The 72,089-nt window shown below is 38.3% G+C and overlaps 1 protein-coding gene and 4 long non-coding RNA genes across 6 annotated transcripts; 3 read left to right on the top strand and 2 right to left on the bottom strand.

Annotated features, from left to right (window-relative positions):
• The first annotated feature begins 1,461 nt into the window (after positions 1 to 1,461).
• On the top strand, positions 1,462 to 17,728 carry LOC113073491 (uncharacterized). 2 transcript variants are annotated; one of them, XR_003280504.1, is made up of 4 exons: positions 1,462 to 1,586; positions 2,337 to 2,404; positions 2,758 to 2,840; positions 17,533 to 17,728. It is a non-coding gene; the product is annotated as an uncharacterized LOC113073491 (long non-coding RNA). The 2 variants fall into 2 exon arrangements; XR_003280503.1 differs by lacking the exon at positions 17,533 to 17,728 and adding an exon at positions 3,857 to 4,079.
• On the bottom strand, positions 4,143 to 9,743 carry LOC113073490 (zinc finger BED domain-containing protein 1-like). Its single transcript, XM_026246388.1, has 2 exons — positions 6,934 to 9,743; positions 4,143 to 6,050 (listed from the first exon to the last, which is right to left on the bottom strand). The coding sequence occupies exons 1-2, from the start codon at positions 6,990 to 6,992 to the stop codon at positions 4,370 to 4,372; spliced, it is 1,740 nt and encodes a 579-aa protein (XP_026102173.1). The 5' UTR covers positions 6,993 to 9,743; the 3' UTR covers positions 4,143 to 4,369.
• A 22,651-nt stretch (positions 17,729 to 40,379) lies between the features above and the next one.
• Positions 40,380 to 43,470, bottom strand: LOC113073492 (uncharacterized). The gene is made up of 2 exons (XR_003280505.1): positions 43,362 to 43,470; positions 40,380 to 40,596 (listed from the first exon to the last, which is right to left on the bottom strand). It is a non-coding gene; the product is annotated as an uncharacterized LOC113073492 (long non-coding RNA).
• A 379-nt stretch (positions 43,471 to 43,849) lies between these two features.
• Positions 43,850 to 46,152, top strand: LOC113073494 (uncharacterized). The gene is made up of 2 exons (XR_003280507.1): positions 43,850 to 43,935; positions 44,717 to 46,152. It is a non-coding gene; the product is annotated as an uncharacterized LOC113073494 (long non-coding RNA).
• Positions 46,153 to 46,555: 403 nt separating this feature from the next.
• LOC113073493 (uncharacterized) lies at positions 46,556 to 49,109 on the top strand. Its single transcript, XR_003280506.1, has 2 exons — positions 46,556 to 48,092; positions 48,774 to 49,109. It is a non-coding gene; the product is annotated as an uncharacterized LOC113073493 (long non-coding RNA).
• Positions 49,110 to 72,089: the final 22,980 nt, after the last annotated feature.

Here is a 72,089-nt window from a genome sequence, read left to right on the forward strand (position 1 = left end):
CTTTGGAGGCATCACCAGAGGACAGCCTGTCTCTAAGCAATGGCTGTCACATTGGGTGGTCGACGCTATTGCTTTGGCATATTCTAGCCGTGGTATGGAATGTCCTATTGGTGTTCGAGCCCATTCAACGAGGGCTGTCTCCTCCTCATGGGCGTGGACTAAGGGAATTTCTATCAAAGATATTTGTATGGCGGCTGGATGGTCTTCGCAGAATACCTTCGCCAGATTCTACAACTTGGACGTGCAGTCATTAGCCTCACAGGTTCTATCGGTGAGTACAACCTGTGGTTCTTCCTGCAACCACTAGCCACTCGACGGCGCTGGTGGTTTCGACCAGGTCCTGTAGGGAGAGGTTCAGCCTGTAACGCCTCATACGGTCATTCCCTATGTGTGCCCAACATTTCATTCTATGGTTGTTGCACTGTTTTGCTATACGCTTATATGTGGGTTCACAGGATTGTGTCATATTGTATAGCGATGGGGCTGCGCCTCTTTCAGACATGATTTTTAAATAACCTGTTTGGTCCCCCTCACGGGAATCTATATCCAATCCCGTCGAGGCATGTCGCAGGGTCGCCTCTGATTGGCTGGGGATTAACTTTATCTTAATGTATACAATAATTATTTATGATTGCTCCGGCGAGGCTGAGCCTTTTTAAATCGCTGTTCCCACGGCATTGTTCTATACAGGTCCCCAAGGCGTTAACGCCATGTCAAGAGACCGTTCTCGAGAGAGAACGTCTCAGGTTACTGACGTAACCTCGGCTCCCTGAGAGACGGGAACGAGACATGGCGTAGGCCGCCGTGTTCACTGCTCGGATCTGCTGTACTGTCAATTCAGTCGGAAGATTCTGAGGTTATGCCGCCAACACGGCACAATATATAGTGGCGAGGCCACGCCCATATTTGCCGTCTTGACTGGCATTGGCCAGTGAGAGTTGCAACTTCACTGGCGTTGTGCAATAGGATTTCAGGTAGGTTAGGAAGGAAGGGGGTCCCCAAGGCGTTAACGCCATGTCTCGTTCCCGTCTCTCAGGGAACCGAGGTTTGAACCGTATACCTTCTTGTAAGTAGTCCAAGTCTCTAACCATTAGGCCACAAACTTGTATGAACTTCTATGTCAAAATCAAATTCTCCAGTCAAAAACCCTTACATGATCTATCAATATCAAACTTTGGTCTCAGATGACAAAACCTACAGTACAAATACACACACTACAATAGTTTAGCTTCCTTGAATATAATATGTTATCTTTACTTAGTTGTTATACTTACTAGGTTTTATTAAGTTACAAAATTTGCTAATTTTAAGGCGAATAAAACAACATGCTGCAATGAGTAATTCTTTCTTAAAATATTCAAGTAGCTACAACAAAACCGATGACATTAATTCACCAGTGAGAGGCAGCAGTGCGCTGAAGTGCAACAGGAACAAAACAACAGAAGAAGAAAAAAGGAAGGCGAGCATGCGCAGCAAGCAAAGTTTTGAAGCTGCGTCGAATTTGCTGAAACTAAGAAGTAGAAAGACTGTTTACATTTCACCTCTGGACAAAGAATGATTGATTACTTCTACACAATAATACTAAGGTAAGTAAAAAAAAAAATAGTGTGTGGATGTATCTTTCTGTGATTTCTGTGGATGTATCTTTCTGCTAATTTGAACTGACTAACATTAGCTCCTTGTCAGCACCAGTGTTAGCTAACAGGGAGCAACAATCTTTGCTATTCTGCTATTAGAACAAAAACTATAGAAATACACAACTTGTGGCACATTTGGGTAAAGGAAAAAACTTTTAAATACTTTTTTTTTTTATTTCATTTCTCAAATTGAAAAATGTTTTACTAGTTAAAAATGAAAGCATGTAAATTCCGAGAAACAATTCAAGACCATGCAAAAAGTCGTCAATATGATCTTTATGTGCCACTTATAGTATTAATTGTTAACAGTAATCTTTTGCAAAATTTCCTCTATAATTTTATAACCCTGTGAGGCTTTGGCCACTTTTTAGGTTAAAGTAATTTTTCAGTTTACAAATGTATTTTCATCATTTTAATACAATCATAGTCATTACATGATCAGACATATAAGCTTTAAACTGAATGAGCTCGTTGTTTTGCAGTAATTATTTCTTTGCTGTGTTAAAAACACCGAGTACTGTAACAGAAGAAATGCTGCTTTTGAATTGGTTTTATTACTGATGCATCAAATAGAGATGTATAGAAAATTTATTTCTATTGTTAAAAATGCAAATATCAAGAAATGAATGTGTCCTTGTTCTACAATTCACAACATTAGTGGAACTTGATTTTATATGAAGAATTATTTTTCATATTTAGGAAAAAACTTGTGTCAGCTGTCTTCTCTGAGCAGCGGTCTTGTGATCACCGGCCTCAGTATAATAAAGGTGAGATATCTCAACAGCAGTAGAGCAGTTTTTGACTCAATCATGTGCTATGCTTTATTTGCAATTTCAAATAATTTATTGCAGTTCCAGAATACCTGTAACCGTATTTCCGTATTTGTAACTGTGTTTCTTTTCACATACCTAAGAGTACACTTCACATCCTAGAACCCATAAAATGTATGATGCTACCTTAAATGTTTAATAGTTTTATTATATTTATTAATAATATTTAAAATAAACAGCGCTTATTGACTTCAATGACTTCTTTATTGACACTTTGAAAAATATGTTTCTATTGTAATTTTTACATTTCTTAAACTTAGTTTTTCTTTTTAAACTAATTAAAAATGCAGATTTGACAGAACTACACACCCATCTGAGGCCTACCTGTTTTAATTCATGATCACCCCGGATACTTCTACAACTAACCCGTTGGGTAAGTTCTCATAGTTAGTAACACCATTTTAGAAAAAATGCCTGTGTATTTGCTGGTATATTACTGAGATACCTTTATAAAGATTAATGTTGATTACATACCTAGTTCAATCAGAAATGAAAAATCTATTCTATCTGTCAATCTATCTGTCAATCTATTCCATAAAAAACTGTGCATCTTCATGACACGAATGAAGATATTTAACCCAAATCTCTGACACCCAAGAAGCCATCAAATCGATCCATATGAATGGAGCCGATTAATCTACTTTTTGGGCCAAACTGTTCAATGAATTGTAAGGAGAAGTTTCAGTTATATTTCCACTTGAACTCTGTTAAGCATGGTCTGATGAACTGTTCTTGATCCAGAACTCTTAGCTGAACACACTGAACGTTCTGTAGAAAGCCTAGATGGTAGTCACTGCTCAGGGTTCGTCGTTTGTTTTTGCCTAGCCACCAGTTTCTCTGTAGCTGGGTAACATGCTATTTGAGTTAAGTAAACTAGGTAATATTAAAATTAAAAGTAATATTTAATCTTTCGTAACATGGGTACTTTTTACATCAGGTTCGATATCTTAACTATTGCATTACTAAGGCAACGACTGACACGTTTATGTTGCATTCAAAAGAGCTCTGTTAACAGCCCAACAGTGAAAAATTAAACCATACCCGTATTAGCACAGAATGGAATGGTTAAGCATTGAGAATTAAGAATGGTTTGGCCTGACAGTGGAAAAGAGGCTAAAATCTTTGAAAGAGGCGTAATTGCTATATGATCAAGTGTCTAATATTTTGGGTAAACAGACATTCAGTTAAAGGACAGAAATATATTTCACTGAAAATGTCTTTATTTGTGTTCTGAAAATAACTAAAAGTCATGGGTGAGTAAATGATGACATGAATTTAAAGTTTGGGTGAACTAACCCAATGTTATGGCAGTGTAGGCAAGACAGAAAACACTGAAAACTGATCATCCACATTTCCATGCTAATATTGTTTTTATTTGGTTTTATACAGGTGTCTGATGCTGATGCAGTCTGGGCACTAGTATCTGTTGTAGGGCTGCAACTAACGATTATTTTCATAATCGATTAATCGGACGATTATTTTTTCGATTAATCGGATACAGTTTTTGTTTTATTCAGTTTGATTTTTTTTTGTTTATTGTAACTAAATAAAACCCTAAATCAGGGTATTTATGTTTAAAAGTGTACTTTTAAAAAGTGCAAAAGCCACACATTGAGTTTTACTAATATAATCTTTAATATTTACATTTTAAAACTTAAAACACAAAAGTTTGTCCAGTTTTTAAACAATAAAACTTCTTTAAATATCCAAAATATAAATAAACAAAACAAAATATTGAGTTGTGCTGCTCATATAAACTTCACATTATGAAATTAGGACAAAAAGATGTTTGTAATAATATATTAAGCAGCGTATTTTGTTGGAATATCAAAATTATAAATAATAAACAAACAAACGTTACTGTTTGATACAGAGGTAGAATGCAGAAGAAGAGGAAAACTGTCACTGTTCAGTGTTGTTCATAAGAACATGTTTCTTATTCACTCTTCCAAAACTTTGAATTGGAATGAAAAATGTCAGCATGTCCACATGCTCCGGGCTGAGGCTGGCTCTCTTTTTGGAAGCTATGTTACCTGCAGCGGAAAACAGACGCTCAGATGGTGTTGAGGAGCTTGGGATACACAAGTAGGATTTAGCTAATTTTGCCAAAGTGGGATATTTATCTTTATTATCTCTCCACCAATCCAAAGGATTTTCTTCCTTGGCTAGGGGCCTCTCACCAAAGTAAGCCAGGACTTCATTTCTTATTTGAGTGTTGAGGTCCTCCTCAGCTTTCTCCTCTCTGCTCTCTTCATCACTGCTGCCTCCAGACTCAAGGAGTGAGTCAAGCAAAGATGTTGAAGGTTCAGCTGCAGTTCTTATGGTTGAGGTGGTAATTTGCTGTTGCACCATCTCCCTTCTTGCTGCAAGTGCTTTAGCTTGCACTTTAGCTTGAACAGTTATAATTTGCTCAGGTGACAGAAATTTCAGTCTTCTGAACCTTGGGTCCAGAGCAGAGGAGAGAACCACAGGATTATCTACCTGATCAAAGAGTGTTTCCTTCCATCTGTTTTGAAGCTGCTCAACTGCTGTGACTTGGAAGGACTTCACTGAAGCTGAATCGTAGGTAGCACCTTCAGTGGACTTCAAGAGCCCTTTCACAAGTGGAGGCAATGAAGAGACTGTTATATATTCCTGCCCACTCATAAAAACAGTGGCACATTCAAATGGCTTAAGAGCAGTGCAAAGCTCTTCAAGCAGACTCCACTGGTCTGGTTTCAAGTCAAGATAGCGTTTGTCTCTGTGAGTGAGGGATGGGTCAGATAGAGTTGCAGTTACAGGCCACCTCTGTTCAATCAGTCTGTTAATCATGTAGAATGTACTGTTCCATCTAGTACTTACATTCTGAACAAGCTTATGCTCAGGTGTGCCCATTTGTTTCTGTTTGTCTTTCAGCTTGCTGCAAGCTTGCTCACTTTTTTTGAAATGCTCCACAAGACATCTTGCAGCTCCAACAGCTCTTTGAATGCCTGTGTTCTTTAATGCAGCATTAATCACCAACTGCAAGGTGTGGCCAGTGCAGCGTATACTGCTCCACCCATGTTTCTCCTCCAGTAATTTTGCAGCGGCCACAATGTTCGCACCATTGTCATGTACAATGGCACAAATTTTCTCAGAAGGGATTTCAAACTTGACTGCTAATTCTTCCAACCACTCTGCAATGTTGGTTGAGGTATGTCTGTCTTCGAGTGGCATGGTGGTAAGGCAGACAGATGTCATCTTCCAGTCATTCCCAATGTAATGGCATGTAATGCCAAGGTAAGCTTCAGTGGCAACACTTGTCCATATATCAGTAGTTAAAGCCATTCTACTGTTGGTGGTGTTTATAGCACTCTTAATTTTTTGGAATGCCTCCTGATACTTCCTCTCCATTAATTTTGTGAAGTGGGTCCTTGAGGGAAGAATATATCCTGGGTTGAGTGTGCCTACCATTTTTTTGAATCCTTCATATTCCACCATTGACATTGGCCGCATGTCAGTTACCAACATATTAAGTATGACATCTGTTACAATGGCTGCTTGTTGAGGAGTGCATGGGGGATTTCTCCTCTGAACAAATTCACTCATGGTGAGCTGTTTCTTTCTGAAATAAAAAAAAACAACATTTGAGTATGCAAGGAGAGGCAATTTATGTGTAAATCAATATTTGCATTGTTTTTAATGATAATTACTGTTGGCAAGTTGACAACCATGATTAATGAAAAAAAAAATCAAAATTATATACAACATTATGTTTTAACAATTTTTGGTAAAACAAATTTACACAGACATGATGTTCAGATGTAAAGATATAAACCAAAACATCTAAAATATATAATAAATTAAATTTTTATTTAAAATTAAATTAATTATAAGGATATATTGATCAATTAAATATAGAAAGAATGAAAACAAGCGTGTGAACGTAGTAGAGCCGCAGTAGATCGAAACTTTTTTAAAACTTTTTATTACATGGCTTGGTTGAATTCCAATGTAGAATGCGGTCTGTTATTTCTTGATAACAGACCGCTCGCTGCGAAATATAACACATCGTTGCCATGAAAAACAGAGCGTTGCTATGGACGCAGGATTCTAACTGTAGAGACGAAACGGACTATTTTCTTTAGTGAAAGCAATACAATCGTTTTTAAATCAATACACTCAGGACAGGAAAAATTATGCATTCACTAAAAACCACTGACTACAGTGACTAAAAAAACAATCTTTTACTACTGCTGTTATTAACTGCCTTTATATTTAATTTGCCTTTAACCATTTAATTTAACCTATTTCTGCGCTATTATAATGCATCACTTATGTTGCGAGCGAACTGATTGCGCAACCTGACGCTCGAGACAAAATAGATCTAGTGTGACTGTCCCGAAGTTGGTAAACAAAGCTGTTTACACAGTAGCATTGAATTAAACCAGACTATACTATTTTCACATCTTCATATAATGAGAATATAGGCTACAGTTTTTGCTTACCGTGCTGATGTTTCACCTTCATCCGTGACAACGTGTTTCCTCTTCATGTGTTCGTGCATTACTGTGGTACTTCCATGACACACAAGCTCAGCTTTGCATAACTTGCAGATTACAGTCTTATTTGCTGCATTTAATGTAAAATGCTCCCATGCCTTAGATGACTTGGGGCGCACACTTTTCTGCCGCCGATTGATCTGTCATTTCTCTCCGATTAACATTACTCTCTGCCATTTCGTGTGTGACTGTTGTCATGAAAGTGACGTCATCAGTAACGCTCCCCGTGACGTGAGCAGACCAACTAATCGACAATGACATTCGTTGACAACGATTTTCATAGTCGATTATTATCGATTTTATCGATTAGTTGTTGCAGCCCTAATCTGTTGGCTTGCTGACTATCACTGACCATGAAGTACTTCTCCAAATCTTGACCCAGTGTCTTCTGCCATAATTGTTCAGGGTAGTACTGCAAAGAATAGTCTCCAGGGTCTGCCTCCAACATTTGCTTCCCGACCACCATGTGCTACGTTTGCATCACTACATGTGGGTTACCCTGATACTGTGAAGAGCACCTACAATATGATGCTTGACTTGGGACAGAAAAAAAAACATTGGCAACTTGTGAGGCCAACTCATTGCCGTATTTAAAATCATTGGACCACTACCTCCATTGTTTAACATAACTAAAAGCAGAATGTTTTTGCTTTGTTTCAAAATTTTTGTAATACGAGTTAAAACTACATTGAAAAAAATATATCATCTTTAACTTTGAACTGTCACTACATTTGATTTAGGGTAATTATGTGTGTGAAGAATAGAACATTGTTGTCATGAATTTGTAATAGATTTTTGAAGTACTTAAGTTAATAGATAAATTGTAACTTTTTTTTAAAGGCAATTGGTCAAAACTACATTTCTGTTCAAGTAAATACAACTTAGAAATTCCAAGTTGCAGGAAATGTTACTTGATTTAGCTAAATTTAAACGAGTTGTTTGAAATACGTACATAATGTACTTAATTTAGTTGTTGAAAATAGTAATTCTGAGTTACACGTTTACAATACTTATATATAAACCTTTGTTAGTACAAATTACTATTCTTATTTCACTTTACTTGTTTTTTTCAAGGCAATCTGTTTGCATGCTTTTTTAAAATAAGGTTTACTCACTATTATAATTTACAGTGCAGACAACCTCCCTGCCCAGTGCACACTAGTGAGATAAATTCAAAACACTGTAATTGTAATAAAGTACTGTAACTATACTGTACTACACTGTGTGATTCTTTCAGCTCTCTCTCCAGTGCTAGGATGCATTTTTAAAGCAGTCACCTGTGCTCCTGTTCATAATTTCCTGAGATGCTACTGAATGCTTGCTTATGGATAATTGTGTGTTATTTGAGTTCACACTGTGACACAAATTGTAATGTGTGTGTGTATATATGAATATTATAGAATATTATAATTTCTAAACTACTAAATTATTAAAACATTACATGATTGAAGTGTTTACTCATGGCCCATGGTCCATTGTTAATTTCGAATTTGGCCTTTGGATTTAACTATTAATGCATTAAGCCATTTTTCAATTTATGTTTTCTGGTGGACAAAATACTTAAACTTACACAAATGTTGTCTTTTTGGTTTATACTGTCCTTATCTTGTTGCCATTAGTTATATATGATGCTTACAAGAAAGCTGTGAATTGGTTGTTCCTGGTTGTTGTTTTACATGTGCACTTCTAAATAACATTGTAAGTTCATTGATTAGATATACTGCAGTGTAATTTTAATTTTACTCATCATATTTTCGTCAGCATTCTGAAGATTATGAAATATTTGGGGATTTGGAGGAGCTAATTGTTATAACATGCAGGTTTTTCTTTCTTTTTGCTCCGAACAAAAAAAAAAAGAAGAAAAAAAAAGCACTTAACTACAGCACTTAAGACATTTGACAAAATCACACACACAAATGAAAAAAAAAAAGATATTAAAAATGACAAGGCGCTTTACGTCAAGTAGCTTCTCACGCGAGAAGGGGGGCGACAAAAACACCATTTTTACGAAGGTGTGAAGGAGTTAATCTAGCTGTGTTCGCTTTTGCAAGAGAAGTACAATGTTTTGATAATTGGGTGAAAGGTTTTCTTATTTGTGTTTAGAGTTTAGCAAAAATAGCCAATAGTTACAAAAAATGTGCTTCAGCGATCAGAAAAAACTGGAATAGTGTAATTTTGCCACCTACTGGCGGTTTTCAATTCACATTTAAAGTACCTTTCCATTTTTCTTTTTCTTTATAATTGTAAATATCAGTAAGCTATTCAACGTTTTAGGATTAAAATATCAAAACATTATTTCTGCATTTGTAACTGCAGGTTAAAGGATTCATGTCCTGCATTAAACAGTGTGTAAATACATCTAAATGCCTCTTCAGATGCAGCGTGTTTCCTCTGCATTGCAAAGATTTTTATTGGTTTGGTAACAACCCTGAATTTCATATAAAACGTATAATTTTATATATATTTTTGCAGACACTTTATTGATTGAATTTAAGAATTTGATGCTAAATATAATGCACTCTTCTAGGAAAAAATATAAAATGCCCATTAAGGGTGAAAATAACCTTTGTTGGAAAATATTAATTTCCATCACTGCTGTGAACTGACTACGCAGAATGTGAAGCATATCAATAACTTTAGGAGTCATCTTCTACCACACTCAGAAAAATATAGTCTGACTTTGTTATGGCTAAACATTTCGGAAAATACTGAGATATCATTTTTGTCTCTATCGCACCCTTATACAGTATTGTTCAAAATAATAGCAGTACAATGTGACTAACCAGAATAATCAAGGTTTTTCGTATATTTTTTTATTGCTACGTGGCAAACAAGTTACCAGTAGGTTCAGTAGATTCTCAGAAAACAAATGAGACCCAGCATTCATGATATGCACGCTCTTAAGGCTGTGCAATTGGGCAATTAGTTGAATTAGTTGAAAGGGGTGTGTTCAAAAAAATAGCAGTGTGGCATTCAATCACTGAGGTCATCAATTTTGTGAAGAAACAGGTGGCCCCTATTTAAGGATGAAGCCAACACTTGTTGAACATGCATTTGAAAGCTGAGGAAAATGGGTCGTTCAAGACATTGTTCAGAAGAACAGCGTACTTTGATTAAAAAGTTGATTAGAGAGGGGAAAACCTATAAAGAGGTGCAAAAAATGATAGGCTGTTCAGCTAAAATGATCTCCAATGCCTTAAAATGGAGAGCAAAACCAGAGAGACGTGGAAGAAAACAGAAGACAACCATCAAAATGGATAGAAGAATAACCAGAATGGCAAAGGCTCAGCCAATGATCACCTCCAGGATGATCAAAGACAGTCTGGAGTTACCTGTAAGTACTGTGACAGTTAGAAGACGTCTGTGTGAAGCTAATCTATTTTCAAGAATCCCCCGCAAAGTCCCTCTGTTAAAAAAAAGGCATGTGCAGAAGAGGTTACAATTTGCCAAAGAACACATCAACTGGCCTAAAGAGAAATGGAGGAACATTTTGTGGACTGATGAGAGTAAAATTGTTCTTTTTGGGTCCAAGGACCACATGCAGTTTGTGAGACGACCCCCAAACTCTGAATTCAAGCCACAGTACACAGTGAAGACAGTGAAGCATGGAGGTGCAAGCATCATGATATGGGCATGTTTCTCCTACTATGGTGTTGGGCCTATTTATCGCATACCAGGGATCATGGATCAGTTTGCATATGTTAAAATACTTGAAGAGGTCATGTTGCCCTATGCTGAAGAGGACATGCCCTTGAAATGGTTGTTTCAACAAGACAATGACCCAAAACACACTAGTAAACGGGCAAAGTCTTGGTTCCAAACCAACAAAATTAATGTTATGGAGGGGCCAGCCCAATCTCCAGACCTTAATCCAATTGAGAACTTGTGGGGTGATATCAAAAATGCTGTTTCTGAAGCAAAACCAAGAAATGTGAATGAATTGTGGAATGTTGTTAAAGAATCATGGAGTGGAATAACAGCTGAGAGGTGCCACAAGTTGGTTGACTCCATGCCACACAGATGTCAAGCAGTTTTAAAAAACTGTGGTCATACAACTAAATATTAGTTTAGTGATTCACAGGATTGCTAAATCCCAGAAAAAAAAATGTTTGTACAAAATAGTTTTGAGTTTGTACAGTCAAAGGTAGACACTGCTATTTTTTTGAACACACCCCTTTCAACTAATTGCCCAATTGCACAGCCTTAAGAGCGTGCATATCATGAATGCTGGGTCTTGTTTGTTTTCTGACAATCTACTGAACGTACTGGTAACTTGTTTGCCACGTAGCAATAAAAAAATATACTAAAAACCTTGATTATTCTGGTTAGTCACATTGTACTGCTATTATTTTGAACAATACTGTATATAGCCTATTTAATTCTTCTTTGCTTGTTTGTACACTTAATTCACTGATCATCAAGCTTAAAATAATCGTTATCGTTGAGAAAACCTAAGATAAGCTTGAGGACTCGACAAATAAATAAATAAATAAATATCAGCCTATTCTCACCATCATTACTCCAGTCTTCTTTGAGACATGGTCCTTCAATGTATTTTCAATGTCGGAAACAATTGTGCTGCTTAGTATTTTTCTATGATATTTTTACAGGATTGATTCGTGTATCCTGGCAGATTATTATTCAAAATATAGAAATCTTTATAATTTAACAACATTGCTGAATAAATGTTTACATTTAAAAAAAAGGAAAAAAAATATTGAATAATAAAATTATACTATAATCCTAATTTAGATTTTAAATGTAAAATATAAGAGAGGTGCTTGAAAAACTGAACATTAATCAGGCATAATGTATTTTACAGCCTTTATTATATTACAGCAACAGTCTCAGATCTAGCAGCCGATTGCGATCGATGGGTTGGCCATCAAGCCGATCAAGTGCTGCAGGCTACATTAAAAATGTAAAAAGATAAAAACACAATAACCCTGAAAAGTAATTTCAAAAAGGATTTCATAAAAATAAACGGAACAATTATTGTACATTGAATTGGCCGGGGAAAAGACTCACTAAAAAACCCCAATCACACAAAAAAAAAAAAAGTCAGATGCAGACGTCACGTTATAATGCAGACGGAGATGTCACGTTATAATGCATAACTTCACTGCTACATGTGAATCACGCGTGAACGTCTGACTCGACACTTCACTGCCACACGTGATTTACGTGACGTCTGCGTGATGTCTACGCCTCGTCTGCGTCTTAAAATGAATGGATTCAATAGCAAAAAATCAAGACGTCAGTGAGACGTTCAGTGAGACGAGTGCATGTTACAACGTCATATTAAAGATCTCATCGGAACGCCATAGGAGCGCTGTGCTCGTTCTCTCCGTCACTCCGTCAGTAGCCTGTTTCACTCACTAAACCCAATTACAGATCAAATAAGGCTTTGGTGGGACAAAAAATAGTTTTGGCGGCCGACAAAAAATTTTCAATGTAGGAAAAACCCTGCATGTAAGGGAGGAAACACAAGCAATCTGTCAAAGCATCTTCCAAAAGTGTATTATATGCAGACAGAGAAATGCAAAGTTTTCGGCTGCCTAACACAACATAAAGTACCGATAAGAATACCATTAAAGTACTGGACAGTTAAGCAATATCGGAAAGAATAGTAATACCGTTAAAACCTTAACGATACCCATCCCTAGTTATAATTGGTCATTGTTTCCTTTTTTAATATTTTAAAGATTTATTTTCTTGAAAAATGTTTTTACAGAAAGATGGATTCATTTGATAAGTTACAGTAAAGACTTTTAAATTGATTAAAAAAAAAAAAAATCTAAATAAATACTGCTCTTTTGCAAGCTCTATTAAAAAAATACTGACAAATTTAATGGTTTCTACAAAATATTGGGCAGTACAACTGTTTTAACCATGGATAATAATCAGAAATGTTTCCTGAGCAGTAAATCATCATATTAGAATGATTTCTGAAGATCATGTTACACTGAAGACTGGAGTAATGATGTTGAAAGTTCATTTTACAGGGATAAATTACATTTTACAATGCATCCACATAGAAAACAATTATGTAGTTATATTACACAATATTACTGTTTTTACGGTCTGTTTAATCCAATAAGGCTTAAGATGTGAGATTTTTTTTGTTTTTTCTACGTGAAAGATGTATTTAATGTGTCAAATGTCAATATACTCTTGTGAATTGTGTTATTTTGACTAATTATGAATATGAAAAATAATACGCGGTTGTAATTAGGCCTGAAAAGACTTCTTTTCAACTTTACCACCAAATTTAGATGTAATTTAAACCTTTTCACCTTTCACTTTATAACCACATTTAGACGTAATTTGGACATCTTTTCACCTTTCAACTAAATTTTAACATTGTTTAGAAGTCTGTCAATGACGTCTTTTTAACATGTTTTTGCTGGGTACTCTAGAATGAAAAAAATTTGATTGTTTCTATGGTAATTGTATGAAAAACAGTAGCCTAAATACATTAAGTATCCACTAAGTACTGTTGGTCTTCGGATAGATTATACTTGTTTAAGGGGGATCCTTGGAAAACCCTGGTTTAATAGATTTTAACTTGAGTTTGCAAAGAAATCTATAATCTCCAAGAGCTTAAACATCATTAAATGTTACGTTTATTTTTTATATAGAAACGATATTTAAAAAAGTCAAACTGCAAGATATGACAATGTAAAACAAAGATACAATATTATGTCTCTTTTAATATAGCACATAGAATAATACTTGCATAAAGAGACTCTTAAACACTCCTATTTGATACCCGCGTTTTTCTGTTTTTACTCAAGTTGTTATTATAAGGCACATTGGTCAAAGTCTGTTGTTGTAATAAAAGTGCTGTAAATTAACTGTTACGCTGTTCATTATTTCAAAGCAGCTTTACAGCAAAATGTTCCAGCACTAATAGGCTATCTGAAATCCAACAGGAGGAATAATTATAATAAATTATATATATGGCCTCTTAGTTTTTTTAATTATGTCCCGGGCAAGCAAGTTCTAAATTGTGACAAAGAAAGAAAAACACAAAAAGTTGTTAGTATTGGAAGGGGGGAGAAACTTGTGAAACCAGTTCCTCTGAAACCAGTTCTGCTCCTGAACTGAGTCATTGTTTGCTGAGTTCACTAGGCCTAGGAGTTGTACAATAGGATACAACTTTAAGAAATTTTACAATGGGTACTTGCTATTTGTCCGTCAAATACTTTTAGATATCGGCTTTCTTGTGATTGTTTAAATCATAGCCCAAGGAAAATCACAAGTGGAATTTATTTATCTTTTTGATTACTTACCTGATCCAAAGGAACTCCAACTTGATCGCTGACTGAACTTAACCAGGTGCATCCAGTAGTTTTAAATGCGATGTCTGTGTTTTCCTTTTTGTCCATTTTGCATTGTGTAGATCCCTGTATCACCTGACAAATATCGACGTCGTATCGCCAAACTTTAAGCGTAGTATATATTAGAAATACTTATACAGAATTAGCATGGTGAAGACAAATCAAACGCTCCGTATCAAAGAGCTAAAGTTGTGTGTTGAAGTAGGTTGAAGGCGGGGCTGGTTGAGCTGTCAGCAGGGAATCAAGTGATCTTATTGGAGTGTGTTAAAATCAAAAATTAAAGGAACGCCTCGCATTGAAAGAGGCGGCTCAAGGGAGGAGTAACACATATTCAGAGTTTTCCTCTCCCAGTCCCACGTATTTGGCGTGAGAAGCACGCTTTGGCTCTGTCTCCCGTATGCAGTGCAGAAGCAGCACGGACTAATATTTCTTTCACACAAGACATCACTGATCCGCGGCTGTTCACCACAAACAACATCCCAGATAGCACATACGTCTAGCTGATATCGATAAGATAAACAAAGTTGCATCGCCAAAATGGAGCTCGGAGAGCGTTTGCTAATTGGGAAAATGTCGCCGAGACGTCGGGAAAAAGATCGCAAATGCTGTCCGGTGTTGTTCCGATCTTACTCTGCCCATTTAACTTTTTTATGAATGTCATGAGTTATAGTTAGTCGCATTTTTTCTCACATATGCATTCATGGAGTACAGACCAAAAGTTTGGAAACATTACTATTTTTAATGTTTTTGAAATAAGTTTCTTCTGCTCATCAAGCCTGCATTTATTTGATCAAAAAAAAAGTAATACTGTGAAATATTATCACAACTTAAAATAAGTTTTCTATTTGAATATACTTAAAAAAAAAAAAAATATATTTATTCCTGTGATGCAAAGCTGAATTTTCAGCATCATTAGCCTACTCCAGCCTTCAGTGTCACATGTAACATCCAGTCTATCACATGAAATCATTCTAATATTCTGATTTATTATGAGTGTTGGAAACAGTTCTGCTGTCTAATACATTTGATGAATAAAAGGTTGAAAACTGCATTTATTCAACAACAACAACAAAAAAATTCTAATAATATATATTCTAATAATATATTTTATTTACAGTCACTTTTTATCAATTTAACACATCCTTGCTGAATAAAAGTATTGATTTTATTAAAAAAAAAGAAAGAAAAAAAATGACTGACCCCAAATTACTGACCAGTATTGTATATTGTTATTACAAAATATTTATATTTTAGAAACCTAGCTTCTTCTTTTTGTTTTTTACTTTTTATTCATCAAAGTATATTAAAAAAGTATCACGTGTTCTGAAAAAATATTAAGCAGCAGAACTGTTTCCAACTTTGATAATGAATCATCATATTAGAATGATTTCTAAAGGATCATGTGATGATCCTAAAAATTCAGCTTTGCATCACATAAATAAATGATAATTTAAAATATAATAAATTTAAAAACAATTATTTTACATTGTAATAATATATCACAATATTACATTTTCTTCTTTATTTTTGATTAAATAAATGCAGGCTTGATGAGCAGAAGAAACTTCTTTCAAAAACATTAAAAATAGTAATGTTTCCAAACTTTTGGTCTGTACTTTATATACAAAATAACACGCTATATAATGAGGCAAATAAATGTTTGCAATGTAACACTTTTTAAAGTAGCATCTGTCATTACATCAAACAAATAAAATACAATTTTAAGGTCACAGACTCACCAAAATTATTTTATCATTACATCATGTCATGGAGAATGTGTGCTCAAAAAGCATTTGATTGCAGGCTCAACAGAACAGGTGTATATATGGGGTATAATTGTCACAGCCTTAACTGCTACACCTGTTAAAGTTTCTCCCCACTGACCCAAATGTATTTTATTATCAAATCATGTTATGGAGGATGTGTGCTAAAAAGCATTTGATTGTTGCATCAACAGAACAGGTTTACATGAGGGGTATTATTTTCACAACCTTAACTGCTACACCTGTTAAAGAGATAGTTCACCCATAAATGAAAATTAGGTGTTTTTCTGCTTACCCCCAGGGCATCCAAGATGTAGGTGACTTTAGCACTATTCGGACGGGACTAGTTTTCTAAACTACGTTTGAGTTTCGATTCTTACCACCTGACGTCTGTGATTTTCATGTACCAATTCGGATGGGACTAACATCTCCATGTTTATTACAGAGGTGGGAGGGTCTGATTTGTGCATCTGGGCATCACAGAGATCACGCGCTCTGTATGCGTGCATTGCATTCATTCAGAATGATTGCCTTAGTATTATTACACAATAAATACTAAATGGCTAGTATAGCAAACCATGTTAGTGTGTGGTTCCTTTAGTTTAACTTGTTTTCCTTTTTTTTCTTTTTTTTATTAAATGTAATTAAAACATTATGTAACTGAGTACATAAATGAACGTGAGTAATCTTACCTGATGCTTATATTACAATAGCCAGTATTAACAGTTTACGCGATCTTGCTCTTGATTTTATTATTTTTATTTTTTATTATTAGCTATATATTTGCCGCTAAGCAAATATATCAAACATCCGCGCGGTAAGAGCATCTACGGTAATTCACGTTTGCCAAAACACACAAGGAAACGCGTGGTGAAATAAAATATCACTGGCAATCACAGACATTCGCATTCGGACGGGATAAGTTTTCTCAGAGGATCACCTGAGTTTGCTGAAAAACGGTAGGTAATTTGCTCTGGAATTATCACAGAGGTTATGTGAGAAAAACACAGACGTGGCAGATTCGGATGGGATTAAAATCACCAAGTACGTCTGTGAAACGCAGATTTCTCTAACGACCCCCTGTAAAACTAGTCCCGTCCGAATAGGGCTTCTGTTTCTTCAGTAGAAAACAAATTATCATTTTTAGCTCCAGTCATTGCAGTCTCTCAGCCATACAATGCATGGCAAATGATAACAGAATCTAAAAAAGTAAAAAAATACAAAACATGCATAAGGCTTGTCTTCGTGTTGCTCTATATGTCATGGTAGGAAATCCATTGTTTCCTCCGTGTCATGTTTTGTGTTTGTTTTTGTACTCACGTAGTCTCCATGTGCTCGTCTGGTTGATTGTTGTCACCTGTGTGTTGATTGTCTCGCTCCAGCTGATCCTCATCTCCACTCAGCTACATAAACTCACTCATCTCTCCGTCTGTTGTCAGATCCTCACTCATGTCTCCGCTCCCTAGCTGGATTACCGTCTCCCGTGTTCGTGTGCTGGATTGTGTTCGTGTTGTCATCTTCATGTCAGTGTTCCAGTCCGTTCCTGGTTTCATCCATTTGACCGTCTTCACCTTCACCATCGACTTCACCATCCAGCTCTTCTCACGCCACCGTAGACCTTCTTTTCCATTGCCAACATTCTGGACTCTGATTTCAATAAACTTCATCTGATTGCCTGCAATTGCTTCCTCCTCTTTTACTAGTCGTCACAGTAGGATCTGACCATCATGGAAGCAGCAGGCGATCGATCCCCATCTCATCTGGAGGAATTTCTGCAGAGAGCCGTTGGTCGTATGGATCACCAAGACAAGGCGATAGATGAGATGGGTCGAGCTTTCCAAGCAATGGTGACGAAGGTGTCCGAGCTCGCTCTCCAGGCTCAACATCAACTACAACCGCCACCCGCTGCGCCTCCCACGCCACCCACACCGCCGATTGTCTCCGGGGGGATTTCCCAGTCCGAACCACGCCTCCCCATCCCTAAGAAATATGCGAGTGAGCCAGAGTTTTGTCGATCATTTCTGTCTCATTGTTCTCTGCACTTCGCCCTGCAGCCCCGCACATTTTGCACCGAGGAAATGAAGGTGGCATTCGTCTTGTCACTACTGACGGGGAGGGCTGCCCTCTGGGGGACGGCGGTGTGGGAGAACCAAGACAGCTGCTGTGCCTCGTTCCACGCCCTTTCGGAGGAGATGAGACGGGTCTTCGACCGCTCCGTCGCCAGGAGGGAGGCGGCTAGACTTCTCACGGACCTACGTCAGGAAGACAGGTCCGTATCCAACTATTCCATTGAGTTCCGCACCCTGGCGGCGGAGTGTAAGTGGAACGAAGAGGCGCAGTGGGATCACTTCCTGCATGGGTTGGCTGACCGCATCCAACAGGAGATCCGCGCCGTCGAGCTCCCCACTTCTCTCAATGGCCTGATCGACCTCACCATCAGAGTAGACCACCGACTCGACCAAGCCGCCAGACGGAGGGGGAGAGCAGTTCTCGCGACCAGACCGGAGGCTCAGCGTCAGCGCTCAGAGGTTGCGGTCAGCCCACCTGGAGATCTTGAACCCATGCAGGTGGGGCGAGCTCGGCTCTCCCGGGAGGAGAGGATCAGGTGGAGATCCCTGGGACTATGTTTATACTGCGGCAGCCAAGAACATCACATCCAGCGCTGTCCGGTAAAAGACCAAGCCCGATAGTAAAACGGAGGCTACTATCGGGTGGGATCTCTGCCAGGAAGACCTCATCTACATTGACACTCCTTCCGGTGAGTCTACGGTGGTCCACCCACGCACTCGATCATCACGCTTTGTTGGATTCTGGGGCCGAGGGTAGTTTCATGGACTTTAAGTTTGCTACTAAACTCAACATTCCTCTCACCTCCCTCAAACACCCCATTGCACCTTTTGCACTCAACGGACACAGACTGCCAGTCATCACACAGACCACCTTACCTGTTTCTCTCATCACATCTGGCAACCATACGGAGGAGATTTCATTCTTCATCACGGACTCACCTCAATCCCCCATTGTTCTCGGTCACACCTGGCTCCAGAAACACAACCCCAGGATCGATTGGCGCCTCGGATCTGTGGTTAGCTGGAGCGAGGAATGTCATTTGTCTTGTCTTTTGTCTGCTGGTGTTAATGTTTCTGAGTCTGTGTATCAGGGGGAAGCAGTGGATTTGGCTAACGTGCCCGCGGAGTACCACGACCTGAAGGAGGTGTTCAGTAAGTCTCGTGCTGATTCTCTTCCTCCTCATCGTCCCTATGAGTGTGCGATAGAGTTATTGCCAGGTACTTCTCCGCCTAATGGCAAGTTATATTCTTTGTCTATTCCAGAGACGGCGGCCATGGAGAAATATATATCCAGTTCTCTAGCAACGGGGTTTATCCGCCCTTCTTCTTCTCCAGCGGGGGCGGGGTTCTTTTTTGTGGGAAAGAAGGACGGATCCTTGCGACCTTGCATTGACTACCGAGGGCTGAACAACATAACGGTAAAGAATACCTATCCTTTGCCGCTTATGTCTTCAGCTTTTGAGAGGTTGCAGGGAGCATCCGTTTTCACTAAATTGGACTTACGTAATGCTTATCATTTGGTCCGCATCAGGGAGGGGGATGAGTGGAAGACTGCCTTTAACACCCCTAGAGGCCATTTTGAGTACTGCGTGATGCCTTTCGGGCTTACGAACTCGCCGGCAGTCTTCCAAGCACTCGTTAATGACGTGTTGCGAGACATGGTCGATCTGTTCATATATGTTTACCTGGATGACATATTGATTTTTTCTTCGTCTCTCCAGGAACACGTGCAACACGTACGACGAGTGCTTCTGCGGTTGCTAGAGAATGGATTGTTTGTCAAGGCGGAGAAATGCGTTTTTCATGCACAGTCTGTTTCTTTTCTAGGACACATCATTTCGACTGAGGGTGTTCGCATGGATCCTGAGAAGGTTAAGGCTGTGGTAAATTGGCCATCCCCAGAGTCTCGCAAGGCCCTGCAGAGATTTCTGGGGTTCGCCAATTTTTACCGGCGTTTCATTCGCAATTTCAGCCAACTAGCCGCTCCTCTGACCGCCTTGACCTCCCCTAGTTTGACGTTCAGGTGGTCAAACGCAGCCGAGGCTGCGTTTGCCAAACTGAAAAGCTGCTTTGTTTCAGCTCCCATTCTCGTCACCCCTGATCGCTCACGTCAATTCGTAGTGGAGGTCGACGCGTCAGAGGTGGGGGTAGGAGCAGTGTTGTCCCAACGCGCATCCTCAGACGGAAAGGTGCATCCTTGCGCGTATTATTCTCACCGTCTATCTCCTGCGGAAGTTAATTATGACATTGGCAATCGAGAGTTGTTGGCAGTCAAACTTGCACTGGAAGAATGGCGTCACTGGCTTGAGGGGTCGGGTGTACCTTTCATTGTATGGACGGACCATAAGAATCTCGAATACATTAGAACCGCCAAAAGACTTAACTCCAGGCAGGCTCGGTGGGCATTGTTTTTCGGTCGTTTCGATTTTACACTTTCTTACCGGCCGGGTTCCAAAAACATCAAACCCGATGCTTTATCCCGTCTTTTTGAGCGTTCCGATCATACTGCTACTCCCGAGCCCATTTTACCGGGGACCATCATTATCTCCGCGCTCAGATGGGAGGTTGAATCGAAGGTGTTGACTGCCTTAGAAGGGGTAACGCCCCCGGCTCGTTGCCCACCGAACCGATTGTTTGTGCCGGAGGGGTTACGGTCAGACGTTCTCCAGTGGGGTCATTGTTCCAGTGTTGCTTGTCACCCAGGGGTTAGTAGAACTAGGTTTCTAGTCAAGCAACGATTTTGGTGGCCTGGTATGGCTCGTGACGTCCACGACTTCGTCTTGGCTTGTTCAGTTTGCGCTATTGGTGAGACTTCCAATCGACCTCCAGATGGGTTACTCTTACCGCTGTCTGTCCCTTCGAGACCCTGGTCCCACATTTCGCTAGATTTCATTACCGCCCTCCCGCCCTCTAAGGGCAATACGGTGATTTTAACCGTAGTGGACCGGTTCTCGAAGGCGACTCATTTTATTCCCTTGCCCAAATTACCTTCAGCCAAGGAAACAGCGGTAGCTGTCATTGACCACGTCTTCCGTATACATGGCCTTCCGACAGACGTGGTTTCTGACAGGGGTCCCCAATTTGTGTCCAAATTTTGGCGAGAATTTTGTAAATTGTTAGGAGCGACTGTTAGTCTTTCTTCCGGGTTCCATCCCCAGAGCAATGGTCAAACCGAGCGAGCCAATCAGGATGTCGAAAGGGTTTTGCGATGTTTGGCTTCCAATAATCCTTCGTCCTGGTGTCAGCAACTCTCAATTGTGGAGTACGCACACAATTCTTTACCAGTGTCATCTACGGGCATGTCTCCATTTAAGTGTAGTTTAGGGTACCAACCACCTAATTTTGTCAGTACGGAATCCGAGGTTTCGGTCCCCTCCGCACACGCACTAGTCCAGAGGTGTCACCGCACCTGGACCAGAGCTCGCAGAGCTCTGCTCCAGGCTAGGTCGCGCACCAAGGCTAAGGCCGATCGCCACCGGTCGAAGCCTCCCCGTTACGTCGTCGGTCAAAGAGTGTGGCTTTCAACCCAGAATATTCAGATGCGTTCCATTTCGAATAAGCTTGCTCCCAAATTTATTGGCCCATTTTCTGTTACCAAAATCATTAATCCGGTAACAGTGCGTCTTAGCCTTCGTCCGGCGTACAGGAGGGTTCATCCCGTGTTCCATGTGTCCAAAATTAAACCGGTGATTTTCTCCCGTCTTAACCCGCCTGCCCCGGTTTCCCCCCCGCCTCTTATCGTTAATGGGGAAACCACATATTTGGTTAATCGTATTCTGGACTCTAGTCGGAGGGGACGCGGATTTCAGTACTTGGTGGATTGGGAAGGTTACGGTCCGGAGGAGAGAAGGTGGGTTCCTGCTCGGGACATACTGGATCACCGCCTTATTGATGATTACAATCTACAGGTAAAGCAGGCTGGGAACGTCAGGTGACGTCCTAGGGGAAGGGGGTACTGTCACGGTAGGAAATCCATTGTTTCCTCCGTGTCATGTTTTGTTTGTTTTTGTACTCACGTAGTCTCCATGTGCTCGTCTGGTTGATTGTTGTCACCTGTGTGTTGATTGTCTCGCTCCAGCTGATCCTCATCTCCACTCAGCTACATAAACTCACTCATCTCTCCGTCTGTTGTCAGATCCTCACTCATGTCTCCGCTCCCTAGCTGGATTACCGTCTCCCGTGTTCGTGTGCTGGATTGTGTTCGTGTTGTCGTCTTCGTGTCAGTGTTCCGGTCCGTTCCTGGTTTCATCCATTTGACCGTCTTCACCTTCACCATCGACTTCACCATCCAGCTCTTCTCACGCCACCGTAGACCTTCTTTTCCATTGCCAACATTCTGGACTCTGATTTCAATAAACTTCATCTGATTGCCTGCAATTGCTTCCTCCTCTTTTACTAGTCGTCACACTATAATTTTACACAGAACTAGAGGAAGTATTTAGTGAAGTTTATATTGTGAAACATAATACAGAACTTTGCATAGAACTTTTCAAAGATTTACCAATCCAGACCATTTAAAAGATAAAAGTCAGGATCTTATAGACCAAGATATTTAGTTTCAATTTTGATTGTTTAATTAAATGTGCTCTGATTTCGGAATTGCAGTGATCGAGTCACTCTCCCACTTTTTAATTATATTTAGGCATTGTGATTACTTGAATATATAGTCACTCAAAATCAAATACGTTATTGCGCTGAAACCCCCTCACTCATAAATCATCATGACGGTCTTCTGAATCTGATCCCTCGTGATTGGGTAAAATTGTGGCTGCAAAGTCAGCATCAGCACCTTTGCAGTGTGTGTGTGTGTGTGTGCTTTTTTAGTAACGACTTGCTTACTGATTGGATGCAATGCATGCACACATGAGTTTGTTTGTTAACTATACAACTTAAATGTTTGAAAATCCGCACAATCAAATTCAAAAACCATCCAATCTAGCATCCAGTCTGCTTCTGTGAATGGTAAAGTCTGCACTCTCGACTTACACAGCAGCACCATTGCACTGCAAAGATGTATCGGGAGAAGCGCAACTATTAGACGACTGAACGTAATTTCCAAAAGTCAAATATTCCCCTTCAACCGTCGAATAACATTTGCAACACATCCTCACGGCACAACTTTTTATAAGCCATTTTGCAATTTTCTCTCACAAATCTAACAATTTACTCACACAGTATGGACTGAACTGCTTTCGCATCAATGACACGATAGCTCTCTTGCTCTGCTATTTTCTCAAACACTTTGAATAGGAACAAGACAAAATTTTGGTCTAGAATCAAAGTACTACATGTCTCCCATGTAGTGTTAGGAAATACAAATTAGATATTACACCATATTAGGAACTACAGTCTATTTTATTAAGTATGATGTCACAATTTTGCGACTTTGGCACTGAGAGGGTTAATGACCTGAACAAAGAACAAGCTGGTCTGACATAAACGTTATTCTGGTCAGTGTCTAGTCTTTCCCCTCCAAGAAATTGCCTCTAGAAAGGCCCTGCACAGGCCTCAAATCTAGGCCCTAAGACATAAATAAGTCAAGGCCCGTTGGGCTCTCTCCCACCTTTAATACCACGAATGAGGCACCGACCAAGGCACCGAACCCCCAACTGCTCCCTGGGCGCAGCAGCATAAATAGCTGCTCACTGCTCCGCATGTGTTTTCATGGTGTGTTTATGTTCACTGCGGTTTGTGTGCACTTAGGATTGGTTAAATGCAGAGCACTAATTCCAAGTACGGTTAACGATACTTGGCCACTTGGCACTTTGCGGTTGCAGACAAATTTTCAAGGTCTGTCAAAAACCCCTTATCACCGTTAAATCTGTGCTCGTTGCGGTCGCTGATGCTTGTCAAATATGAGCATGTCAGCGACGTGAACTCAACCTGTCTCAAGCAGTCACAGACACTGCAATATTTTCACACCTTTTTATTTAAAACATTTTGCTCCGTTTACATTTTTATGTTTATTACATAAACCTGCATGTGTTATTTCATAGTTTTGAGTTTTGTTGCGTTTATGTGTTCATGACGTCAAGGTTAGATTATTGTAATGCTGTACTGGGTGGTGTAGCCGCACTGGGTTGTACATTATAATTAACTCAAATGATATATAGGGAATTTTAATGATTAATCAGGAATATGATTAATATATATATATTTCATATGACCAGTGTTAATTTTGACACGAAATTTTTATTTAGTTTTAGTCTTAGTCTTTTGACTATAATTCTTTTTAGTTTTAGTCAAGTTTTAGTCATCTGATTTGTTTTAATTTTAGTCTTATTTTAGTCGACTAAAATTGCTTGGTATTTTAGTCGACTAAAATAAGACTAAAATCAGTAACAGATTTACTAGACAATTTTTTACAGCTGGTATAGGAAACAAACTTAACCAAAATATATAAAACACAAATTCAACTTTATTTCAACACAACTGTGTCTTTATTTCGATTCAAAAGCTTTTATGCAGCAACAAACACTGTCATGATAATGTAAACAATAACTAGCTGCCAACTGACCATCAATAAAAGAAAAATAAAGTTAGGTACAGGACCTTAAAGCTTACAGCTGAGCTGAACAATAAGTGCATACATTTAAAGTAAATATTTATTAAGTTGGGTGGATAAAAAAAGTAACAAGATTTTATAAGGTATTAATTTGTCTAGCAATATTGTATGTTTTAAATACTACAATATTGCTAGATTAGTATGTATAATGATAGGATGTGAACATTCACGTTTCACATGACTAATATAGAAATATTTGTGATATTGTCAACAAGTAGAACATTATAAAATATACTAAACATTAGTATTAATCAAATGTATTTATCATGATATTACGTATTAGAATTGTGCTCTCATCTAACTTGAAGAAGGGGCTATTTTACAGTACTTTTTAGTTCGTAATATTTAATGCTACAACATCTACGCACTGCAGTCTTCCAATTTTGCCTAGCTCAGTAAACAAAAGAACATCGTTGTGAAATTACATTTGAGAAAATGTCCAGGTGGCTCATCTGTAAATGTTTTTTCAAATTGGTTGTGTTCTTGCCACGAATGAGCGCTCCGTGTGCTTTACGCTTTGTTTTGTTTTGTTCGTCGTCAAACGTGAAGTGAACTGTGGACATTTTGTCGCTCTTTTAGACATCACCTCTTCGAATGCCGTCTTCCCTGGAGCTCATTTAAAAACTGAAAACCTTCGCTTCACGTCTCAATAAGTCAGGCTCGGATTTGTTCTCTTCTCTCATGCAGTCTCGCCTATTCTGTTTTGCCGGTTCTTTTGTTCATTCCTCGCATCTCTCCGGTCTGCTGATTTGATTTTCGTCACAGTCTATTTTCGTCTCGTCCTTTATTCGTTGACGATAATGTCAATCAATTTAGTCATAGTTTTAGTCTCCATCAGTGCCTTCTTTTTTAGTTTTCGTTTCGTTTTCGTCCGCAAAAATATATTCGTGACGAAAATAATGACGAAAATATTTAGTCAACGAAATTAACACTGCATATGACAGATTAAAATTATGAAAATGAAAAATAGGTCAATTGTATATATCAATAACTCATTGCAAGGCACTGTAATTTACTCAATACATCAATATTCCATTCTTCATATCAATTATAGTGATATCTCTTACTGTGAATTACCGCAAATCAAACAGTGGTTTGTCCAGCAAACGGCCGTAAGATTAACTTAACTTTCAATAGGGTTATCACTTCTTATTATTCAAGGAAAAAAAAAATTCTGGCCATGAAACACATTCTCCTATCATTATGAAATTTCAGTTACTGGAAAATAACGAGCTTGTAGCTAAAGATCAGACATTTCATTGACTCTTGATATGAGCATTTTAGACAGAAGCAATCATGAATATATATTGGTTTTTTATAATTGAACTAATAATACATCAAACTACAAATCACACAGAGTAAATACGGGTAGGACAATACAGACAGTAAACTTTGTACAAGACATAACGGAATCCAAATGAGTGAGAGAGGATGAGAGAGAGGTGAGAGAATAGGCGCGATCACAGAATTACGAGCTCAGTTATGCAACTCACAGACAGTAACCCTTGAAAGACAACAACGAATCAAATCATCATATTAAGTGGGGAAAACGTTCCTTTGTCTCTGGGGAAATACCCCCACACGTGAGTTATAGCTGACAGAATTGAACATTTTTCTTAAGAAAGATTGTATTTCTGAAATGATGCATCTTTTTGTAATTTGTCGTCGAGATTCGACACAGTCGGATTTTTACTATTATAAAGATACCATAAATGACATATTACACACATTTAAAGTTTGATTAACACATGATAAAACTGCAGATACTCCAATTTATATGGGGAAACATCTACTGCACAAAAAGGCAATACTCAATACATTTATAATACATTGAGAAAATAAAAGGTTACTATTCTCTTTTCTAAGAGTTAGCTTTCCTGTCCTGTTTCCCATAGGTCGTAAAGTGATCTGGTCAGGGGGGTAGGGTTACAACTCATGATTCTATGTGAGAACATTCATTCCAAAAACATTTCCCATTTACAAGTCAGCAATTTATAATCCTCGCATAATCAATCACCTTTATTTATATAGTGCTTTAAACAAAATACATTGCGTCAAAGCAATGAACAACATTCATTTGGAAAACAGTGTCTCAGTAATGCAAAATGATAGTTAAAGGCAGTTCATCATTGAATTCAGTTATGTCATCTCTGTTCAGTTTAAATAGTGTCTGTGCATATATTTGCAATCAAGTAAATGATATCGCTGTAGATGAAGTGACCCCAACTAAGCAAGCCAGAGGTGACAGCGGCAAGGAACCGAAACTCCATCGGTGACAGAATGGAGAAAAAAACCTTGGGAGAAACAAGGCTCAGTTGGGGGGCCAGTTCTCCTCTGACCAGACGAAACCAGTAGTTCAATTCCAGGCTGCAGCAAAGTCAGATTGTGCAGAAGAATCATCTGTTTCCTGTGGTCTTGTCCTGGTGTTCCTCTGAGACAAAGTCTTTACAGGGGATCTGTATCTTATATATGTTTTTTTCCTCATCATGACATATTTTTGGACTGATGCGACTTATAATCAGGTGCGACTTATAGTCCGAAAAATACGGTAATTAGATTACAGTTGAGTTGCAAACCCCTGAAAATCTTTAGATGTTTTACAATCTTCATTGACATGGTCGTAACAGTAAACACAAAGACATCAGATGCCAGATACCAGACACGTTTCTACGCACTACTTGAGATTAAATATTTAGCCTTTTGTTTAATGTTGTAAAAGTTTAGACATTTTACGATACAAATGATTTAAATAGAATTAAATAAAACAACACTTTTTTCCAACAAGGATTTTTGTTGAGACAAAAAAATTAAATCGTATAGGTTAACCTAATTTTAAAGTAAAAACATCGGTTGCTTTGAACATTAACACAGAAAGGCATACATTACTGGTAGATTTGCAAATACGGTCTGAGATTACACTCAATTTTCGTTCACACTCTGTACATCATAAAACAAAACAAATGTAAAATAAATACATAAAACAACACTGAAGAAAAAATAAAAATAAAATATATATAAAGATAACGAACGAAACCAGGGGAGTAACAGATTTTCACATTAAAGGGTCGTTTTCACTCAATATCCTGTTAATCTTGAGTACCTATAGAGTAGTACTGCATCCTTCATAACTGCAAAAAGTCTTTAGTTTTTTATATTTATAAGAGAAAGATAGTCTGTACCGTTTTTTCCCGGGAAAAACCCGAGCGACTGGAGGTGTGACGTGTGGGCGGAGCTAAAGAATCACCTGCTGGAGATGACTTGAAAAACAATTTATTGTTGTGATCGTATATTAATGTCTTCGTGTTTGCTTAAGTTTCCTCTGAGCACCACAGTGATAGCTGGACACTTTTGTCCATATTAGGAATTTCCTGATATCAGCGCAAGAGCACACTCCGGCTTCGAGTATGAATGAAACACACACTGCATGAGAGTTTAGCGCTCTGTGATGTTCATCTCGCTGTGTTCTGGGTCTGAATGAAATACCAGGTTATGCACAGACTTTCATGTCTCTTTGAGTTTGAATCTATATTTATTCACACCAGCTCTTAAAAAAAAGTGATGTCATGCCGCATGCGTTGCGGTTTCTGTGTGGAGTCAAAAAGATCTAACTCTGTGCCACCGCATAACTAAAGATGTGTAAAAAATTTATGAGTATATATTAGTGCTGTCAAAATTAGCGCGTTAACGCATTCGATTAATTTGAAATATTTAACGCGTTAAAAAAAAATAACGCAATTAACGCGGTTGCAGTTTTTTTTATTTCCAGTTGTGGTCTATGTGTGTTCAACGTGCAAAGAAATATGGATAAGACCAAGGAAGGACTTTTAGACGGAAAGTTTCAGTTTAAAATTCTGCCGGATTACTCTTCAGTCTGCCACAAGAGCTCATGAACTCAAATGTCATTGTTTAAAAAAAAACAAAAAAAACAATGACTGTAACAGTGCGTAAATCAGACCTTTCTGTAACGCTAACGTTAATAAGCTTAAACGAAAATAACGAAATAATTGTGTAGCGGAGTATTTTTTGTACACAGTGCCGCGAACTGTCAATCACTCCTGTACGCGTGCATCACTGTCCTCCTCAGCTGCAGCAACTTGCGCTCTCTCTCTTCATCAAGCTTTAAAACAAAAAGGGGACAAAAAGATCATATTGTCTTTGTGCATAGGCTATAGATTAATTAGATAAATGAATATCTAAATTTGTGCCTTGCCGTCTACGGTATTTTTTTAGAACTTAGAAAAAAGATGCTGCAGCCAATGAACCGCCAGCGGGGGCTGCAGGACGACTCAACCTCCGCGGACAGTTTTTAATGTTTATCAGACAATAAATACTCAAGATTTTGCTTTAGTATAACTCACAACGAGTTTCACACACCTTCTCCGGCCACGTTGAGTTGTTGACACTTAACAGTGGGAAAAGCGACACATGCGCTATTCACTTGTATAACTTAAGGGTGAATGGGCAATGTAGTTTCTGCTCTGAGTGGGATGAATTAGGAAGCTTGCATTGTGAAGGGCGCTCTGAAAATCGGCAGTGCAGGTAAAAGATTAAAACCTCTATTAAAACAGATGTCCAAATGAGCGTACCGGTACGCTATAAGCACGTTCTGGGCGCACGGAGAGGTGGCGGTACGCTCAAGAGCTATATTTGGAAGTGGCAGTACTGAGTACGGGTGCATACCGGCCCATTTAAAGCACTGGCAATGACTATACTTTGGATTTTTTTTGCAGTCCACTTAGAATTCAACATGGAAATCATTTTTGTTTTTTATTGGCATTGATTGTTTTGAAATTCAAATGGTACTTACATGCCTGTGTTTTTATTTCTGTAATAAATATGGCTTTCAAGCCAACAGTTAATTTGGAGGATATTGATGGTTTATTGCAGGAATGTTGTTTACATGAGAAAATCTGTGTTACAAGTTAAATAAAAATTCCAATAAACAATCATATTTTGAATTTAAATAGTTTCTTTGTCTTGAGTTTACATTAATTATTTATATTTTACATTTAAATATCCAAAAAGTTTCAGTCTTTTAATTGCGATTAATCGCGATTAATCGCGATTAATTTTTAAAAATTGTGCGATTAATTAGTTAATTTTTTTTAATCGATTGACAGCACTAGTATATATATATATATATATATATATATATATATATATATATATTATATATATATATATATATATATATATATATATATATATATATATATATATATATATATATATATATATATATATATATAGAGGCTCTGGTAGACCCGTGATGATCTGACTGGGTTCAGGAAAATCAACTGTGACTTGACTTGGCTCATGAAGATCAACTGTGACTTGATTTAACTCTGGGAGGTTAATGGTGACTTGACCTGACTCTGGACGGTCAACAGTGAGCTGACTAGATTCTGGGAAATCAACGAGGACCTGATCAACAGTAACCTGATTAGACTCTGGGAAATCAACGGGGAATTTGACTTGACTCATGAAGTTTAACTGTTGTTTTACTTGACTTTTGGGTGTTAGTAGTGACTTGACCTGACTCTGGAGGATCAGCAGTGACTTGACCTGACTCTGGAGGATCAGCAGTGACTCTGGAAAGTCAACAGGGACCCGACTCGACTCCGGAAAGTCAACAGGGACCTGACTCGACTCCGGAAAGCCCACTGTGGCTGCCATCTTCTGCAGTGGCTCTGGGCTAGCAGCCACCTTGTGCAGTGGCTCTGGGTTGGCGGCCACACTCCCGAGAATCTCTAGGATTTTGGATGGCATAGAAAAATAATTAAAAAATGTTTCAGCGGCCGTCTTGTCTTGCTACATTATATTTTCCAGCGACGATAGGATACAATTGCTGTTCTTAACTCACTCTAAAAAGATAAACGCACAGATGTGAATACATGCAACTTCCATCTTTCTCTCTCTCTCTCTCTCTCTCTCTCTGTGTGTGTGTGCGCGCGTGCATGTGCTGCTGAGCGAGTGGGCGGAGTTGGCGTCTGAGCGAGCGAGGTTCAACGGTGTGTGTGTATTTTTTCGAACTTTTCTTATTGTTTTTTGTTTATGGGTATTTGTTTTATTGTGGTTTATGGTTGGTTAAAGAAAGGTTAGTTTGAGAACAGTAGTTTTGATATGCGGCCGCCTGCTTTTGCTGGCTGGCATGGCGGTACCGGCGTTGTCAGCTTTTGACAAGCTGAGTAGACGGCATGGGATTAAAGTACTTGCTGAGACACAATGCTCAGTGGAGCAGTGTAGTTTAGCGGTGGCAGATGTGGTGGGATGTGAGAGTATAATATCTGTGTCTCGGATGAACAGCGCTGTTGTGTTGTTTTTAGACAGCATTGATAAAGTGAATTTAGTAGTAGAAAATGGAAAATGGCATGATTCTAAATAATGAAAATGAAGAATTAAACCTGGTTATGAAATTCAAAGTTGATAATTTTGGTTATGTGATTTTTTCGACCTTTAGCATGATGAAATGCTTCGGCTGCGGGATGGAAGGTCACACTATTAGAGCATGTCCAGATAAAGAAATACAAAGTGCATTTCAGAATAACGTGGCAACGGAAGGGACGAGCGCTGACAGTGTTAGAGCACGTAATCCCAAACTCACTGCAGAGAGTAACGGTAGTGAAGTTGTGGAGACGATGGAGGTGAATACTATGGCAATTGACGATACAACGGTGGTAAATGGAGATGCAAATACCATGGTAAATGCTGTCGTAAATATTGTTTCAAACGATGGTGAAGGAAAAGATGATGATTCGTTACAGAAAAATGAAGTTGCTGCTGTTGTGGCTGAGGCGGGTAGTGATGGTTTGGATATGGCGGAGGATGAATCTATGTTTAAAAACCCCTGCAATGAAAAGAAAGACAAGCAAAAGAGGGAGAAAGAAAAAAGCAAAGAAAATAGTGGAGGGTAACGGCTTAAATGTTGAAGAGGATGAAGTTGATTCAGACACTAGTTGTTTAATGAATCTGCTCAGGGAAGTGAGTGTGAGTCTTGAGACTCTTCTGTGGCTGTGAGGAGGTCGGGAAGAATTGCTTATAAATTGGAGAAAATTAAGATGTTTCTGCAGAATACTAAAGGAATGAAAGGGGTGAAAGTAGAGGAATTTTTTCTGGATAGGCAAAGATTCTTGGACTCAGCTAAAATATTGATGAAGGAGACAGGGGAGTGTGGATTTACAGATCAAAAAATTTTCAGATTAAAGAAAATACTGCATAATATCAAACTAAATATGCTTAATGAAGAATTTGAGATGGATTGAATTTTTTTTCCCTCTTGTCTTTCTTATCTTTGTTTGTTGTCCTGCAGAGACGTTTTTTCCCACTATAATGAGCAGAATTAAAATAGGTATTTTAATTTAAATGGAGCAAGGGATGTTTATAAAAGGGCCATTCTTTTTCAATTGATAAAAAAAAAAAAAATTGATGTTATGATGATACAGGAAACTCATAGTGACTGTGCTAACGAAATTGAATGGAAGGAGTGGGAAGGTGAAATTATATTGAGCCACAAAAGTGCGGTTAGTGGAGGAGTGGCTATTCTTTTTCAGAAGAATTTTTTACCAATATCCTATGAAGTTGAAAATGTGGTGGATTGACATTTAATGATTTTAAAGGCACAGTTTGAGAAATTCAAATTAGTCTTATTAACGTTTATGCTCCTACTTTAGGGATAAATAGAGCGGCTCTTTTAAATAAAATTGATATTTTATTGTCTAATTGTCGTACTGAAGATTACATGTTTATGGGTGGGGATTTTAATTGTACCGAAAATTACAATTTAGATTGAAATCATTCAGAGCCACATATGGCGTCACAGAGAGCGATTGTTAAGCTTAGTAATGCACATGATTTGTGTGATATTTGGAGAGCTTTGAATGGAAATGAGAAACAATATACTTGGGCTCAGACAAGAGAAAAGTGTATCTTATTGGCTAGGCCTGATAGATTTTATTGTTTTAAACACCAATTTAACATTGTTAAAAGCTGTGATATAAAATCAGTAGGTCTTTTCTGATCATTCCATTGTCATTGTTAATGGTTTTATCGCCAACAAAAAGTCTAAAAGTGCGTATTGGCAATTTAACGTTTCTCTTCTTGAAGATCATGTTTTTAAGGAGGTTTTTTGTGAGTTTTGGAAAACTTTTAAGGTTAAGAAGAAATGTTACACCTCAATTCAACAATGGTGGGACTGTGGTAAAACTCAAATACAGCAACTGTGCCAGCAATACACATTCAATGTATCCCGGGATATTGCAAGATCATTGGAAGAATTAGAGACTGAAATTGTGAAATTACAGAGTTTAGTAGATTCTACAAGGAATCAAAAATGGTTTGATGCTCTTAAATCCAAGAGAAGAGTAATTAGTGAACGTTGATTCGTTCACGCTTTCAAAGTGTTGTACAAATGGATTCCCCTACAAAGTATTTTTTCTGTTTAGAGAAAAAAAGTGGCCAAAGTAGGTATATTAATACCCTCCTTTCAGATAGTGGTCAAGAACTCACAGTTTTGAGTGAGATTAGAAAAAGGGCTAGGCTATTTTATGCCGATTTATATAAAAGTGAGGTCAAAGAAGAGGAAGATTTGAATAAAGTTTTCCTTGAAGACCTGCCTAAAGTTTCAAAAGGTGCGAACACTAAATTAAAGAGACCTTTATCTAAAGGAGAACTTTATGCAGCTCTAAAAAGTATGGAAAATGGTAAAACACCTGGGCCCGTATTCATAAAGATTCTAAGAATCCTCTCAGAAAACTCTTAATTTAGCTTAAAAACTTTTACGTAGGAGTCTTAGCTTAAAAGCGATTCGGGACCGATCTGAGAGCAACTCTGAGTAAGAAAAAGTGAGGAGGCGGGGTTGACCCTGTTGCTATGTATGACACAATCTTTTGAAGACTGTGATTGGTTGGTTGTCCAAGAAGGAAAAAAAGAGTGATTTTAAGTATAGGCTCTATTCTAATTCTCACTTTGAATTTACATGCGTAATTTATCCTATTTGGCCGTTCTCTCACATATACACACTCTTTCTAATTACAGTGATTGCTGTCCTATTTAAGAGGCAGTTTGAATGTTGGTTTTAATGTATCAAACATGAAATCAAAACCAAGAAAGGAGAGAAAGCCAAACAGTGTTTATTGTTAGCACAGTTAGTGGATGAACACAAGGCCATTCTTAAAGGAAAATTTGGGCCGGGTGTCACAGCAAGGGACAAGAAGCAGACATGGGAGTGTATAGCACAAACTATTAACGGTTCATTCCCCCTGCCTGTGCGCATCTATAAGCCTGCTATATTCATAAATGCAGTTTTTTGAGCCTGCAAGGTGGGAATGTCCAGTGGAAACGAAATGAACTGCGACACAATAAGATGTTCTAAAAGTGCTGTAATTGTGTGTGATCACTCTGCTTACAGAAAGTTGTGACAGACCCAAATCATCACTATTGCATTGTTGCATTTTCCCAGTTGCCAAATATCATAATGTAGTGATTACTTTAATTTATATATTAAATTATAAATTATTATATAATCTATACTGTCTTATTAACTCACTGTCATCCATTGTCTGCAACACATTTCTTCTGTCTCTTCTTCTTTCTGCCATTTTCTCCTCTGCTAAAGAAACTCTTAAGCCTCTTAAAAGTCCTCGTCTGTGCTCCTAACAAGTTTGACCTTAAGACCTCTTTTAAGGGTTAAGATGCTTTCTGAATTACTTTTTCATTACTAGGATTTTTTCTTTAATTTTAAGAGTAAACGCCCACATTTCTAAGAATTTTCTTAGAATTTTGTCACTAGGAGCTACTTTTTGCATTAAGATTCTTTATGAATACGGGCCCTGGGATTGATGGTCTCCCGGTGGATTTTTACAAAACATTTTGGGGTGTGTTAGGAGATGATTTACTGGAAGTGTTTGATAATAGTCTAGCTAAAGGTCACCTGCCGATAGGTTGCAGGAGGGCCGTCATTACGCTACTGCCAAAAAAAGGTGATCTAAGAGAGATTAAAAATTGGCGGCCTGTTTCACTATTATGTGCTGATTTTAAGATTCTCTCAAAGACTTTGGCAAATAGAGTTAGAGAAGTAATTGGGGATATTATCCATGTTGATCAGACATATTGTATACCTAACAGATCTATATTTGATAATGTTCATTTGATTAAGAATATTTTGGATGTTTCTAGTCTGTTGAACATCGATACTGGATTGATTTCTTTAGATCAGGAAAAAGCGTTTGATAGGGTTGAGCATATTTACCTTTGGAATATGCTGGAAGGATTTGGTTTTGAGAAAAGCTTTATTGATATTATTAAAGTGTTGTACCAGGGCATTGAAAGTGTTTTAAAGGTTAATGGTGGTTTGAGCGGGCCTTTTAAAATTTCACGTGTAATTAGACAGGGTTGTGCTTTGTCAGGCATGTTATATGGTATGTCAATTGAACCTCTTTTAGTAAAGATAAGAAATAAAATTGAGGGGTGGGATTTGCCTTTTTCTGGAATATCCTTTAAATTATGTCCCTATGCAGATGATATTGTAGTTTTAATAAAGGGCCAAACAGATTTGGAAGTTTTACAGTCAATTATTAAAGATTTTAGTTTGATTTCATTTGCTAAAATAAATTGGACAAAAAGTGAAGCTGTTGCATTTGGAAATTGGGAAAAAGGTTTACCCACATTACCTGGTGGGTTATTATGGAATAAAAAAGGTTTTAAATACCTTGGAGTTTATTTAGGTAACAGTGAAATGTTGCAAAAAAAACTGGGAAGGTTCTTTGGAGAAAGTGCAAGGTCGACTTGAAAAATGGAGGTGGCTCCTTCCGAAATTGTCTTACAGAGGAAGAACTTTAATAATAAATAATTTAGTAGCTTCTGCTTTGTGGCATCGGCTGGCTTGTGTTGACCCCCCTGCTGTTTTTTTTTTTTTGGAAAACTGCAGTCAATTCTGGTTAATCTGTTTTGGGACAAACTGCATTGGACTCCACAAAGTGTGCAGTTCCTTCAAAAGGAAGAAGGAGGACAAGGACTAATTCACCTGGCTAGTAGAGGTGCAACGTTTCGTCTTCAGTATATCCAAAGATATTTAACTGGACCAAAAAAACCTTGTTTGGAGAGAGGTAACCAGCACAATTTTAAAGCAGGCTGGAGGACTAGGATTGGATTCTACGTTGTTTTTAATGGACTGTAATAAAGTGCCAGTAAATGGATTACCTCCTTTTTATAAAGGACTTTTTAAAGTCTGGAGCTTCTTTATAAAGCAGAGGTTGGAAACAAATGATTCACTCTTTTGGTTATTTGAAGAGCCTTTAATAGGCGGAGCTCGTTTTGATGTGTCTTGTGAAACCATACCTGGAATAAGTTACATGTTGAGGGTTAAAAAAGTTATAAAGTTAAAACAAATTGTTGATATTAGTGGAGTTGATTTTAATAATGTTGAAGAGTTAGCCTCACAAGTGGCTATGGTGTCCCTTCGAAAAATCATTGTGTTTGTGGATCTGATTAAACAGAGATTGAATGTGGAGGAAAGAGCACTTCTTAGGAGTTATTGGAGTGGACAAAGTACTCCTATAGGGATGGACTCATATCCTGATATGTATATCATACCAGATTTTCAAGGATTTTCTGGACCTTTATTAATGTTGAATGGATTACATGTTTTAAAACTATATGAAGTGAAAGGGAGACAGTTATATAAATGTTTTGTCAAGGTTTTTAATAAAAAAAGTGTTAAATGGAATAGTGGATAATGTATGGAAATCTAAATTGGGAGTAGATGAAGATTGTAAACCAAACTGGAGAATGTTATACAAACCACCATTAACAAAAAAAGCAGGAGATATTCAGTGGAAGGTTTTACATGGCACAGTTGCTGTTAATGCCTTTGTTTCTGTCATTAATAATAATGTGCAGTGTGGGTGTCCTTTTTGTGATATGAGAGAGACTGTTTTTCATTGTTTGATGGAATGTGACAGATTGGTTGACTTATTTAGTGTACTTAAGGGGTTGTTTTTTAAATTTGGAGAAGAGTTCTCATTTAAGAGTTTTATTTTTGGACTGAAATATTACTTTTCAATCAGAAAGAAAAGTCAACTTTTAAATTTTTTGGTGGGTCAAGCTAAACTGGCCATTTATATTAGTAGAAAGAACAAGATTGAAAATAAAACAGGACAAGAAGTACTAATAATGTTTAAAGAATTTGTGAAGGCAAGAATTTTAGTTGACTATAAATTTTATAAAGCTATGAATAATTGTGAGTTTTTTTCTGGATCAGTGGTGCTATAATGAGGCTCTCTGTACACTATCTGAAGACAACCTAATCTTTATACCAACATTGGAATGAATTTTGTGTTTTAGTATAGCCCAATAGTTTTGTTCTGTCATTGCTGTCATGTGTATACTATACTATGCTGTTAATAATTTATGAAAATGTGTGTAAATTTATGTATTTATTTATTTTGGATGATTAAGTGAATAAATAGGTATGTTGAAAATCAAAATCTCTCTCTCTCTCTCTCTCTCTCTCTCTCTCTCTCGAATAGGCAATATTTGAGGAATGGTTTAGCGATTTCTAATTATTGGGGGGATTAGTCTACGGCAGTTATCGCCCTGATCAGACATATGCTGTGGCACTATCGTGCAGTCTGTAATGATATGAAGTAATCAAATATTAGCGATTTTTTGCAAACATTTCTTTGAGCAACATGACCATTAATATGAACTCACAATTGAATGTAACATAAAACTTATACTTATAAAATACTTTTCGTTAAATTCTTTATTTATGCCAAAAAAGCTTACATTTGTGTCTTTTTGTTCACTGTAGCAGCCATGTTGCCAAGATAATTAATACCCCTTTGTCTGAAGTGTGGTCCCGAAATATCTTTGTTTGAAGGGCTATCTGGCCCTACCCCTTCCCCTACCCCTCCAACCAAAAGAGAATCGAAAGAGGAAGGGCTAAGGGGTAGAATTGGTATTGGGCCTAAGACTGCTCTGACTTGGTGTGCTATATCTTTTCAGACTGAGTTGACTTTAAGTTTTCTTAAAGATTTATATAAAAAAAAACCATAGACTTACATTGCAAAATGCTCAAATTGACACAAGTCAAATTAGTGCACAAGTCAAAAATTCAAATCTAAACTTCCTAAAGCCCTAGACTCAATTAACCCTTGTATGGTGTTTGGGTCTGTTGGACCCGTTTTAATTTTTTAAAATTATACGATTAATTATTTTTAAAAAACATCAGACTCATTGGCCTTGGCTCATTTTCTGTGAAGAATATAAATCAGAACACATTTTCAATGAAAACACACTGTACAACCCCCCTACACATTTACATTACACACAGGATGTTCAGGTCCACTGGAAATGTCATGTGGAAACTGTAAGTCCTGTGTACTGTTAATGGAGATGATGATTTTGCAATTATACTGTCTTGATTAATGCTTAATTTGCTATAAACAGATGTACTGTAACCTAAGTAGTAATAATGCTTTTGCTTAAGTACAAAGATGTTACCCTGTGATTAATGCTATATGGAAAATGTATTGTGTAATTTCACTTACATTAAGAAAACTGCTTACTTGCATGAAATGTATGTAGTGACTGATTTAGAGTAGAAACACTTATGTATTAGAAATAGTTTTTATGATAAATGGACAATATAGTATTTAAGGTGTATTTCACCGACTGTTAAAGAGGAAAAGGGCTAAAGCAATGCGACATAAACAACTGAAAGCCTCGGCAGAGGAGTTGGCAGCACTCCAGGTGATGACATCAGAAGAACCAGCGTTCGACGTCTGGGTATAAAAGACTGAGAGAGAGACTCGACCGACGGATACTGAACAAGCACAGTATCCCTCGACGCCTGATACCAGCTGATTATACCTTGATTTTGTAACTTTACTATTGTACTTTGATATAACTTTTGTTAATTTTAATAAAACTTGTATTTTATTATTGACAAGTTATGGTCTGCAAGAGTAGTAATTTAAGAGCCGTAAGCAAGAACTGACCACAGGGAAGTCTACTGAGCAAGATGTAAGTATTTTTGAAATGCTTATAGTTTTGTCCAGGGTCGACTTTCCTTACCTACCTGAGAATAATAAAGAAATAGGTAAAAGGTGTATAGATAAAGGAGACACCATAAAACATGGCGCCCAACGTGCTTTAATTGTCTAATTACTGGCCAGAATTAGACAATTGAGCGCTTGGCTAATAGAGTAAGCGTAGTTTACTATTATAAATTACTACATAAAAGACGACTAAGCAGTGAAAAAGCCCAGAAAGGGTGGAAATAGACGAAACACCCAGAAAGGGTGGACCAGTATTTGCGAATACAGCCCAGAAAGGGTAAAAGCTTACTGTTATGAATACAGCCCAGAAAGGGTAAAAGCTTACTGTTATGAATACAGCCCAGAAAGGGTAGAAGCTTAATGTTAAATAGCCCAGAAAGGGTAGAAGCTTAATGTTAAATAGCCCAGAAAGGGTAGAAGCTTACTGTTAAATAGCCCAGAAAGGGTAGAAGCTTACTGTTATGAATACAGCCCAGAAAGGGTAGAAGCTTACTGTTATGAATACAGCCCAGAAAGGGTAGAAGCTTACTGTTATGAATACAGCCCAGAAAGGGTAGAAGCTTACTGTTAAATAGCCCAGAAAGGGCAGCCCAGAAAGGGTTAAATGTGCACATAAGAAATAAAGAGTGAAGATAACAGTAACAGGCCTATAACAAGGCGAAAGAAACTGCTAAGTAGAGTCATATTAAAGAGGCTAAGCTATGGCAGCAAAAGCTAAAGAAAAATCCAGCAATATCTTTATTCAAGAATATACATGAGGCGATTCTCATGTATTAGGATGGCAGAAACTAGCCTTACAGGCAGAGACATCCGTCCAGGTAATGGACCCAGGAGAATTACTACTTTGGCTTCCCACCAAGGAGGGGCTGCAGTTAGGAAACTTCACAGAAAGTGTAGTGGGTCTAGCAGTATTGCGATGGATGCAAGAACTAGCAAAAAATGAAAGCTGTACAATACAATTGCAGTGCAAAACTCCAGAGGAAAAAAATATAATCAAAACTATTAGCAAAAAAGATGAAGGCATAATAGAACTTTATGACATGTGCGGTAACGCGTTAAAAAGAGAAAAAGGACACTTGACAGACATGTTAAGAGTTAAAAGATACCAAATCGGTATTAACAATTTCGAACAAGCGGAAGAAATCCGATTGACGATACCAATAATTGAAGATGAGGAACAAAATAGTGTTATTATCATTGCTCATAGAAACACCCTAATACCAGAATGATACGAGCTACAAATAGGCAGAATAAGACTACTTATTAGAGACAGTTTAATCGAAAGAATTGAAGAGGGCGTTGTAATACTAAATGGAAATAAACAAATATTAACTGGCTCTGGAATAGCTGGGTCAATTTTCAATGAATTAGGTAAACAGGCATTACAGGAGATTGTAAGTATGAGAGCCTATAGCTCGGAACGCAACACACAGCGACAGTGAGAATAACCTCTGGCCGTCCGCAGCGGAATTATGTAGCATATACAGTAATGACTGATTACAGAGATGAATTCTGTAGTGCAGAACGTTCCTGGTTAGAGGCCAGGATATTAACAACAACAGCAGTAATAAAAGAAACACTACACAGACAAGAAATTAAATACATATGACTTTAATGGAAACAGGACAATTTAAACACCCGGTTAATTCAGTATTAGAAGGCATACTATTGGGAATTACAGATATGTCACAGGAAGGTCAATTGACCATAAATGTATTATTGACTAACATAAATCAGGATGAACTTGGAAAAATTATTGAGAAAAGGGAGGACAACAACCAGCCAGGATTCTCTCAGCCGTCGGGAATGGTCCTGCAGGGGACAGAAAAAAACAACAGCAACAGCGTCAGGCAGAGTCTGAAGATGAATCCGAGGTGTCGGAGTTGTATACGACTCAGACAGGTCAGATTCTTCACTATATTTTGAAGATAATTTTGAAGAGAAGTGAAAGTAGAGAAACAGAATATATTTACAAAGAATCTAGACTGCGGAATAAAAGAAGAGGCCAGATGGAATAACAACGTGACAAACCAATTAATAGAAAAATAGTTAAAGAACTGGAAAAAGCCTAGTTCAATCAGAAATAAAAATCTGGAAAAAGTAATAGAAATATTAAAATGGGCGGCAGTAATAGGACTGAAGTACAGAATTAATTAGGGTAGTGATGGTCAGGTCGCAAAGCAAGGACAAACAGTCAGGATCGGCGAGCAACTCCTGGATTTACAACTTCTTACAGACAATTGAAGTTGTACAGTAACTCCACAAGAAACTGAAGAAAACCAGAATAGTGTACATGCGAAATTGCTGGAATTACAATTAACAGAAGCAGTTAGAAAACAGGTAGGAAATAAGAAGTCGCACGAAGACCAGAGTGCATATAGGCTACAGAACAGATAGCCTAATGAAAGCGGCTGAGAATGTGCAGCTGAGCCGAGATGCCGCTACGAGGTTAGTGCAGACACGTACAGGTCAACTCATATCCTCAGAGGGTTTGGATAAGTTGAGGACTTTGACAGGTATAGATGATAAAATTAAAGAATGGACAAAAACCCTCATTAATGCCCGGAAAAGAGCATATAACTTTATTAGAAATTTGGCTTTCTATAGAACAGGAGATCCCTAATACTGACAAAGTTCCGTTGCTGAGGCATGTAGGCGTAATTTAGTTACCCTGCTGAATAATGCGACTAGAGAAAAACAGAAGAAAAACTAGCTGAGTATGATCTTGGTACAAAACGTTAAAACCATGAGGAAATTTACATCGCAAACTAAACAAGCTTAAGGGTTACAGTTTAAAAATAATTATAATAACAATAAATTCCAAAGGCCAGAAAGATTTAAAAATAAATAATAATAATAATAAAATACATAAATAAATATGAAGCAGGATATTACGGTGAAACAAGGAAGGTTAACCAGTTCACTGGAAATAGACAGACGTCTCAGACAGAAAAAAAAGGAAACCTGTATGCACAGGGAGGGAGAAAACTTCACAGAAGTGAAAAATGGGAAAATATGACCCCCGCAGAACGAACTAATATAATTGAAGACCTTAAGAATAAAAATCAAAACGGAAAAAAGATTAGGAGGACTAAGGTAAATCAAAAGATGGAAAAACGCTCTAAATTGAATGACGAGGAAACATGTAAAACTAAGACATAAAGCGAGTCAACTCTGATACAGAATGAAGGTTAGCTGGCCAGTTGAAACAGAGACTGTGTGACCCAAAAGTTAAAGAAGAAAATGAAAATGTATATGTTAATATTCATGGAACAGAGTACTATTTGATTGACACATGCATGAATGTCTGTCTCAACTGAGCTTTTAGAGATAAATAGTACGATACAGGTACAAACAAATGACGGACAAGTTAAAATGGAAAAAAACAGGCGAATTACTATGATTAGAAGTTCTGAAAATTTATTAGCAGCAAAAGATCTGAAAAAGGTTTTAAGATTAAAGCCGGTTAATTATGAGCAAGAATTAAGAAGAATCTGAAATGAAATTAAAGGTTCACAATGGGCTAAGGACCAGTTAATGTCAGAGCTATGTACAACTTCATATATAGCTACGGAGCAAAAATGACTGCGGCAAAGTAAATGATACGTTTGCACATGTTATTGAGAGTGGAATTCATAAACCACAAAGGAAATACCCAATGAATAAAAACGGAATGGCTGAACTAACTTTAACCATAAAAGAGCTTGAAGAACAGGGAATTATAAAACAAGTTAAAGGAGCTATTACTAACTGGCCAATCCAGTTAGCTGTGAAACCGAACGGGACATATAGATTTCTTACAAACTTTGAGACTTTGAATCGTTTAACAAGACTGGATAAACGTTATGTAATTAACGCATGAGATACAGTTGAAAAAATACGAGATGGACGGTTTTATTAGAAAATTGTTTTGGCCAATGGATTCTACTCGATTACTCTAGCCGAAGAAAGTCAGGAAAAAACTGCTTTTACTGTAAACAACAAACATTATGTTTACCGACGTTTGTTGATGGGTTATTAAAACTCGCCTATAACTTTTCAATTGGTAAGGTGTGAAATTCTGAAAGATTTAGACATTGAACTTTATATAGACAACATATTAATTGTGTCAAATGGAGAAATAAACCTTGTAACAGAATTGTTGAAACGACTTGCGGAGGCAGATTTGAAAATAAATATAAAAAAAAAAAGAGACAATTAATGACTGATATAGTCGAATTTTGGGGATTTTGGGTTTCAGCATGTAACAGAGGGGTTACTTAGTCAATGAAAGTCAGAGTAAATCAACTTGAGACCCCAAAAACAGTTAGACAGAGCCAGCAAACAATGGGGTTACCGGGTTATGTTAGAGACTTAATCCCTGGCTTTAGCAGATGTCTAAACTTATTTATGAGATTATCAAAGGTGGACAATTGAAATAGACAATAAAACTGAAGAATCGTTGATAGAAATTAAAACAGCTATATTAAACTCAGGACAGCTGAAAGGAAGAAATGATGAGAAAAATTTAGAGGCTGACTTGGAAACAGACGAAACAGGTTACCAATTAATAGTAAGAGAAAAGAAAAGTAACATACCTGGTAAAATTATGACTGGAAGCTGGGAGATCCAAGAACTTAAATTTACTGGTGTGAAGAAGCAGCTGGCAGCACTTAGAAAACGATATTTCCGAGTTGAAAGGCCTGGCAAGGGGCCAAATAATATTTGTTAACATGAAAACAGCAGTATTAGCTCATCTCTCCAAAACAATGTAAAGGATGACCGTGCGCTTAATAGCTGATGGCAGAGATGGGAAAGTATGCTTCTAGATCCAGATATGAAAATCAGACAAAAAGAACTTAAAAAATGACAGAAAAAGAAATTAGAGCTTTATAAAAATACAGTTGTTTTCACAGATGGCTCAAAAACGGCCACTGACGAGGAAGCTCACTGGGCTTTTGATTCTGAAACAGAGCAACAAGGTCATAGCTTCAAATGAGGGAGTAGTGCAAGGCACAGGACAGTACGCAGAGCTCATGGCAGTGTTCCAGGCTTTGAAAACACTGAAAAACTTGGATATTTACAGGCCATAATAGTGACGGATTGCTGTTGCAACAGGAATTACTGACAATTTGCAAATCTGGAATGACAACGGTTACACCAAGTCAAAAGGTAAGCAAATTGAACACGCAACATTTTGGCAAGAGATACAAAAAATAATAAGTGATTTTGATGTTACAGTGATACATCAGCCAGGATATTCCTAGGCAGACAAAGGAAATAATGAAGTTGATAAATTAGCGTGCATGAGACGAATAGTAGTGATTAAATAAACAGAAGGAAACGTAATACAGAAAATACATGACCAAATTATGCACCCAAGTGTAAATTTAGTTTGCAAAGTTTTGACAGATTATAAAATACATATTTCTAACTTGAGACAGAAATAGAGAAACGTAAGATTAAATTGTGAACAGTGCATGCATAAAGGCTATAATAAAACAATACGAAGTGATTTTGGAGGTTTTATACCAGACAGAGTTAACCAGGAATAATCTTTGGACATCGCTGGACCTTTGATCCCGAGGTCTAAAGATGGTAATAAATATCTATTGATGGTAGTAGATGGCTTTACGGGACGAATTTTGGGAAAGCCTTTAAAAGAGACAAAAGCAAATGCAATTATTAAAGATGTCAATAAATTACTGGTAGCTTGGGGCCGGCCAGAAAATAATTAGGTGTGACAACGGCACAGATTTTATAGGAAAACAGTTTGAAGACTTTGTAACTGAAAAACATATAAGTTTAATTAAAGCTATAAGATATTGCCCAGAGTCAAAGGCAATAGCTGAGAGACATATAGGGATTCTAAAAAGCTGGAAACGGGCCAATTGTAATCATGATAGATGGGATGAATATATGGAAGATTTAATGTTTTATATTAATCTTACAGAGATCAAAAGTCAAAAGACCAGTCAGAAGACTCTTGCTGAGTAGGAGACCACGTCTGGATCAGGTTAGAAATTAAACATAAAAATAAACCGTTTAAAGATTTAATTAATAAGAATGATACAAAAAATTAAAATAGTTGATAAACAATGTGGAATTAACAGATAATGGCCTCAGTGGAGTAAGAGGAATTTGGTCGTGGTTAAAAACCAAGGACGAGAAAATTTAATTCAATCAGGAAAATTATCAATGAGATTAGGATGAGCTTGTTAAATTGGTTGAGATTAATAACCAGAGAGGTGTGATTAGAATTGAAACTAATCTAAGGACGAGATGCGATGATAATTATATAGCGAAGGATATTGAGCATGTAAAAGCCAGACAGACAGGTAGATTGCTTAAACCTGTTAAACTGACATGTTATATAGCATAGGTGTATGTGTGCTATTTGTGGTAGTTTTGAAGAATAACTGTGGTGGGAAGCACTAGCGATAAGCAACCCCAAATCCAGGGAGGAATTAAAAAGCAATATTAATAATAAAAAAAATACAAAAAAGATTAGTAAACCTCTAACTATGCCAAAAATACAGAGAGATCAAGATTACAAAACTCCTGGAGAAATTAAAGCAGCTTTGTGTGTTCACTGCCAAAAATGAAAAATTAGTTTCCCTAAAGTTGAAGTAATAATGACACAGCGGCTTGGAGTAAAATAAACAGTTTGTGATTGTTTGTGGACAGGGAATATGTGACTGAATGCGATGTATGTCTCGATGACATTAAATACCATAAATTGCTGGTACATGGCAGACATAAAGTTTGGTCTTGTAACAAGACCTTTGTTGATTTCTCTAGTAAAGGCAAAATTGAAGGTTCAAGATTGCAAGTTGATAACATGACTTATCAACAACAGCTGGGATCAGGCGTCGATTATCTATGGTCATACCGTATTAAGAGAAATATGGATGACATTCAAAGTAAATGGCTCCCGTTGACCCCAAAGGTCTGGGAACGGAGCTGGAGTGCTTGAAAACTTGCTTTGACGTGAAGGTCAAAGCATGCCGGCCAGATAAGGGAACTGGAATTATCTGGTCTGTAGGCACCGTTGCCAAAACACTATTATAAAGTAATATAGGTGAGTGAATAATGGCACCTAGAATTGATTTTTTGAGACGAGGAGAATCTGATGACTCAAATAGCAATGTGCGTTGCCATTTTAACTAATTTCAACTAATAATGCAAAGAAGCAGAGTTCTGTGTCCTATTGCATTATGGAGACAGAACAGCCAGCAAGCTGCTGTATTATCTCCGGGCAAGAAGCCAATTATGGAGGGGTTACAGCAGTCTTGTCTGAATTAAACTAATGTTAAAAGTTGTTTTAAACATGACCACCACTTCTGAACCACAAATTCTAGCATGTGCAGTTGACATTGAATTGGCACACGATTAAGTAGTGAGTAAATTGACAAAAGGTTCGGAAGGGGGGTGGTTTGAATTATTGTGTTATTATTTTTATTTTTCTCTCAGGAATGATGAAATTACAAGACTTAGACGAGAGAGAGAAATGGGCCAGGAAAATACAACGCTGGCGACAAGCCTGTATACCACAACCTTGTTTGACGGTATTATTAGTATAACAGGGGTTGTGATTTTAACTGGAATTTGGCCAATAATTGATTTCACTACAAAAATGATTGTGGTTGAGGAGATTACTGTTAAAGAAGTTTCCCACTTTACTATAGTGTAAATTTTTTTTTTTCAGGATCATGTGAGCTAAAAACATTGGAAGAATGTAGCCAATGTGAGAAAAAAAAAAAAAAAATATATATATATATATATATATATATATACAGTGGGGAAAGATACATTAGTGAAATGTAGAATAAGGTCAATCCCATGTAACATTACACGGATAAAGAGAATTTGGATTTGGCACCGCCTGCAGCATATACTCTATATTGGACCTAGAGAGACATTAGGGTGTTACACGAGCAACACTGAGGACAGTGTTAAGCCAAATAAAGAAACCCAGATTACTGCAACTAAATAAAAAGATAGAGGTTCCCAATGTGTAAAATATGGGTTGTATGATCCTAAAAGTGCATTCCAAAGAAACTGTGAAAAATATTATAATGACAATAAATATACAATGTGTGAAACTACAAAAAATTATGGGATCCATTTGCATGGATATATTGGTTTATATATTGACATAGGTTAATATTAATATATTAATATATTATTATACATTAATATTGGTTAGGTGAAACTACTGAATGAATTAGTGTATATTCAAAAGGATTGAGAACTCTTGTGGGAAAATGTGCTTAATGAAAATGGAACTGAAAGGGATCAAATGATAATACAATTCATTTGTATTATTTATTATTTATTTATTTGGTGATACAGGAACTAATATTAGAGCATTACTGTGAAAAGCATTAAAGCCCAAAAATTTAGATGAAAAACAGAGAATCTCATGATGGGATGAGTATAAAAGATAAAAATAAAAATATTAAATATAAAAATACCGGGCTAAGCACTTACTATCCTTTTCCTGTAGTTTGGATGAGATTTCAGGTAAAGGATAGCAGATTATTTTGTTCTATTTCTAAGGAAATCCCAGAATACCATAATGTTATGACTATATCAGCACCTAATCACAAAATGTAAATTAATATTAGTGGCATGCTAGATGTCAAAAAGGTTTTGACCATTGACAGAAGCTTATGGACTGTTTATTACTTTACAGGAAGACAAGGCTTATTTAAATATGCCTTTAGATAGTTATTTTAGAAGATTGGACATTAATTAAGGAATTAATGGTATGTTGGCTTAAGAAGTCTATTCGTATGAGCCCATATATATGGATAATAGAGAGAATCATGCTAAAGAAGATAAAGGGAAATGAAGGACTCTGTACCCATTGTATTGGACAGTAGCTAGACCACAATATATTAAATTACATGCAGGATACAGACAATGGATAATTTATACTGTATGTTATTTTACTAGTAGGAGCTTTCATTGGGATTTTGATTTTGTGAGAACTAAAGGGCCTTGGAGGACTGATAAGAAGTTTATTAAAAATCTGTTATTCTACAGTCGTTAATATTATCTTGCAGGTGGTTGGGCTTAGTAGGAGTAGAGATAAAGAGGACAAACAAGTGCTCATTGAAAGAGGGATTCATCGAAAGACCTTGACCGAACGTAGCACTCCTTTGGTGCATAAGGTCTGAGACTTTACTTCTGAAATACATGGCATTTCAACAGAGTGCCACGAAGGGTGAACAGTTGAGTGATATACCAAGGATAACTCTAAGAATGATTCTACCAGCATTGCTATTTTGTTAGGAAACGGTGACAACCTTTTGGAAATTCTGGTAAACAACTGTCTTTGTATTACAGTGAATATGATATTATAAAAATAATAATATAAATTAAAATAAAAAAGGGGGGTTACATACATATGTTTTTAAGTTTTTATTTTCTATATTTATTATTTTTGAACTTCATTTAAGTGGGTTATTGGTTCTGAAAATGTATGCATGATTCATTATGGAAACCTAATATGATAGGTAAATGAGTAAATTAAGAACAAATACAAAGGACCAAAATTTGATTAAAAAAGAAAAAAAAAAATCTTTTAAGGCTCAAATAGGAATTAAGGAGAGCCCCAAGTGGAGAATTATTGACAAGAAAATTTAATTACTGGATTGTTATTGGGCAAGATAATTGTATGAGATGCCGTCAATTTCTGACTGATTTAAGAGTGAACTTTGTAATGGGGGATTTATGCTAGGAATGTTTCTACAAGAATACATTCATTATGTGGATTAATGACTATGATGATGCAGAATATAATGTTGAATCTTATGAATTGATGACTGGAGTGCAGATATACATTTTGGAAAACAATAAAAATTAACTTACAATCTTTTTAAACTTAAAGACTGGTACAGATTGGAGATCTGGGGATTAGATTCTTGTGCACTGCTTGCATAATAAATGTACAGCTGAAGTTGTAAAAGTGGTCAAAATTGATGAACTGCTTTTTATTATAGGCAGAGAAATTTATGGAATTCCTGGAGAAGGAGGATTTAACTCTGACTCAGCCCGCCTTAACGCCCCAAGGTGCTAAGAATCAAACAAGCGGCTCGCACACCAGAAGGTATGCCTGGAATGCCAGATCCCCTCTCTTGGCTTCTGAAGAGGATTTCAGAGAGAGGGGAAGAGCCGTGCGTTTCTGAGTGAGGACCCCTGGGGGCGTCAGATTGAGGCTTGTGTACATGAAATTACGAACGGACGATTGTTGAGAGCAAGATTTGGACACTATCTTAGCACTGTCAAGCAGAGCACAAAGATTTGGTCACCTGATACTACTGTATCTGGAAATTAGAGGAAAAAAAAAAAAAGAAAAAAAAAGGTGCAAGGGGAAAGAAAGAATGCTCGAGTTTGGGTTGAAAACTATATGAATGTGTTTCATACCAGTTTACTGATGCATGATAGCACTGTGTATATGATTCTTGCAAAATATAACAAGTTTAAAAAACATGATGAACAGTACTTTAGCTTGAAGATGTTAGGATGAAATCAGCCAGCAAAATTGCAAAGCAGTGGGTGTTAATGGAGATGATGATTTTGCAATTATACTGTCTTGATTAATGCTTAATTTGCTATAAACAGATGTACTGTAACCTAAGTAGTAATAATGCTTTTGCTTAAGTACAAAGATGTTACCCTGTGATTAATGCTATATGGAAAATGTATTGTGTAATTTCACTTACATTAAGAAAACTGCTTACTTGCATGAAATGTATGTAGTGACTGATTTAGAGTAGAAACACTTATGTATTAGAAATAGTTTTTATGATAAATGGACAATATAGTATTTAAGGTGTATTTCACCGACTGTTAAAGAGGAAAAGGGCTAAAGCAATGCGACATAAACAACTGAAAGCCTCGGCAGAGGAGTTGGCAGCACTCCAGGTGATGACATCAGAAGAACCAGCGTTCGACGTCTGGGTATAAAAGACTGAGAGAGAGACTCGACCGACGGATACTGAACAAGCACAGTATCCCTCGACGCCTGATACCAGCTGATTATACCTTGATTTTGTAACTTTACTATTGTACTTTGATATAACTTTTGTTAATTTTAATAAAACTTGTATTTTATTATTGACAAGTTATGGTCTGCAAGAGTAGTAATTTAAGAGCCGTAAGCAAGAACTGACCACAGGGAAGTCTACTGAGCAAGATGTAAGTATTTTTGAAATGCTTATAGTTTTGTCCAGGGTCGACTTTCCTTACCTACCTGAGAATAATAAAGAAATAGGTAAAAGGTGTATAGATAAAGGAGACACCATAAAACAGTACCTTTACTCTGTCCTCCTCCTGTCAGTGTGTGTGTGTGAGTGTGAGTGTGAAAGCACGACCACTGTCTGCTCTCACATTCCAGCACATTTTACCCTCTATCTTGGGGGAACCAATCTTTCTTTTCTCATACTCTATCCCAGCTGCGAATTGGGCACGGGACACAATAAATAATAATAAATAATAAGCTTTGCCAGTGTGGTGAAAATGGTAGGTTCTGTGTACCTTCATTCTGTCCGGGCCTGCTGTTATTGTGTGTGTGTGTGTGTGTGTGTGTGTGTGTTCTTTTTTATATGGTTTATGAGGACACAAGTGTGTATAATGGGTATTACAACATAAACATGGTTTTATGAGGACATCTGCCCCTGAGAAAAATCAAGGAATGAGAGTTGTCCTGGACATGATTCAGGGTCTCCGTGGACACAACATCACATGTGACAATGTTTTTACCTCACACAAGCTGGGACAGGAACTCCTAAAGAGGAAGCTGACCATGGTGGGAACGATATGGAAAAACAAGACCGAGCTCCCACCCCAACTGCTGACTACAAAAAATAGACCTGTCAAGTCTTCCAAGTTTGTGTACAAAGTTGACACATCCCTGGTATAATATGTGCCAAAGAAAGGGAAGAATGTGGTACTCATGAGTACACTGCACAGGGATGGAAGAATCTGTGGACAGGAGCATCAAAAAGCAGAGATCATCATGGATTATAATGCCACAAAAGGAGGGGTGGATAACATGGATACACTGGCCACTTGTTAAATTCTTTGACATATTGAACATCTCAGCATACAATGCCTTTGTCATCTGGATGGGACTGATCCCAGAATGGAACAGAAGGAAGCTCCAGAGGAGACGCCTCTTTCTCGAGGATCTTTTAATTATTCTAGCTTGTGGCCAGCAGCAACAAAAAGAAGCGCTGCAAAGTGTGTGGACCCAAGATGGACAGAAAAACACAATATACATGCATCAAGTGCAAGAACACACACACACACACAGTAAAACTCTGACCCTCATGGGTTGTATAGACTGGTATGTAAAGGCAATGTGTTCAATGGGGCTGATGTGTCATCTAGACTGACATGGCTAATGGATGTGTTCAGCTTGTGTTGTGTAAACTGACCTGAATGGGTTGAATTTCTAATGAAGTTCAAATAAATAAAAATAAATAGTTATGAAAAACCTTGCTTCATTTGTAAATTTGTTGAATTGCTCCACTCATATCTTGATTATAATTGAGAAATTTTGAAGGTGTGTGAATAAATGTAGGTTTGATTGTATATTTCATTTTTAAACTGAAGACTATCCAGTGCTATTTTACATTTAATTATTTGGTTACTGTACCTTGACACCTACAAACTTGAAAAAAACTTAAACATTGTGTAAATAGCTCAAATAAATACAAATAAACAAACAAACAAATTAAAAAATTTCAAACAGGGCCCACTGGTACAACCTTCACCGGGTCCCCGCTGACCCCAGCTATGGCCCTGCTCACGCCAGTTTCACACATACTCCATAAGGCATAAGGTTGTTTGCACCTTGTGCAATATGGAATTAGTTTACAGCTTTTTCTAGCACTTTGTGATGCATTTTGGAAACAGGAGATGAGCCCCTTTTCTAATGCACCACCTAGCTTGATAAACCCCTTCTCAAAGACTTACTGTTTGTCAATTTTATTTGGGTAACACACATATTCTAAATGCCGTCAGCAGAATTCGAATGAGCTATTTTAATCTAGATTAATCCTAGTCTCAAGAAATATCCGCATCTACACGAAACCACAAAACGATGTAGTACACATGCCAGACCCGCATGTGGTGCTGTAATTCTGCCACAGAGATACACTTTAAACAGAGAAGAAGACATGGACTATGCTCATAAACCTTGGGCGTGGTACACAAACGAACAGGGAACAATACATTTATTAATCTGTGTTAATGTTAGTTAATAAAAAGACAATCGTTCAATGTTTGTTCATGTTTTTGTTGCTGTTATGTGACGTAGCGGTGTCTGATTAGGGTTGTGAAAACAAAACGTTATCACCAAAAACGTAAAAAACTTGTCTTTAAGACCATTTTTGAGACATTTTAAAAATGATATACATATCTTGAGTGATTTATGTACCCGTTAATCGACAGTGGTGGTTAACCTGCTGTCACGATCGGTGATACAGGAAACACGGAGAGATCCAAGTGCAGGTAAGATATTTATTAAAGGGTAATCCAAAAGGGTAAACAGTCCAGGCAGGGTCAAAACCAGAGAATCCAAATAAACAAGATCAGACGAAACACAAGGCAGGATCAAGACTACGGAATAACAAGACATTAGACAAGGACTCCGTCACACATACTCAGACAGAACGGGGAATAAATGCACAGAAGGTAATGAGGGAAATGGAGACAGGTGGGGAATAATCAATTAATCCAAACAAGGAGGAAGGTGACCAAATAAGGGAACAGACAGTTAATAAAGTGACAGACACCGTGGGAAAGGAGGACATCTAGTGGAAACCCAGGGACACAACCCAGACACTGTGACACCTGCAACATGGGCTTTAAGCTTTTCGTTTAATTATAGATCCATATTAAGAGGCTATTATTCAAATCAATTTCTGATACTCATATGTTCTTGTATAATAATTCCTGAATAATTATGTTCATAAAGAAATAGGCTATATTTTGTGTTGGATTATTACCTCTGTCGTAATTGTGCAGCAGACACATCCACCCTAAATGGTTTAAATATATCACTTATCCTCCCCAAAAGATCGCAAACGCTGCAAATAACATTCATTTAAATACAACATAAAAATTATTAACGTTGACTGATTTGCTTCAAATCTGATGATTTTAGGTCAGCAGTTTGAATGTGAATCAATGGTGCTCTCTGCCGATAGGGATTAGTAAGATGGTGGATCGAACACTTCCAATGGCTTCACTGCCTATTGGCAGTTAAGAACGTCATAAGCGATCGAATCATATATAGATCAGTGGGGTGGACTTAGCACATGAGCACAGAGAGATTTGACTGTCCACAGAACACAGTCTGAGCGAGAGGAGAGACATGTTTTAAGTGCGCGCGAGAGCAGAATATATCTGAGTGCGCGTGTCCGGTTTTGTGCTAAAGCAAAGGAAAACCGTGCATGAGCAGAGAGATTCATGCTCACGCATTGTATTACTGTGCTTTCTTGCCTTTGGCGAGCACCACTTATAATAAGTATGTAAGATAATAATAGTGATGCTTTGCCTTTGGCAAGCACCACTAACTATAATGTACATTTCCTGAAGAAAATGTGAGTGAAGCTTGCAGATACAAAATTGGCCCTCATTTGCTAGGGTGTTGCTATTGTAATACTCCTGTAAAGGATGATATTAAATGAATGAGCGTTCAAGCGATGTTTCTTCACCGATGCTTTATCATGAATGAATACAAATGATGTGAATTGCACATGTGCATAGTCTCACACTTTTCAACAGTATATTCACAAATGCATAGTATCAACACAGTATTGACTTAGATGCTGTTACTGTAACCACAAATCACAATTTATGACACAAGGCCAGGTATGTAAATAGGTCCACTCGACTACATAGTCTTCTCTGGGCGTCATACATACATATCAGTGAAAAAGCATGAAATAAACTCATAACAGAAGGAATAAGGAATAACAACATATATAATGAATAAAGTATAACATGAAATGCATATAACAGTACATGTATTTTACATCCGTGTCCTAATAACCAGCGTGCGATCTAATCACGGCACATTTATGCTAACCATGTGCTCGGATTTGATGGTTAACATTAGACCGAGTTTATGAACATATCAATCATATGCATCTCGAAAAACAAACAGTATAGAGAACAGCCTTTCTTACAAAACGATTAAAGCAGTGATGGTGTGTCTTGTGTACATTTTATACCTGTAAAGGATGATATTAAATGAATGAGCGTTCAAGCGATGTTTCTTCACCGATGCTTTATCATGAATGAAGCATATCGCGAGAACTCCCGCACGCAGTGGCGCGCACCTTTTCATTCAACCAATCACACACATCCATCTCCAGCTGATAATATGCATATTAAATCGGAACGATAACTCTTATGAAAAATCCCGAAATAGTTGCAACATGTATTTTGATTAACACAGCATTTATAATATGATAGAAATTATATAAATAAAATATAAATCAAATCAAGGAAGATGGATATTGCCACATGAAATATACACAAGAATAAACTGAAAATAATTATAATTATGACAATTATTCAGGATACCACACTCTCCCCCTCAAAGAAAAGATGTCGTCCCGACATCAAATTGCTTAATTTGTCACAGTAATGCTCAATTCACAGTATTTAAACTTTTAGCTTTAACCAGCAGTTATCTCTGATATCAGATATAACAGTAGCCTAATGTTATCAACAATTTCCTTGTGCATTTTTTTCACAGCTTTTTTGTTTTGTTTTTAACAAGCAAACATTTACAATGGTGATATTGCCCATTTTCAAGACAAGAGTTCTTAATAGTCAATAGACTAGAGGCACATGTTTGTAAATAGTCCCATAAGGTAGTGCAAATTTGTTTTGTTTTTTAACTACCAACAAGTCTCTTTAAAGAAAAAAAACAGTCCATTCATCTGCTCCAGCAAAAATGGCAAAAAGTTCCTCGCAAAGGGAAAAAGATTCAAAAATTGTCAAAAAGATAGTCTCAAAGTGTCCACAATTTCAAAACTGCACAACAGTCCACTTTCTTAATATCTGATAACAGTCCATGGTTTTTGTTTTGCCATAGTTTCTTACTATGCGCAATACACAGTCTCTGGTTAATGTGCTATACAGTGGCATTTCATACCTTCAACACAGTCCATACAGTAACTAATTATGGGAGATAAGTTCATGTGGTAGCAATTCAGTTAATAGCACATACTGTATGAGGGCTGGGGGTAACAAAGTGGTGTTGCTAACCAGGGTGCCACAGCTGTCATTGCCCTAGATGCAAAGTGTGGGTAGTGGTTATTGCCTACTATCTGCACATTGTAGCACGATGGGGTCCCAAGATTGTCATATGTAAACTTTTTTGGTGGCTGTCGCTTTCTCCTGGTGAACTGGTACCCATTTTCCTCCTCTGAGGTCCTGTCCTTGGACACAGGCACTTCAGTTGTTTCATTAACAGGTAAGCCTCGTTGCATTGTGTCAACAGTTGATTCGTTTTCATCAAGTTCTTGTCTTTTTTCAGGTGCAGATGCAGGTTCTGGAAGACCTATCTCTAGTTCGGCTTGGGGTGACTGTGGCCTTGGTTCCCATACTGGAGAGCTAGATCGAGGTTCAGAAGATACTGGCTGTGGTGGTAGCTTATCCAGTTTTTCTGGGGAATCACCGCTTTCTCGTGGTCTTATCTGATAAGGCTCCACTAGGAAGAAGTACTCATCCTCTTCGCTTTCATTATCACACTCTGGTTCAATTTCTCTTTCCTTGGGGGGCTGAGTTCTGCTGCTCTTCGGTTCCTTTGGTTTGGCACCTTGAGTTGGTGTGATTTTAAGAGGTAGATGGTCACATGGAAGAAGAAGATTGCGATGCAAAACTCTTGATCTACCCTTACCCTGTTCAGGTTTTACTTCATAAATTGGTGCATCACTCGCAACCTGGCGTGTGACAATGTGAACTTCATCTTCCCAGTAATTCCTCAGTTTCCCGGTTCCACCTCTTGGACTCAAGTTTTTCACAAGGACCCTGCTTCCTGGGAACAGATCAGTACACCTCACTTTGCGATCGTAATTTCTTTTGTTTCTGTCAGCATACTTGTTTGCCTGTTCTCTTGCTATCTCACAAGCTTCCTGCATCCCTTTCGTCCATTGCTCCATGTACTCATTATAACTTCGAGAGTTGTTGTCTGAGTTGAGACCAAAAAGAGCATCGATGGGCAGCCTTGGTGTACGACCGAACAGCAGATGGAATGGTGAGAAGCCAGTCACATCACATCTAGTACAGTTATAGGCAAAGATTAATTTGTTGAGCGCATCCTTCCAATTCGATTTTTGTTTTTCAGTCAGGGTTTTCAGCATCTGCAGTAACGTCCTGTTAAATCTTTCCACCTGCCCATTTCCCTGTGGGTGGTAGGGGGTGGTCCTTGAGCCAGCGACGCCACTGTACTTCCTGAGTTGGGTGAGTAGCTGATTTTCGAATTCTCCCCCTTGGTCGTGGTGAATCCTGGACGGAAACCCAAACTTGAGGGCAAAATCATTGAATAATCGTTCAGCCACTGTTTTTGCTGACTTTGAGGTTGTGGCATAAGCCTGAGCAAATCGGGTGAAGTGGTCGACAATTACTAAGATATACTCATAGCCCCCCTTGCATTTGTCCAAATGTAGAAAGTCAATTGACACCAATTCAAAAGGGTGGGTTGTTTTGATACTTTTAAGGGGTGCTCTTGTCTCACGGCATGGTTTTTTTTGTTTGATGCAGAAGCAGGTTCTCAGGACATAGTTCTCAATGTCTTTCTGCATGTAGGGCCAGAAGAACCGATCCCTAATGAGGCTTGTGGTGCGGTCGAGGCCCTGATGACCCATCTCATCATGCATTTCCCTTAGAACAGTTTTTTTGAATTGAGTTGGTAATACTAGCTGTGTCCTTTGAGATGTGTGGCGGAAGAGAATGCCATGTTCATCCAGCTTCAGCTTATCCCATTCTCTCAGAAGAACTTTGGATGACGAGTTGGCCGAACGCCACTGCTGAGGAGGCCTAGATCCAGTTTGCAAGTGTTCAATGATTCCTCTAATGTCCTTGTCATCCTTTTGTGCTTGTCTAATTTCTTCTTTTGACAGGGGTTTGAGGAGTCCCTCATTTTCCTCCCCACATATTAATACATTCTGACAGGCTACAGCAAGGGAGACATCTGGATTATTCTGGAGCTCCACCGCTTGAATCACAACTCCCACACATTCAGAGGAGAACTCTTCCGTGCATTCTCTCATTGTCGTTTCCAGATCCGTTGGCATCCTGGAGAGTGAGTCCGCATCTATATTTTCTTTACCTGGACGGTAGCGGATGGTAAAGTGGAAGTCTGCGAGCTCCGACACCCATCTACACCCGGTGGCATTCAACTTTGCAGAGGTCAGCACATAGGTCAATGGGTTATTGTCACTAAACACTGTAAAGGTTGGTGCATAATACAGGTAGTCTCTGAATTTCTCAGTGATAGCCCATTTTAGAGCTAGGAACTCCAGCTTCCCACTGTGCAGATGATAATTTTTCTCTGCCGCTGTCAAGGTCCGGGAGCCATAGGCAATAACTCTCAGCTTGCCATGCTGGTTCTGGTATAGAACGGCACCTAACCCTTGATTGGATGCGTCTGTATGGAGGATGAACGGCTGGGAGTAGTCTGGAAATCCTAAGACTGGAGGCTCGATCAAGCAGTTAATCAACTTTTCAAGGATCTCTTGATGGTGTTCTGTCCACTCAATTGGTTTACTTGATGACACCACATGATTCCGTTTGTTTTTTTTTTCTTTGTGTCTTCCTTTTCTCTGTGGCTCATTACCATCAGCCTTACATTTTAGCAGGTCATAGAGGGGACTGGCGATCCGGGAGAAGTCTTTAATGTATTGACGATAGTAGCTGAGCAGGCCCAGAATCTTGCGCAGCTCTCCCACAGTGCTTGGTTTCCGTTCCTTTAGTGCCGTTACAGCAACTGTGTCTGCTGGATCAATACGACTGCCTTCAGCTGAGACAATTCTGCCCAGATAACGCACCTCCTTCTTAAAGAGCTCACATTTTCTGGGTTTTAACTTCACTCCATGGGACTGCAGCCTTTGCAGCACTCTCCTTACTGCTTCCACCTGTCCGTCAAAAGTCTCAGTAAAGACCAGGATGTCATCTAAATATGGTATGCATATTTTGTCTCTCAAACCTTCCAGACTTTCCTCCATAAACCGTTGGAATGCTGCAGGTGCATTCATGAGGCCGAAAGGGATACGGATCCATTCATAGAGACCCCACGGTGTTGTGAATGCAGTAAGGTACCTACTCTCTGGGGACATGAAGCCTTGATGGTACGCCTTTCCCTGGTCAAGCAGAGAGAACCACGCATTGCCCCCAAGGCCATCTAGGATATCCTGCACCCTGGGTATTGGCTGGCGATCAGGGATTGTTTTGCTGTTCAGGTCCCTATAGTCAATACACAGCCTGAGGCTGCCATCCTTTTTACGGACGCAGACAATTGGGGACGAATAAGGGGAATGAGACTTAGCCACCCATCCTTGAGCAATCAGGTCGTGTAAGTAGTCCTTCATTTCCTGGTATAATGGTTTAGGGACTGATGTATACGTGCGGGCAACAGGGGTGTTATCATTTAGTGAAATACTCAGTTGCAACCCTGGAACACAGCCAATAACATCATCTGACTGCGAGAAGGCATGACATTCTTCCCGCAACATCTGCTTCACTTGTTGTTGTTGAGGCAGAGTTAAATGGCTCAAATCTACTGGAGGGTCCCATGAATCTCCGTTACCGTCTCCTTCCATTGTTTCCGGTAGAACCTGAGTGACAGAGGTTGTGGCTGCAGACTGTGGACTTGCTATTGGTAAGACGGACTTGACTGGCTGCAAAGTTCCCATCTCGGTTTTACCACTGAGCATGATATCATGGTCTGTTCCATTCTGCACAATGACAGTAATCACTGGGCGGGCTCCCCTTTTCAGAATGTGGAGGGTATCAAAAAGTTCAAGGCCATCAGGGTACAGTGGGTTAACAGGTGGTTCAAACAGCAGTACACTTTCTTGTTTCACGTAAGGCACTTTTACCAGACACTGAATCTGCATAACGGTGTGCTTCAGTATGTTTACAGGCTCTTTCATGGTTCTTACTATGTACTCGCTGGAAACATCTGTAGTCACCAAACTGATGAGGGTATGTACACTTTTCTTCTTTATGCTGGGGAAAGCATTTCTAACAGTCCTGTACAAACACACATTAGTCACATCATGAGATCCATTTGTTTCATTCTGTCTCATTATTTGTTCTATCACATTATACCCAATGATGGGTCTGGATAATTCATGGTCCTTCAAGACAAGCACAGGAATTTTTAACTCTTTCTCATCGGTTACAGGGGATGCCAGCTTGAAATTCAATTCCACCCATCCACTGTATGGCATGTTTGTTCCATTGGCTGCCACCAACCGCAGACTGTCTGGTGCTTCAGTTGCCTCAGAAATGTTTCTCAATGTCACTGTAGGTGCGTATTTGGCTTTCCACTGCTCATCTATAATGCATACTTGAGAGCCTGTGTCCCATAATGCTTCTGTCTTTTTCTTCTGTAGATAACAGGTCACAAGGCATTGTTTACCTACTAAGGACGTGATGGCAGAATGCTGGTTAACTTGACAAGGGGCAGCTAAAATATTATCAAGCGACTGAAACTCAAGCTGTCTCTCATGGCCCATGCTACATTTCTCGTATTTTGGGGACTTCCCTACTGCTCGGGTCACACCCTGTCCCTCGGGGGCAACCCGCTCTTGTTTAACGGAGCTCCTATCTGAGGCCTGGCACCTTTACTCCTACAGCCAGCTGAGAAGTGTTCGCTGCTGCCACAGTGGTAACAATGGGTGCAAGGTTCTTCTGCTTTCCGCTGCTGGCAATGGAAACATTGTCTGGCTAGTGAGGAACGGGGCTGGCGGAACTGACGTGGGTACTGTGGTGGTGGCACCATATACTGTTGGGAATAATGCTGCGGTGCTGCAAAACTTGATGGCTGAGTTGCATAATTGAAGGACATGGGATGCTGCTGAGGAGAAGGATAAACAAACGGCTGCCCATGGTGAGTTTCTGGCACTGAATAATGCTGATGAGGCTGGAGAGAATGTTCTTGTGAAGCAGCAGACAACTGAACTGGGTTTGCAGGTGGAAGAGGTATTTTCTGTTCCCTCACCTGTTGTGGGCTTTGTGAGAACTGGTGTGGAGACATGTATGGACCTGCCTGTCGTTGATATATAGCCGTATCTGGCTTCCAGGTCTGATGCTCTTGAATTTGGGTCCATCCTGATGTCTGTTGGGAACCCTGAGATGAGATTTGATGCTGTGAGGACCCTGCTGCTGCTGGTTCTTTGTTGTAGACTGCAAAACACTGCTGAGGAACAGTTAAGGGCTGTTGGATTGTCTCTTTAATCTGCATGATATCATCACTCAGGCTTTTCAGTTGTGACATTAAATCAAACTTAGACTGTTTGGACTGAGATTTTTGTTCAGGGGCAGGCTCGTTTGGCTGCACAGCATGAACGGTAACATTTTTCTCATATTTTCGTCTGCTTTGCCTTTCAGACTCATTGGAACAAGCCACATTGAGTTTCTCCAGCAACACTTCATCTGGAATGGTGGGGTCTGATAGGTATGGTTGAAGTTCACTTTGGATGCGGTCATTTTGCAATCCAGTCAAGACTGTGTGCAAAAACATATTCTGAACTAGGGCAGGATCATATTTTAACCCTGAGTCATCCTCCTGAGAAGCAAACAAAATTTTCTGTCTCAGATCAAGAGCTCTTATTAGAAAGCTTTGTGGCGTTTCTCTAGAGCGCTGAGCTTCTGTGGTGAGCTGCTTATATAGTTCAGTAGCATTTTTTTCCTGAAAATGAGAACGGAGTATCCGTCTCAGTGTTGGGAGTGTTAATCCTGCCTTTCCTTCTAGATAGCTCCGCAGCTGAAGCCCTGGTGTGATAGCTCTGATGACAGAATCTACTATTTCCTGTTCTACATAGCCCTTGTTGAGTCCACCTTCTATCTGCCGTGCCAGACTAGAAAATGAGAGCCGGTCTTTCTGCCCTAGATCTCCTATGAGACCAGAAATCTTGAAATCTTTCTGCCATGTTGAGGTAACTTGTCTCTGAAATGTGGGTTGAGGATAAACTTGGCCATGGTCTTCATATGTATGTCTGTTTACTGCATTTTGTGGTGCTGTAGGACTAATGTGCATTGCAGAAAACAATTCAGTTGCACTTTCTCCACTTCCTTGCATTGCCCTCTGGACTGTGTTAACATCTCCAGGTTTATTCTCCACTCTCTCTGTAGCCTGTTCTGAAGCATTAATTGTTATTTCCATTAGCTGGCTCAGTTTATCATTAATTGTTAAAAGTTCAGCCATGCCGCCATCTTCTAGCTCTTCTAGCTCAGCTCTCAGTAGATAGTTACTAAGGAGTCGCAACAGATACAAACGAGTTACATTTGTCTCATCCTCTCGTGTCAGGTGAAGGAAGACACTGAGTTTTGCCAGCTTTTCAAGTGATAGTGTGCATAATTTCTCCCCAATTTCATCCTGAAGATGTTTAAGCTCCTCCATTTTTGTTACTGTGTAGACAGGCTGTTCAGAGTAGTGTTTACCTTACTGACTTGACCTGGATGCCACTGGTCACAAACTGAACCCCCAGCACATGCACTGCTCAATAGACTTTTTTTCTTTTCACCACTCGTCCTGAATGCCTCACACTGCAGTTCATCTGGGTCACTAAAAAGGGGATGATGTTGCTAAATGGGCTCTACCGGTCAGGGAGTCACTCCATCGAACATCAATCCCAGCGGTGCCTCCAAGATTGTAATACTCCTGTAAAGGATGATATTAAATGAATGAGCGTTCAAGCGATGTTTCTTCACCGATGCTTTATCATGAATGAATACAAATGATGTGAATTGCACATGTGCATAGTCTCACACTTTTCAACAGTATATTCACAAATGCATAGTATCAACACAGTATTGACTTAGATGCTGTTACTGTAACCACAAATCACAATTTATGACACAAGGCCAGGTATGTAAATAGGTCCACTCGACTACATAGTCTTCTCTGGGCGTCATACATACATATCAGTGAAAAAGCATGAAATAAACTCATAACAGAAGGAATAAGGAATAACAACATATATAATGAATAAAGTATAACATGAAATGCATATAACAGTACATGTATTTTACATCCGTGTCCTAATAACCAGCGTGCGATCTAATCACGGCACATTTATGCTAACCATGTGCTCGGATTTGATGGTTAACATTAGACCGAGTTTATGAACATATCAATCATATGCATCTCGAAAAACAAACAGTATAGAGAACAGCCTTTCTTACAAAACGATTAAAGCAGTGATGGTGTGTCTTGTGTACATTTTATACCTGTAAAGGATGATATTAAATGAATGAGCGTTCAAGCGATGTTTCTTCACCGATGCTTTATCATGAATGAAGCATATCGCGAGAACTCCCGCACGCAGTGGCGCGCACCTTTTCATTCAACCAATCACACACATCCATCTCCAGCTGATAATATGCATATTAAATCGGAACGATAACTCTTATGAAAAATCCCGAAATAGTTGCAACATGTATTTTGATTAACACAGCATTTATAATATGATAGAAATTATATAAATAAAATATAAATCAAATCAAGGAAGATGGATATTGCCACATGAAATATACACAAGAATAAACTGAAAATAATTATAATTATGACAATTATTCAGGATACCACACTATGAAGTTGCTAGTTACTATTCCCGGGCGAGAGCAGCCTATACCTGAGCGTGCGTCTGGTGCGCTCGCACATTATATTAATGTGCTTCCACACAAAAATAGTGCACTCTCAACATATGTCAGTAAAAGAACGCCATAAAGTCGTAGCTCAGAGCGAGATTTTAGCAGAAACATACTGAGGGACGGCCTATAAAACGGCATCTAAGCTCACATTTTTTCCCTACTATGGTTATTTATATAGGAATTCTGCATCACATTGTCATAGAGACATGGGGTTGGGTTCATTTTACCCAGCCAACCAATTAGACTCTCAGGATCATCATGAAGCTGTCAAGCCATGCCCTAGCAACCATTAAGAGCACCGTAGCAACTGATGCCTTTAACTGCCATTTCAAAGGTCCAGATGGATATCTTAAGATTACAGTATCATAGAGACATGGTGGTGGCTTCATTTGACTCAGGTTGCAAACAGCCAATCATGAGTCACCATTGGCACTTCCTAGCCACACCATAGCAATGATTATTGACCACCCTAGCTACTATGGGTGTAACGATATGCAAAAATCAACGGTTCGGTACGTTTAAAGTCACGGTTCGGTTCATTTTCGGTACAGTAAGGGAAATAAATGCATACATTAAACTGCAGGTTGTTTATTACTATACACTTTTTAAAATACTTTTTAATAAAATATATATAAAACAAAAAAAGAATAAGAAATAAAATACTGCTGCAAAGTTATCCACTAAATAAAATAATCTCAGTCTCAAACCAATATCATATGATAAAATATAATGAAAAATAAAATAAATAACTATGATTACAGTGCAGCATTACCAATCCCAGCTTGTAGGCCTGCTTCACCAGAACCGTGCCTGATGTGGCGCTGGCGCGCTGCTGCTGCTGTAGGTGACAGGGAGACCGCCGACAGACCAGGCTCTTGTCTTCATGACAACAATATCTATACTTCATGTTGAGCATAAATATAAAGCCTACTGATAAAGGACACCGTCAACAGTATTGATGGCAAAATAGACTATGCTTGACAGGTGCAATATTTGGAAATCGATAATTCATTTATTTTTTAAATTACATTTATATCTGAATTTATGTCAACCTATAGACTTTCAAACATCAAAGTGTCATGAATTAATATGTATTTGTGTACAAAATGACATATAAACACATTTTCCTATTCTATTTTGCCTGGAAACACTTCCAACACGCTTGCGTGTCGCGTGAAAAATAGGCGTCGGTTCTATTTCTAGCAAAGAGGTGTATCTTCAAATCTGAATGTCATAGAGACATGGGGGTTTGTTTACATCATTATTACTGGCAAGCAGCCTTTAGAATATCATCATTGGCAGCTGCCAGACCACTCCTTAGCAAACAAACACAGTACCTAAAATCATTTAGTAAGTCTTATATCTTTGCATCAAAAAATCACATGGGAGCACACCGGACTTCCAACATGCTAGTAATGCTAGCAGTGAATAGCTACAAGCTAATATTGATTACGTAAGTGCTAAATCAGGCTAAAAACTCTGCAAAACTCCACAGTAATGAGCCGTGACAACTAGTAGTTGTCTAGTAACCACCCCAGGTACCCTCGCAACCATTTCAAGTGCCATAGCAACCACCCCAAGTACCATAGCAACACCCTAGCAACCATCCCAAGTAATCTTGAAACTGTATAGCAGCACCCTAGCAACCACCCCAGGAACCCTAGCAACACCCTAGCCGCCACCCCAAGTACCATAGCAACGACCCTAGTAACCACCCTAAGTATCCCAGCAATGGCCCTAGCAACCATACTGGGTATCCTAGCAATCATTCTAACAACCATCTCATATAACCTAGCAACCTTATAGCAACACCCTATCAACCACTACAAGTACCTTAGCAATCACATAGCAACACCCTAGCAACCTCCCTGGGTACCCTAGCAACCACTACAAGTAAACTAGCAACCACATAACACCCTTGCAACCATCCTGGGACCCTATCATTTGCATATCAACCACCAAGAGTACCCTTGCAACCTCATAGCAACCACCCCGAGTACCCTAGCAATTGCATAGCAACAACCTAGCAATCACCCCAATTATCCTAGCAACAACATTGTAATATCCTAACAATCACCATGATTACCTTAGCCACCACCAAGAGTACCACAGCAACCACATAATAACCCCTAGCAACCAACTAGCAAGTGCTAGCAAATCACTATTACTATTCTTTGTGCTTATTATTAGTGGTGCTTGCCACTAATATACATACTTATTATTACTATGCACTGTGCTTAAGTTGGCTTGACAAGGCCAATATATGAAATCCAACATAAACTAAAGTTGGCTTGAAAAAGCCAATTTACTTATCTACTATTTAAACTTCTTAAGTTGGCTTGAGAAAGCCAAACCCACTGATCTGCTTCTTAAGATTATTATTATTAGGTTGGCTTGATAAACTACTGAACTATTATTTAAACAAGTTGGCTTGAAAATTTCTGACTGCTACTCCTCCTAAAGCTTTAACTCTACAGACTCCAAACTCAGCCCAAATCTTCAGACTGTTCTGACTCGAGTGTGCTATATCTTTTCTAACTGATCAGAAATTGGTTTTCATAATCAAGATTAGAAATCATACAAATCAAATTGATTTACATTGAAAAGTCTGCTCATCTGAATATTCCCTTGAACTACAACAGTCAAAATTCAAATCTAAACACACTAATGCCGATCTGTCTATCTATCTATCTATCTATCTATCTATCTATCTATCTATCTATCTATCTATCTATCTATCTATCTATCTATCTATCTATCTATCGATCTATCTATCTATCTATCGATCTATCGATCTATCTATCTATCATCTCATAGCAATAACCTAGCAACCACATAGCAACACCCTAGCAACCACCCCATGTACCTTAGCAACCGCATAGTAACAACTTAACAACTACCTGGGTAACCTAGCAACCGCATAGCAACACTCTCGCAACCATCCCAGGTAGCCTGGCAACCACTGTAGTAACCACCCGAAGTAACTTAGAAACCGAATAGCAACACCTTAGGAACCACACTGATATTCTAGAAGCTGCATTCCTAAGTATATAAGGAACACAAAAAAAACCACAACAAATTCCTTTTATTCAAATGTGTTTATGTACACCTGGCGAATAAAGCTAATTCTATCTGTCTATCTATCTGTCTGTCTGTCTCTGATAGACTGTGTTGCCTTCAAAACATTCAAACTTTAAGCTTTTAAAAATACTTTAAACTTCAAACTTTTATTAATCTTTTTAAACTTTTTCAAACTTTCTGATCCAGCTTTCTCAAGCCAACTTAAAGTTTTGAGAAAGCCAATTTACTGAAATCCTATTTACAATTAAGTTGGCTTGAGAAAGCCAACTGCCTGATCTACTACTTAAACTTATTATTAGCGGTGCTTGCCTAAGGCAAGGCATCACTATTATTATCTCACATACTTTTTCCTTCCTTCCATATAAACTTTGGCGCGTAACTTGTCCCGCAGCTTTTGTCACAGAACCGCAAAAAAGGTGTCAAATCATGCAGCCTATTGAGGAATGGTTTGACTTTTATAAACGATCGGGCATACGATGTTCGTACATCAAAAAATCCCATAGACATTGCATTGTGGCCAACTTTGACTAGTCGTAGCTCCGAGCGAGAATTTTGACGAAACATGAATCACCACATTTGAAGAGGCTATTAAAGCTGTGTGAAAACATACCTTGGAGTGGGGTATAAGTTGTACCCCTGGGGTGCAAGAGCCCCTCCAAAGTTGCCCCATAGACATACTATGGTGAGGGACAGCCCATGAAACAGCATCTAAGCTCACATTTTTTCCCTACTATTGTTATTTACATAGGAATTTTGCATTGAACATAACTGCATCACAGTGTCATAGAGACATGGGGGTGGGCACATTTTACTCAGCCAACAAATCATACTCTCATGATCATTATGAAGCTGCCATGCCCTGGAAACTATTTTGAGAACCCTAGCAACTGATCCCATAGACCCATAGATACCTGGCCGAATGCCCCGTAAAAGGGGAAGCCCGACAACAGATCTAAGACTGCTGTCGTGTGGAGTCTCGCTGAACAAAGCCTTGTCAAATACTCTCCTCCCGGTAAGACTGAAATGGGCAGCCAGAAGTCATGAGTGCAAGGACTGTGGAGCTGAAGGACATTTTTTGGACATGAACTCGCTAGACACCTTCATATTCCTGTGGTTTCACTCGATCATAGGCTTTTTGTCAAGGCGCTCAACGGACAGTCTCTGCCCTCTATAACGCTCTCCACCACCCTTATGACACTTATTACGTTGGGGAATCACACAGAGAGGATTACTTTTTTTCTCACTGACTTTTCCCTAGCGCCAGTTATGTTAGGTCATCCGTGGCTCACACAACACAATCCTAGAATCGATTGGGGTCAGAGTTCTGTCTCTGCTTAGAGCGAGTTGTGTTATGCTTCTTGTCTTATGTCTGATTGTCCCTCTGTGTCTTGTTCTTCGTTACAGGATGAGGTGATTAACCTGTCTAATATGCCTGCAGAGTACCAGGAGATGAAAGTAGTGTTCATTAAGTCCAGGGCAGCTTCTCTCCTTCCACACTCCTATAGACCTAGTTCCAGGTATATCACCGCCTAAGGTCAGATCTTTCTGTGACAAATCACAAGACAGGATTTCAAGAGCGGATGTTAAACGGACAGTTTATTGGAACAATGCCAAACCACAAAGAGAAAAATAAACACAGCAGGGCTCACTGACGACTTGTAATCTCCATAGCACAGGGACGAAATGGGCAGCCACACAGTGGTAGAACTCCCGGGGAGAAATCCAATGGAAGACCGGGGAACCAGGGACTGGAGGAAGAGACGAACAAGAGCAAGAGGACAAAAGCCAAGGATCTGACAATAAAAGACTGTGTTAGCACACTTTAAATATTTGCAAACAAGTCACAGCTGGAACTGATTAACTAGTCGCGGTAAGCAGACTCACCCACTTACATACAACAGTAGACATAGCACAGATGAAATTGTGATCCCATGAACCGTGTCATTATTAATAGCAAGCTAATTCATTAATAGCAAGCTATATTCGTATGAATTATTTTAAACATAATTACATGCTAACAGGACTGTTATCAGTAGTGTCATTGATTTGGTTCTGACAAATTAATCAAAGAGTTATTATCACGTGACACATCAAACTAGCATTTCCACGTGTAGAAACAGATAAATTACGAGGTGCAGAGAGACATTGTGTTTAGTTGTATTTGAAGGCATATTTTAAGTAATTTATTAAGAAGGCAATAGACAATATAAACTTTCTGACTGCTTTCCACGAAAAGTGCAGCTGATTTAGCATTATTGTTTTAATGTCAATTGAGACTGTACAAGGACTGAGGCAATTAATGACTAGCGACAGCATTAGAGTAAACGTTGCAGGATTGTCTACAAGTAGATTTGTAAAATATCATTCAGGTGTTAAATTGAGTTATAAAGACTTTGATGCTAGACTGTTTAGGATTCTTACTAATGGGGCATTTTTAAGACTTTTACCCTGTCCAATCACCCACACTTGTGGCTTTGGCCACTTTAGAGCGCGTGAACTTGACAAGACTGTACCAAGTCTTAAAAATAACAGTGTGCAGTGCCCTTAAAGCACACTATTCCCACACTTTCTCGAATACCGTTCCGGAGTGCAATTTGAGGCTTAGTGTATCCTATCATACATCATGTTTAGAAATTAATCATGAGACTTTTTGCCAAGATCACACTAGATGTCACAGAAACCTTTCCAATGTAAGTGAAATATTAATAATAATATTTAAATATTAAAAATAATTTGTTAGTAAAACAAAGTAGTTTTGCAAGTTTTATTTGTGCACATATACGTACATTTATTTTGCACATTATTTACAACTGCTTTTTATTAGAACTGCTTAATTAGAAGCACCACAAATTAAATGATCATCTATTATAAGGACTACTGAACAGACATTAAGAAGTTTATTTTAAAATTAAAAGTTGACACTAAAATAAATCTCTGTAAATACTTGCATTGTACAACACTATAAGTGTGTCCCATAAGGTAATGAAAAGTTCTACACATACTTGTGGTCTTCATGCTCACTTGAACATTTGGGCCAAATACAGGAAATACGTCAAATAAGTAAGCGAGTCGTCAAGTGCAAAGACACAATTGTGGGTATTTGTACAGGACAAAAGTTCAAGTAACCACAAATGCTGTACAAATTATAACAGCAGGAATGTTTGACAAAGGGTTAAAACTAACAGACCTACTGCTGCAAATGTCTGCCTCCGCAGCTTTCTGTCTTAGTTATCCGTATCTGAATGAATACCTCTCCACAAACACAACTGGCCTGACTGCTTCCTTTACTGCTAAATTTAAATAAAAGAGAGAAAATAAAATATAATTATATAGAGAATGCTGCATGATGGAAAAAAATATTGATTTAAAAAATGTATATATATTTATATATATATATATATTTTTTTTGGATATACATTAAAAGGTATTACAAGCATGGTACAGTAAATGTTGTGATTACTGTGATATCTGTCATAGAAGCACATCAACACTACAATTATAGTAATACAACCATAGTAAGTTTGGTGATTACTGTGCTATTACTATACATATCACTGTAAAATTACATTTACTGTGGTAAAAACATGGTAAATGTCCTGTTTCAAATTTCAAAGTAAAACTACAGTTACTATGGCAAGTGTTTTGATTACCATGATTTTACTACAAATACAACTTACATCTTTGAACCTGATATTAATTTAAAACTGATCCAAAGTTTATGGCACGTCACATGACAGATAGCGTTTAACCTCCCTAGTTAGCAGTTGTGTTAATTTACTTAAACACAATGAAATTCAGACAGCCTCGGATGACCAATATATAATACAGTGATTAAACCTATGGGACTAATCTGATAAAAAAAAAAAAAAAAAAAAAAACTGAATACATTTTATAACAGACATTAAGACAGCATATTTTCGACTAGTCCCCTAACCTGTGGCACATGTAAACTGAAGGCAAATATTGCGATGTGTGCTAAATGAGACTTCTTGAACGTGATTATATAGCGAAAGTTTTCCACTGAAAATACTGTAGGTCCTAGTTCATTGCTATGGTGACACAGAGGGGCACCTTTGATGTCTTCATAGGGATGCTAAGATGCCTTGGGACTGAGAATGGGTTGAAATTAAGCAGATCAAACAGCTTTTCTGTAAGTAGAAGTACTTTCTCTCCATGCAGTGTGAAATAAATCTCTTGTTATCTCCCAGCTGCACTCCATTCTCGGGGTTGCTCTCTTTAATGCGTGAGTGTGCTTGTTATATCATGTTGTCTGACTGTTTTCCTTAATCTTCTTTAAGCGTTAAGGGGCAACTGTATCTAAAGTGCTAGAAAAGAGAGAGTCAATAGTTTCTGATACACCATCAAGTTTTTCTAAACTATAGGATATGGTGGGTTTTTGTTAACCCTCTGGAGACGATTAGCACATATACGCGTTATGAGTAAGGATGGGTACCGAAACCCGTTATTAAAATGGCCCGGGGCTAAATTATGAAAGACCGTAGTATCAGTAAGATCTGACGTTTTCGGTTCTGCTTTCGGTACTGGAGGGGAAAAAAATTAATGTACTATGTATTTTTACTTAATAATGTTATCATGCACATTTTATCTCACCAAACATTTCTAATGTGCGATCATATAAAGACGTTTGTCTTTGAGATCTGCGAGATCTCTCATGCCCGCCGCGGAGGCTGTCTGTCAGTCACACACACACAACAAGAACGAGCGTGGCGCATGTAAAAACATCTCAACTTTTCAGAATGCCACAAGCACACCGAAGGTCATGTAACTTTCTCACCTTTTCCGTAACAACATTGAAAGCTCAGCCAAGATGAAGGAACTAAACATAGCTGTATGTGTATTTTTAAATTAATTTAGTAGCAGTGATACTGCAAGCAGTTTTTAGTGCTGCAAATCCATTTATCCATAGCTGAAATTTCCACATCTTCATGGAGAGAGCAGGTCATGGTTGCTTAGCAATGGCAGACTCCTCAGGAGTGCAAGTGCCCGAAGGCTTTGGGGAAAAATAAAATCAGAAAGCGATGTGCCTAGCATTTTCCATGCGTTTTTAGAAGCAATATGTGAACGGCCCCTTACAGCCCCTTACAGTACGACAACTCCTGCTTAATACAAAGAGTGACGATGGTGGAGACAGCAAAACATTCCAAAGTGTGGTTACACTTCACTAGAGTTGATGCAGACAACGCTGGTTGTCATAAGTGCAACAACATTTTTGCATGTAAGGGTGGAAACACAAGCAAACACAAAGCATCTTTCAGGAGTGCATTATGTGAAGACAGAGAAATGCAAAGTTTTTGACTGCCTAACACATGTAGGACCTCGGTGAACAGTCACGCCACTAAATGCAGAATCGGCTGCTTCGGCCAAAGTAATTATAAGAGCCTACTTCCTCCCATTTGTGATCTGAACACAGTTAATGATTAGCTGAGGAAAACAATGCTCAAGATTGTCTGGACCTCTTTTTGTCAGGGAAACAAATGGCTAAAGTACATTGCGACATTAAGCAAAGTGATAACGTGATCATGCAACAGAGGAAAGGTCTGTTGCAAAATGCCCCCGCTCATGAGGAAACTAATAGGACATCGACATCCTGAGTCCCTAAAAGGGAGCTGATTTAATTAAATCTTTTTACAAGATACAAGGACCCTGTGTATCAAAGCATCACGTGATCCCAACATATGGAAACGCCACAGCAATCGTTAATAATTAGTGGACCTCAACACAAAGAACCAATACAGGATCATCCCATGACTTTGCTTCCTGCTTGCTTGAGAATCTTTCTACGAACTGAACTTTTCAACAAACTATCTCAAAGGGACAACCATTAAGGAATTTGAAGGTTTAACTACATTCACAAATAAGGTTTTATGTCCTATAATTGTTTGATGTGTTCTATGTAATCTGTGTAACTTTAATCATTGTTATTATAACTTTAACAGATAGTGCTATTAAATGTGTGTTAGATATGGAAAGTTTAGTATTGATTGAAAGCTCATTTTATTTACCTAAACTTGGGAGCAAATTAAATTTCCAGATTCTGTATTGTGTGCATATTATGAAACTTTATAAGGTATTAACCCAAAGATCCATCCCACATGACAATGCCACATGATGTTTAATCGAGAAACAGTACGGGAGTATCTAAGCTCTGCAACAGCATCCCATTGGGAGATCGCATCGTGGGATGGACCAAATCTGCTTCGATTAACCTCTTACTAGTAACCCCCCTTTTTTGGCATGGAGACCGAAATTGCATACCCAAAATAAAAAGGTTTCTGCTCATGATTCTTTCTGACTAGATACATAATCAACCT

The sequence above is a fragment of the Carassius auratus genome, unplaced genomic scaffold (assembly GCF_003368295.1).
Source record: "Carassius auratus strain Wakin unplaced genomic scaffold, ASM336829v1 scaf_tig00012282, whole genome shotgun sequence".
Taxonomy (NCBI): Eukaryota; Metazoa; Chordata; class Actinopteri; order Cypriniformes; family Cyprinidae; genus Carassius; species Carassius auratus.

Excerpts from the sequence above, each read along its gene's own strand:
- LOC113073490 (XM_026246388.1), bottom strand. The coding sequence starts at position 6,992 with ATGCACGAACACATGAAGAGGAAACACGTTGTCACGGATGAAGGTGAA. Across the intron at positions 6,051-6,933 it reads GAAGGTGAAACATCAGCACG|AAAGAAACAGCTCACCATGA; the intron begins GTAAGCAAAAAC and ends TTTTTATTTCAG.